This window comes from Molossus molossus, unplaced genomic scaffold, assembly GCF_014108415.1.
Source record: "Molossus molossus isolate mMolMol1 unplaced genomic scaffold, mMolMol1.p scaffold_m16_p_1, whole genome shotgun sequence".
NCBI classification, from domain to species: Eukaryota; Metazoa; Chordata; class Mammalia; order Chiroptera; family Molossidae; genus Molossus; species Molossus molossus.
In genome coordinates, this window is record NW_023425344.1 from 27769094 (window position 1) to 27841182 (window position 72089).

General features: G+C 41.4%; 1 protein-coding gene across 5 annotated transcripts; it reads left to right on the forward strand.

The window, feature by feature from the left end:
* Nucleotides 1–18972: 18972 nt before the first annotated feature.
* KLF3 (Kruppel like factor 3) lies at nucleotides 18973–56696 on the forward strand. Of its 5 annotated transcripts, XM_036282087.1 has the most exons (8): nucleotides 18973–19116; nucleotides 20335–20466; nucleotides 21102–21157; nucleotides 34713–34808; nucleotides 43261–43747; nucleotides 44415–44565; nucleotides 50162–50322; nucleotides 52854–56696. In XM_036282087.1, the coding sequence occupies exons 3-8, from the start codon at nucleotides 21125–21127 to the stop codon at nucleotides 53033–53035; spliced, it is 1110 nt and encodes a 369-aa protein (XP_036137980.1). In that variant the 5' UTR covers nucleotides 18973–19116; nucleotides 20335–20466; nucleotides 21102–21124; the 3' UTR covers nucleotides 53036–56696. The 5 variants fall into 5 exon arrangements, with proteins under 5 accessions (XP_036137980.1, XP_036137996.1, XP_036138014.1 ...); XM_036282103.1 differs by lacking the exon at nucleotides 21102–21157; XM_036282121.1 differs by lacking the exons at nucleotides 20335–20466; nucleotides 21102–21157 and having other exon boundaries at nucleotides 19079–19116.
* Nucleotides 56697–72089: the final 15393 nt, after the last annotated feature.

Below are 72089 nucleotides of genomic sequence, written 5' to 3' on the forward strand. Positions count from 1 at the left end.
CTGCCTCATGGACTGGTTACAGCATTAAGTGCAGTGACTCAATTGAGCATGTCTGGGACCACACCGCAACCAGGACCACCCACGTTCTAGGCTTTACTCACTGCTCTACCATTAATACTCACTTTTTATGGGCTGAATTATGCACTCCCCACCCCCAAATTCATATGTTGAGGTCCTAACCTCCAGTACCTGAGAATACAGCCCATATTTGGAGATAGGGGTTTTACCAAAGTGATTTAAAATGAGGACTAGGGCGGGCCGTATGCCAGTATGACGGGTGTCCTTATAAGAAGAGGAAATTGGGACACACACAAGTGCAGAGGAGACAGTGCGAAGACACAGGGAGAGACGGCCATCTACAAGCCAAGGACAGAAGTCTGGAGCGGAGCCTTCCCTCATAGCCCTAACGAGGAACCAATTCTGCTGACCAGATTTCCAGCCTCCAGATCTGTGAAAAAGTACACTTCTGCTGTTTGACACTCACTCTGTGGCCGTCCTAGCAAACTAACAGATCACTAGAATGAAAGCTCTGTGAGGACAGAGATGCTTCTTTCTGTTCAGTGATGAACTCTAAGGTCTTAGAACAGAGCCTGACACATAGTACATACCTAATAAATAATTGTTCAACTCTTCAGAAATTCCCAGTCTTATACTCGGCACAAATATTTACCAAAATTTTTTTTTAAATTTTTTTCTTTATTGAGTTTAGAGAAAGAGGAAATGAGAGGGAGAGAGAGATAGAAACATCGATGAGAGAGAACATCGACTGGCCGCCTCCTGCATGCCCCGACTGGGGATCGGGCCCACAACCTGGGCATGTGTCCTGACTGGGAATCGAACCGGCGACCTCTTGATGCGTGGGACGACACTCAACCACTGAGCCACACCAGCTGGACAGTTTACCAAATATTTGAAGACTGTATAAATGATTCTATTTCCCAAATACCAAATCGGGACATAATCTGGGAAAAAAAAAAAAGTTATGTAAATGTATTTATATAGCAATGTAAGAATTTAAATATTAAATCACACTTAACGAATCTCCTTAACTGTACAGGGTAAAATGTCATGAAACGTCAGCGGGTCTGGGAAAACTTGACTTAGGTAGAGTAAGCAAGGTGCCAGTTGTTTGGCGGCGCTGCTTCCCGGCCTCAAGCACCATGCCCCGGGGCTCGTTTGCCTCCCCACCCTCGTGTGCCCAGTTCCTCCACAGGACCCTTTGCGAACCTCAGTGGTCTCTGCCTCAGTTCCAGACACACCATCCGAGGCTCAGGTCCAAGCTCCTCCCACATGAAGCCTTTCCTGACCTTCTCACACCCAAGTGATACCCTCTTAATATGCAGTACTTTCAATATATGTATCATTTACTTCCTTATACCATTATCATGTTTGTGTGAAGATATATGTCTGGTTTCCATTTTAGATGGAAAGTTCTCTAAGGACAGGGACTATTTTTTCTCTTTTGTTTCATCCTCACTTGAGGATATGTTCACTGATTTTAGAGAGAGAGAGAGAGAGAGAAATAGCAATGAGTAGCCTCCGGTACGTGCCCCAACCAGGGAGCGAACCCGACACCTAAGTATGTACCCTGACTAGGAATCGAACCAGCAACCTTTTTGGTATACAGTTCGATGCTCCAACCAACTGAGCTACCCATGCAGGGCTAAGGATGGGGACTTTTAAAATTAAGTCTGACTTCTGTCTAAGTAGGGGGATCCAGCAAATATTATAGATTTTTAATTAAATCATTGGAAAGCAGCACAGTCAGCACTCACATCCAATCCCAGCCCTGACAGTACAGAGGGCCGGAGAAGGGACTGGCCAACCCGAGTCTCTTTAACAACTTAGGCACAAGTCTCAGGAAGAGTGGGAGACAGGACTGTAGTTAGCATAGCAGCTTGCATCCGAAAGGTACAGCACCACCATTAACATCAGTCTAATAAACATACATCGTGCCCTATTTTTTAATAATGCCTATTTGATTAATGCTGGGAATTTCCTTTCAAAGAATTCTTACTGTTCTTTCCTCTGCCTGTTTTCTTTTGTTTTGTTTTTTAATTGAATAGTCACTTACCTCAGATAACCAAATTAGCAGCAAGATTTGGAAATATGTTTGATCTCTCTGCCTCCTTGGGCTTTGGCAAACAACTAGAGTGTGTTTATACAATAACGGGTTTTTTAAAATGCTGTATAGAATTATTTACTTTATTGTCAATGATTTTTCTGATTCCCTTGATATAAAATATGAACCAGTGTAAGGAAAAGTCTTTTCTCTTGATTTAATGCAAAGCCTTCGAGAAAGATGAGTGTGATATCCCTCAAGTTGCTTTCTGACCACCCATCTTGTCTTCGTATGACCTTTTATTTCAGTTATTTATTTTTGTTTATCTTTTTTTTATCCTCACCTGAGGACATTTCTTCACAGAGCAAGAGGGAGAGAGAGAGGAAGAGAAAGAGAGAGAAACATCGATGTGAGAGAGACACACAGACTGGTTGCCACCCACACGACCCCAACCAGGGCCAGGGACAAACTGCAACCGAGGTACATGCCTTAGCAGGAACGAAACCCAGGTCTCTCTGGACCGTGGGCCAATGCTCTTAATTGCTGAACCAAACTGGCCAGGGCCATGTGACCTTTTAAAAGTCCTCTTGTGCCCTGGCCGGTTTGGCTCAGCAGTTAGAGCACTGGCCTGAGGACCAAAAAGTCGCAGGTTTGATTCCGGTCAGGGTTACACACCTTGATTGTGGTTTGGTCCTCAGCCCTGGTCGGGGTCGTGTGGGAGACAACCAATCGATGTATCTCTCTCACATCGATGTCTCTCTGTCTCTCTCTCTCTCTCTCAACGGAAAAATATCCTCAGGTGAGGATTAAAATAAATAAAAAGTCCTATTGTTCTGCTTCTTTCCATTTAATTGGATCCAAACAATAACGATAAAGATAATTGGAGAGGGAGGGTCTAACCTTACACTTACGCGTGGATGTCACCACCTCTGACTGTCTCAGTAAGCATTCATTTAAGCTCCAGTCACACTTTCCATTTTTATGTATGTAAGAGGACATTTTGAATGGAAACCTGAATTATAATATTTATATATAATATTTAATTATAATATTTCCTTGGGAAATTAGACTCTAATAACACTATTTTGAGTAAAGCTTTTATTTTCAGGTATATAACTCAGAGATACTAAAGCAAATGATATGCAATAAAGTATAAAATATAAAAATACAAATCAATATTATATAAATCAGAGTACAGGTATCCTTGCATATATAAAATCAAATGAAAAAAAGTTATTTATATGGTCAAGGAAATTAGTTGTTGGAATAATGTAGAACTGTCCGTCATGTATAAAGAGTTGCATGAGGAACTATCCAAAGATAAAGCCCTTACCCTGGAGAGCTTACAAACAACTACAGGAGTTCAAGCAAACTAGAAATATAAACCGTAGTGGGGGCTGAGAGGGGAGGTAATTCTAGCGCATAAAAACAAATTTTAAAATTTTGATGGAAGATTTCCTTTTTAGATTCAAAAAGAAAATTTGAATTATTCACTTAAAAAAAATGATACAGGAAAGCTTTCCTTTAAAGCAAACTAACCAAACGTTGCCTTCCTCCCCTCATTTCTAAAGACTGTGGAATAGAAAGATCATTATCTAGAACTGAGGTAACATAATCAACAGTATTATTAGGGAGGGCATCTGACATAGCAATCACTGCGTCTGAAGTTAGACAATGCATCTTTGTCAAGTCATCTGTACCGACTGGTCTAGATTAAATTAACTGGGATTTTTAAAAACAGAATCTAAATGTACATTTGCTTCAAGTACAGCGGAAAGTAAAGGGAACTGTATTAAGAAACGTGACACATTCTGTCATCAAATGGTTCCGCTCCTCTGACAGCACTACCACCGAATCACAACCACCAAGCAGCAAGGACTGGACGTTGGAAAGGTACATCCAAATGCAACAGAACTGGGAACACTTTGAGATATTTCCTATTTGGTGGGGGAAAGCAAACTGAGATTCTACCAAGAGGATCTCTGGGGGCATGGTACTAAGGGATTGAGGGGGAAAAAACAAGAACTCATAGACACAGACATCAGTGTGGTGATTACCAGAGGGAAAGGGAGGGGGGTAGAAGAGGGTAAAGGGGGAATAAATGGAGACATCTTTGGGTGGTGAACACAATACAATATACTGATGATGTATTGTAGATTTGTACACTTGAAACCTATGCAATTTTACTAACCAATGTCACCCCAACAAATCCAATTAAAATAATTTAAAGACTTTCCTGTCTGTTCCTGAATCTTGGGAACTTGAAGATGCCCAAATCTTCTCAGCACCAAATCAAGGTGAACTGTATTTGAAAATTTTGCAAAATAAACCTATGGAAACGAAGAGAAACTTTCACTTTTCAGACATCCGCGAAGTAGTCAGTGAAACGAGTTCGAGGTTCTGCTTCCTTTGAATCTTCGTTTTTCTTACTTTCAGCACAGAAAAGGAAACTGGTTAGATAAATGGCTGTGTAGCAAAAGTTGTGTTCAATGAGTTTTAAAAGTGGTTCCCTCCTTCTTTTAAAAAACGAACTTTCTCTTCTGTGAAGATACTGGGACTATTAGGCAGAATTACATATTCAGTGGTACTGATTCCTTTTATTATGGTGTTCTAAAGATTTTAAAAAATATTTCTCATAAACCTCCAAAACTTAAAAGGTTAAATCTCTTAAACTTAAGAGATTCCATAATGTTCAACAACTAACATCCATTTGCAACAATAATGAACAAAATTGAAATGTACGTCTAAATTGTTCATATGAAATTATTGACGGGATAAAATATTCTTTAAAATTTCATAAACTGCCCAGCTGGTGTGGCTCAGTGGTTGAGCATCGACCCATGTACTAAGAGATCAATTCCCGGTCAGGACACATGCCCAGGCTGTGGGCCTGATCCCCAGTGCAGGGCATGCAGGAGGCGGCCAATCAATGTTCTCTCTCATCAATGTTTCCATCTCTCTCTCCCTCTCATTTCCTCTGTCTCTTTAATATATCAATAAAGAAATTTTTTTATTTTATCCTCATCCGAGGACATTTTTGCATTTATCTTCAAATAGAGAGGGAGGGAAAGAGGGAGGAAGAGAGAGAGAGAAACATCGATGTGAAAGAGACACATCGAGTGTTTGCTACCCATAAGACCCCAACCGGGACCGGGGACAAACTGCAACCAAGATACATGCCCTTAGCGGGAACCAAACCAGGTCTCTCTGGTCTGCAGGCTGACGCTCTAACCACTGAGCAAACCAGCCAGGGCAAGAAAATAAATTTTTTTTTTATTTCATTAACTAAAGATTATACTGAGGTGAGCATAAACAGGGTGTACATTGTAGATTTTGTTCCTATCATAACAGTGTAATGTTAAATAGGCAAAAATCCACAAAATAGTCCTGTACGTAGTCCAAAGTTCCCCATATTTTCTTTTACCAGCTCCTGGGAATACAGTGTCTTCAAGAAAAGGGAAGGGGAGGGCCCTGACCTGGTAGCTCAGTTAGTTAGAATGTCTGCCCAATAGGCCAAGGTGTCGGGTTCAATCCTGATTAGGGCACATACAAGAATTAACCAATGAATGCATAACCAGGTGGAACAACAAATCAATTTCCCTCTCTCTCTCTCCCTTTTTCCTTCCCTCCCCCCTTCTTTCCCTTCCTCTCTCTCTCTAAAAATCAATACATAGGGGGGAAAGGGAGAAAAAAGAATGGGAGGTGGGGGAGGAATATTGGAATATCCATGGAGACGTAGTTTGGAGGTATTTACAACAGAAGAAATCACAAATCTACGCATAAAAAATTTACTATGTGGCATGCCTCCTTTGGTGTGAGAAAACTTACAAAAAATAGAAATTTAAAATGAACTAACTGAGGGAAGAAAAACATGGCTAAAAGAACGGGTGACTGAGTGGGGGTGGGGATAGGGCGGGGGACAGAGGCAGGGAGACAAACAGGATGCTGGGAGGTGAGAAATAAGGGTGGGGAGTAGTGGGCAATCTCAAGAGGAACTAACAAGGTCTGTTGCTTATAGTTACCCAGAAAACCTTAAGAACAATAACAGACAAACAAATGTAGCTGAGAAAGAAACGTGAGAGAGCCTGGTACCCCACCAGCTGAGATGCTGGGTCCCCCTGTGTCGGTGGTGCTTTGAGGAGGCTGGAGGTAATCTCCATTCTGTTCACATCCAGTATAAGTGCTGATGCTTCTGCTTCCCGTTGAATCAACAGATCCTGGCAAAGACCACGGGGAGAGGGTGAGTGGACCTTGTGCTCCAGGAAGTATGTTTCTATCTCTTGAGAAATAGGAACTTCAGCTCTGGTCAGTCCAGTTTGTTGGTTTTTCTTTTAACCTTTTCCTCCTTGGAGAGGATTTTAAAGTAGATTCATATTATTTTGAGGAAGAATTCCAGTTCCAAGAACCTACACAAGTCCAGCAACTCAAGCAGCAGTTTAAAAGCCCAAGAGTCAATAAAGGAGGATGTTCACCCTCTCCCACCTCCCTCTCCTCCGAGAGCCCCTCCCTTTCCACTCCACCCCCCTTCAAAACGCACCAGCAGAAGACTAAGCCTCTAAGTACAAGGTACTTTCAAAAGGGGCCACCTTCCAAAATTGTGCTTGAGGTCCCACATTTAATTATGCAAAATGTGTACATTTCTTTCTTAGCTGTTTTTAACAGCACACTCCCCTCTTATTACAAAAGTAATATATGCTCATTAAAGAAAAAAAAAAGCATATTGAAAGGCAAAGAAAAAATGTCACCCTCACTCCCCTCACTTTGATACAACCATTATTGTGATTTTTATATTGTCTGCTAAATCTTTTTTTTTTTTATCCTCACCCGAGGACATTTTTGCATTTATCTTCAGATAGAGCAGGAGGGAAAGAGGGAGGAAGAGAGAGAGAGAAACATCAATGTGAGAGAGACACACTGAATGCTTGCCACCCACACAACCCCAACCGGGGCCGGGAACAAACTGCAACCGAGGTACGTGCCCTTAGCAGGAACCGAACCCGGGACTCTGGTCTGCGGGCCAAACGCTATAACTGCTGAGCCAAACCGGCCAGGGCAGCAAATCTTTTTAAATTACAAGAGCACTGAAGAACTGTACTGTTCATGTGATCCAACCATATGCTTATTTTTTTTCTACGACATATTAGCAAAACTTCTAAAGCATTTATGAGTGTGGACTGGCTTGACAGGGTGAGAAACTAAGGAATGAAAGGCTGAAGTCCTTTACCAGGCAAGTACCAGGGAATCCATGCAACTGCACTTGGACATGGAGGGAAGCTCTTTAAGCCTCAGGACTTTGGGTGCAGGCATAGGACACACTTGGAAGGAGCAGAAAAAGAAAGGGAGCAAGGCCACACTTCCCTAGAGCATGAGTCATCTCTTTGCTGGCTCAGTTACTGAGAAGGGTACATGAAACGTGTGTGTGTGTGTGTGTGTGTGTGTGTGTACGGAATGAGAGAGATGGTGTATGTGTGTATGTATACATCTACACATGTATTTACATGTACCATAGTTACCGCCTCCTATACTGCAAAGTTGAAATCTTATATTAGAGTTATATTTAATGTCATTTCATATGCTGTCATGCAACTTATTTGTTCAGAAACCTTCCATGGTTTCTCAACGTCTGCTGAAAAAATTTGCACCTCATCAGCAATTCCACAGCACGGCCTCAGCTGACCTTTCCTGCCTCACCTTACACCATTCCCAAGAGGTGTATGCCCCCACAGGACCCTTTGCTCCATGCCCTTTCCAGACCCCAAGATGTGGTACAGAGACCAATCTCCCTCTAACAGTAAAGTTCTAGCATTGATATGACCTCCCCCATGAAGATTTTAGGGTATTTACTGACCTGATTTCTTTTGCACGATAGTAAGCTCCTTGAAGACAAGGACTAAACTGCACAAGAATACCCACAGTTTTCAAATGAATCAATCTACCTTTTTAGTCCCTTTAATTTCCATATCATGGTCCTTTTCCAAATGTTACTCATTATATTCTGCATTGTGTAATAATTGATAGAGCAATTATAATATAGTATACATTCTCTCCAATTCTTTGAATGGAAGAATCATATCTTACCTATTTCTTGCACTCCTATACCCACCCCAGACCTGTGGTTAATGTTGAATCGGTACTTACTGAACTAACTTAAATCCAAGATTTAAGTGCCAATAATTTTTCCATAACATAGAGGAGAGGGTTGGAAACGTAGAGTCAGCCTCATTCTAAAACAAACTGAAAAGTGGGAAGTAGTTTATCTTATTTTGTGGGTTTCCTATTCTTTACTCTGCCTCCCAGCACAGGAGAAATCTAGGTAGTCCTCAACTTAGAAATAAGTTTCATTCTACATCTTTATATGTAAAGGTCATTGTTTTTTAAATTACAATTCATTTCCCTTTGAAATAGTATTATAATGTTTAAGATTCCTGAAAAGTCCCCAAAAGTTTATTTGAACTCCTAATGAAGCAGAAATAGTATATTTGTGATAAAAAGGTAGGAAATAAAGCTACTGACATATTTTCCTAGTAAAATAAGCAATAAGCAACCGAATACGAGTGATTGCTCTCACTCACCAGTTTCTTGGAGACTTTCTCTCATGAAATGAAGATGTGGCCTGAGGGCCTACGTCTTAACTCCTGATCCCAGTCTGGCCACAATTCTGAGTAATTTCAGGATCCACATGGACCCATGTTCAATACTCTAGTCCTATTCCTTCATCTCCTCGTCTTTGAGGATCTTCTCCAACCCCCTCTAGTTTCCCATTCCCACAGGCACACCAGAACCATGCTATCCCCAAGACTGCATCACCTTTAAATGTTAAACTGACATATGCCCACTCTGACTACTCGCCTCCTAACCGTCAGGTCAGTTACTACATTATTCCCAACATGCCAGCTTTTCAGCCTATTGGGAATGTCCAGTGCCCTGTCCCTGGCCAGATCTCTAGAGTCTCCTGTTTTAGCTCTCCAACTCGTACCCCAAGATCCAACATTTCAACTAGTTTTGTACCACTATTCTTCAATTGCATTGTTCTGTCAGACATAACCCAGGACAATTACAATTATTCACCTGCACAAAATGCTGAGAGCCCCTGGGCGGTGAGGGGAGGTGGGGAATCATACATCCAGTTTGACCTTTGTTATAACTCCTGGCCACCTAACTCAACCTTAATATTACCTGGCAACCCTAAATTAGATGGATGGATGGACGATGGATGGATGATTTATGGAAACATGCAGAAATGCTGAAGAGAATCTCTGACCCCTTTGTAATTCTCTCAAGCTGAATGGCACTTAGTCTGGCATTTCTAATTTTACTTCAAAATATATGGCTTTGCAATTCTGAGACAACAAAGTTGGAGGCATCACAAGTCCTGATTTCAAACTGTATTACAAAACTATAACAAAACAGTATGGCATTAATGTAAAACAAACATAAGATAGTGGAACAGACTTGAAAGCCCAGAAATAAACCCACACATATATGGTCAACTAATATTTGATAAAATAGCCAAGAATAGTCAGTGGGGAAAGGATAGTCTCGTTCATAAAAAATAGTATTAGGAAAATGGATATTCACATACAAAAGAATGAAATTGGACCCCTATCTTACACCACTCAGAAAAATTAACTTGAAACCAATTAACGATTTAAATGGAAGACCTGAAACTGTTAAACTACCGGAAGAAAACCTAAGAAAAAAACTCCCTGATACTGGTCTTGGTAACAGTTTTTTTGATATAACACCAAAAGTATAACAAAAACAAAAATCAACAAGTGGGACTGTATCAAACTAGAACGCTTCTGCAGGAATACAAACAGTCAGCAAAACGAAAAGGCAAGCTATGAAATGGGAGAAAATATTTGCAAGCCATCTATCTGATATAGGTTTAATATTCAAAATATACAATGAACTCATATAACCCAATAGCAAAAAAAAAAAAGAAAAATCCAAGTTAAGAAAGGCCCTGGCCAGTTTGGCTCAGTGGTTGGAGCATCGGCCTGTCGACCAAAGAGTCACGGGTTCGATTCCCATCAAGGTCTCGTACCTCAGTTGCAGTTTGGTCCCCGGCTCTGGTCAGAGTTGTACAGGAGGCAACCAATCGATCTCTCTCTCTCTCTCCTCTCTCTCTCTCTCTCTCTCTCTCTCTCTCCCTCTCCCTCTCCCTCCCTCCTTCCCTCCCTTCCCCACTCTATCTAAAGATAAATGGAAAAATATCCTCAGGTGAGGATTTGAAAAAAAGGATGGGTAAAGGATTTGAATAAAGGATGTCTTCCAAAGAAGACATCCAAACAGCCATGGGTACTTAAAAAGATGCTCAACATTACTAATCATCAGGAAAATACAAATCCAAACTACATAAGATATCACTTCATGCCTGTTCAAATGGCTATTCTTTAAAAAGGTAAGAGAAGGACCTCGTAATAACCGACTTCAGGCGAAGGGTAACCCCGCTGGAGAAACATATAAGTTCTGGAGATAGCAACTCAGTATCATGGCCGGCAGCCCTAGTGAAGATGCAGAAGGAAGCAGAAAGTAGACGAATGGATCAAAAAGCAGTGGTACATATACACAATGGAATACTATGCAGCGGTAAGAAAGAAAGACCTCTTATCTTTTGAGACTATATGGAGGGACCTTGAAAGTATCATCCTAAGTGAAACAAGCCAAACAGAGAAAGACAAGTTTCATATGATCTCATTTATTTGTGGAATATAATGAACATAACAGTTTGAGGAATGGGGTAGTCCCAGAGATGCGGAAGCGGGGTACAGACTGACAATCCCCTAAAGAGGGGGGAGGTGGGGGAGGGATGAACCACAGAACTTATATGCATGTGTGCATGAACAGTGGACATGGACAACAATCTGGGGAAGGGGCAGGGAGGGAGGGGGAGGGGGGAATCAGTGGGGGAAAAAGGAGAAACATCTGTAACAAAAATTAATCAATTAAAAAAATAAATAAATAAAAAATAAATAAATAAAAAGGTAAGAGAAGAGTGTTGGCGATGATGTAGAGAAAAGGAAACCCTTGTACACTGTTGATGAAAATTTAATATAGTCACTATGGAAAACAGTATAAAATGTCCTCAAAATATTAAAGATAGAATGATCATACGATCCAGCAACCCCACTTCTGGGTATATATCCGAAGGAAATGGAATCACTGTCTCAGAGAGAGCTCTGCACTCCCATGTTCGCTGCAACGTTTTGTACAACAGCCAAGATATGGAAACAGCCTAAATGTCCGTCAATGAATGAATGGGTAAAGAAAACGTGATATATATATTAATATTATTCATCCATCGCAAAAGAAAATCTGCCTTTTGCAACAATATGAATGGACTTTAAGGGCATTGTGCTAAGTCAGACAAGTGAGACAGAAAGACAAATACTGTATGATTGCACTTATATGTGGAATCTAAAAAAAGCCAAACTCATAGAAATAGAGATTGGTATGGTGGTTGCCAAGGGTTGGCGGGGGTGAGGGAAATGGGGAGATATTGGTCAAAGAACACAAACTTCCAGCTATAAGATGAATAAGGTCTGAATATCTAATATAATACTGTATTATATACTTGAAAGTTGTTAAGAGAGTAGATCATAAACATTGTAACCACAAAAAATGATAATGATATAAGGGGATGGAGATGGTAACTAACCTTATTGCAATAGATATGTGTACGTAATCATCATGTTGCACACCCTAAACCTGCATATGTCATAGGTCAAAATATCTCAATAAAACTGAAAAAAAAAAAAAAAAAACCCCACATGGTTTTGTTTTTATTAAAGGTACATGCACATGTGTTGCTCATAATTTCACAAGCACATGACACTGTTCTGCCTTCATAAGTCTGTCCATTATCAAAGAGGAGGAGAAACTTTCCTGGAGGAGGAACAGAAAGGCTGAGAGAGTGGAGAAGGCAGGCATCTCGAGACTATGTATTAGAAAGAGGTGGCATGAGGCACAAAAGAGAAAATGGAGGCTTATGATGGTGATGTCGGCCAGGCCCTGAATCAGTCTCAACATTGTGTCATTGTTTAGTTGTTATCCATTAATCAACAAATACTTTCAGAACACCTTATACTTGCCAGGCACTGTTCTAGGAGCTTAGGGCATAGGAATGAAGAAGACAATGTTCCCACTCTTACAGAGCCCAAGTTCTGAGTGGGGAAAAAAGTAACAATAAAAAAAAAAAAAAAAAAAAAGAGCAGCCCTGGCCAGTTTTGCTCAGCAGTTAGAGCGTCGGCCTGCGGTCCAGAGAGACCCGGGTTCGGTTTCTGCTAAGGGCATGTACCTCGGTTGCAGTTTGTCCCCTGCCCTGGTTGGGTCGTGCAGGTGGCAACCACTCGATGTGTCCCTTTCAAGTCGATGTTTCTCTCTCTCTCTCTCTCTCTGTCTCTCTCTCTCTCTCTCCCTCTCTCTCTCTCTCCTTCCCTCCCTCTCGCTCTAGCTGATCAAAAAATGGAAAAATGTCCTCGGGTGAGGATTAAAAAAATAGGGGCAAAGATGACTAGATAGTGAATGGGGAAGGGAGGAATATTTAATTAATATCTAATTAATCAAGTATGCGGTCCAAGGCATGGGAGAGAACTCCAGCGTGGTTAAAAGGATTTCTAGCGGTTTCAGGGAGAGGCTCAAGGCAGAAGTCAGACACCAGGGTGATGCCTCTGGGCTCCAAAGGTTCCTAGTCATGTTTAAAGGTGAACCTTTCAAAGATATACTCACCCAGCCCAGCCTGGGGGCCAGCCAGACTTCGGAGGTTATTCAGATGGTCACCCATCTTCTTGATAGTTTCACCTCCTCATCAGGAAGTGGTTCTCCAGGAAGTCACAGAGATAAGGGTCTGTGCAGGTAGAACCCAGGGGACACAGATCCCAAAAGGCCTGGTTCAGGTTTCCCAGGACCATGGGGCATCCATGGCACCCTGAGTTTTATTCACCCCACTCATCTTGGGAAGGATTCTGTGTGTCCCGGAAGAGGGTGCAGCAGCCACATTAGTCTTGCACCTTCAAGAGAGGCTTGCCTTGGCCAGTATGACTCAGTTGGTTGGCAAATGGTCTTATACACTGAAGGGTTGTGGGTTTGATCCCTGGTCAGGGCACATGCCTAGGTTGCAGGTTTGATCTTCAGTCGGTGCATACGGGAGGCAACCGATTGATGTTTCTCTCTCACATCGATGTTTTTCTTTCTTTCTCTTTCTCTTCTCTTTCTCCCCGCCCCTCTCTCCCTTCCCTTCTCTCTAAAAGTCAATAAGCATGTCCTCAGATGAAGATTTTTTTTGAAAGAATGGTGCTCTCCTTTCCAGGAGCACACCAATGCCTTTCTTCCCTTTCTTCTCCCCTCTCAAGCACACGTCTCCTAAACTCTAAGGAACCCCACACGACTCGCAACTCGGAGACCAATGGACAGCGGCAGCTCATCCTGGGCTAACCCCCTGAACCTGTCTTCAAGGTCCCCTTTTCGCTAACTTTCCAGTGAGCTAACAGCAGCCCCCCCTTGGCTCACTTTTTTTCTATCATGTTTCTAAGGAGCCAAAGCTGCCCTCCAGAGCTCTTTCCTATTGCTTCTCTCCTAAGCCTTTCCTTGTGTCACTCTCTCTCCAGCTTTAATAAGCATCCTCTTAAAAAATAATGATAACAAACAATTTAATTTTAAAAAAGAGAGGCTCGATGTCCTCAAAGTGCTCCTAGGCCTACTCCCTGAAGAAGTGGCCCACGCCCTCCATGGCCACACCGTGGCAGAGTAAGTAGAAGCTCAGACAGAGGTAGATGTAGCAGCCCCTCCAATGCTGGTTGACCAGGCAGTTGATGGCAGCCTCCACCTTAATGGAATAATTCTTTTTTGTTTCTTTTAAATATGTTTTTATTATTATTATTATTATTATTATTATTATTATTATTTTAGAGATAGAGGAAGGAAAAGGGTGGGGGCAGAGAGAGAAACATCGATGTGAAAGAGAAGCATCTATCAGCTGCCTCCTGCACATCCCTCACTGGGGACTGAGCCCGCCACCCAGGCACGTGCCCTGACCGGAAATCGAACCTGCCAAGGATGGCTGAGATGGTTCTGAAGGTGGTGACCAGAAAAGAGGTTGGAAAGTGGTCAGAGGCTGGATCCGTTCTGTCTAAATGCTGTTGAAGTGAGGCAGATCTGGGGGACCGCTGAGGGCACGGCTAGGGGATGGATATATTAGATTGTGTGCTCAAGAAAGTCATCCCTGAATAGGTAATAGTTGAGCTGAAAACCAATGATGAAAAAAGAACTATCCACACCCGGCCGGTGTAGCTCAGTGGATCGAGCAGTGTTCCATGAACTGAGAGGTCCCAGTTCGATTCCCAGTCAGGGCACGTGCCTGGGTTGCAAGCTCGATCCCCAGTGGGGTTGTGCAGGAGGCAGCCGATCGATGTTTCCTCTCACATCGATGATTCTATCGCTCCCTTCCCTTCCTTTAAAAAAATCAATAAAATCATACTTAAAAAGGAAAAAAGAGCTGTCCATATGGAAGGCTAAAACCTTGCTCTCCTCTCTTGCGTGCAAGATGGCTGCCGCAGCTTCAAGCACCACATCCTCGCATTACTTCCAAAGCAGATCTGGGGGTTTATCCTTGTAAGAATTTCTGTTTATCAGGAAGAAAAGTATTTCCCATAAGTCCCAGCACACCTCCCTTCATGTCCCACTGGCCGGAGCTAGGTCACATATCTCCTCTCCAACCCATCATGGCAAAAGAGACTGGGTTTGCAGTGATTGGTTGGGAGCAACGATGCTGGGGCCAGGGAGGGGTATCTTTGCTGAGCATGTGCTGCCCCAAACCTAAACCAGACTGGCCTCCTGTCCTTGAAGAACAGGAGTAAAGCAGTTACAAAGGCCAAGTTCAAGATATTTCATTAACCCAGGATTTATTGAACACCTATGCATGTGCCAGGTTCTGTGCCAGTGTCAGGGATAAGAAGACCTGGGTACCACTTTCCATAGATAGCATTCCACTGCTTAGAAACATTCAGTGATGGGAACTCCCTCTTTCATCCTCTTCACCATTTAAAAGGTACATGCCCTGGTCAGTTTGTCTCAGCAGTTAGAGTGTCAGCGCTCAGACGGAAGGGTCACAGGTTTGATTCCAGTCAAGGGCATGTACCTAGGTTGCAGTTTCTATCCCTGGCCCCGGTCCGGGTCATGCGGGAGGCAACCAATTGATGTGTCTCTCACATGGATGTCTCTCTCTCTCTCCCTCCCTCCTTGCCACTCTCTCTAAAAGTCAATGGAAAAAATATCCTCGGGTGAGGATTAACAAAAGATAAAATAAAAAAAGTAAAAGGTACAGTTCATGGCCACTTGCCACCCTGAAGCCTCTTCTCAACTTTTAGTTGTGAATGACTTCTCTATTCATAGCTCACATCTATTTATTTTTAAAATATTCATTGAGCCCTGGCCAGTTTGGCTCAGCGGTTGAGCGTCAGCCTGCGGACCAGAATGTCCCAGGTTCGGTTCCCTGTAGGGGCATGTACCACAAATAAATAAATAAATAATAAAGTCATGTAAAGATGCTGACTCAGACATCCTAAAAATTAAAAAAAAAAAAAATTTTTAAATAAAATATTCGTTGAACATCTGGGCCACGGAAATACAATTTTGCTAAAAAAAAAAAAGGGGGGGGTGCCCTGGCCGGTGTACCTCAGCAGTTAGTGTGGGCCCAAGGACCAAAGGGTCATGGCTTCGATTCCCAGTCATGTACCTGGGGTTTCAGGGTAGATTCAGGTCCCAGTCAGGGCATGTGCAGGAGGCAATCAATGTGTCTGTTTTAGATCGATGTTTCTCTTTCTCTCCCCCACCCCTCTTCCACTCTCTCTGAAAAAAAAATCAATGGAAAAATATTCTCAGGTGAGGATTAAAAAGAAAAAAGCCAAGGTCCATGCCCTCAGTTTCTATTCCAGTGTCATAGAGAGTTATAGCCAATTGCAAAAAAGAATATGAAATGTTACAAGTGGTGAGGCACGGGAGCTATCAGAGTACAAAGAAGGAGAGCCTGCATTCTTCCAAAGGTAGGGTGAAGGATGGTAGTGAGAGAAGATATAGTTCGTTGAAAATGTCACTAAGACAATATTTAAAGGATGAATATTTAAAGAGAAATGAAAATGGAGGTCAGGAGTTGGGGAAGAAGGAGGGTAGCCCTCCTAGAAAAATGAGCATGTGCAACGGACAAGAGGTGGGGAGAATGAGTTGGAAAAAGGAAAGGAAAGCTCAGTGTTGCTGAAGAGAGTGGAGGGGGAGAATAGAGAGGGATGAAACTATAATGGCAGGTGGAGGCCAGGTCAGCCCAGTGGTAAACTGTTGGGCTTTGTCTGGAGGGAAGCCATTGAAGGGATTGACATGTTTAGGTTTGCATTTTAGAAAAGTCATTCTTATTCCTTTGCTCCCTTTCTCACACTTCAGCTACACTACAAACAGGATGGCCAACAAGATACTGTGGCAATAGGCTGGACCAGAATAGAAGCCAAGATGTGGGTAGTGATTGAGGAGGTCCAGGATTCAGTGAATGACAGGTCTGTGACTGGCTAAGGAGGGGAGGAGTCAAGGATGACTTCAGGCAGTTCCAGTTTGGGCACCTGGAGGATGGTGGTGTCCTTCCCTGGATGGATTCTTTTTTGTACAAGTTGTGTTTGAGCTGCCTCCCACAGGGCACTGAACACAATGTGTTCATTAATTAACCCTTTTGATGACTTTTCTCCTCCCTCCCCCACCCTTCATGTCAAAGCCAGTCCCACTTTTCTCAGACCAATTTCATGCTGCTTCTTTGGGTCCACACCCACATGAACAATGTTTTTGTGCTTCAGGCTTTCCTCACTCTGTCCCTTGAGCAAAGTCTATATTTTTTGAGCCCCTACCATGAGCCAGGCACCAAAATGCAAAACAATTCCATCAGTCATCACTAATAAAGTTTTTCAGCTAATACAAATCTAAGGCATACAATCAGACATTTAATGATGTCGGCAATAAATTGCAATTAGTAATTGACACAAATTCAACTTTTCTTTCTTGCATTTGTCTTTCATTCATTAAAAAAATTCTAATCTCTTTACATTTTAAAGATTCATCTTGTGAGACAACATGATGGCACATGAGTCAGTGTCAGTTCTGGGTGTTCTCCATGTGGTCTTTTATGTGCTTTTTTTACAATATGCAATTTTACTACTTGGGGTTATCGGTACTAATTTTATATTATTGTATAGCTAAATGATGAGGCTCGGACTATACTCTGTCTCCACGTTTTATGTCGTACCATGCCTGGATGAAGCATCAAAGTGAGAATGATGAACTTAAAGGGCCTTTAAAACATCTTGAAGCAATAACTAGCCATAGACTGAAGCAGGGGCGTTTTTAAACATTACACAGGACTAAAACAATTGGACCAATTTGTCCTTTGTTCTTTTTTATTGCATTCTTTATTACATTAATACTGTTTAAAAAGAAACTCCAAAAGCACTGAACTCGGATGCCACGCTATACCAAGTCCTGCGAGGGACCTGGGTGGGACAGAACGCGCGTTTCCGCCGTCGGCGCGGAGCGTTGCGAAGACCACCGAGCACACTTGCGCTCGGTCCCTGGGAAGCGCCGTGAAATAAAAGGTTGCCTGGCAGAGCCCTCATCTGGCCCCGAGTTCTCCCTCCGGGCGGCCGGGCGGATCCGGACCGAAGTTTGCCAAGTTTTCTGGCAGGCCCGGCTGAGCAAATGCCACTGCTACCGGTCCCCTTTTGGCTCCAGTGCCACGCCAGACCCGTGGGAAGTTTGCTTCGGGGGGTCTCTGGGCCTTCAAAAAAAAAGTCCTGGAGGCGGGGTGCGCCAACCGGGCCGTCCCCCCCCCACCCCGAGGCGGGCGACGAGGGGGACCCAGCGTCCCGGGCACAAAGAAAGAGTGTGCTAACAATGTGGAATGACCTTGGAACCTCGGGACCACTTTAGGGTTTCAGTCACCCCAACTGCCCTCCCTTTCCCCGCCATCCCTTCGCTCCCGAATCCGCCCAGGTCCACCCTCTCCACCACCGCTGCCTTTTTCTGCTTTTTCTTTAAGAGACTTGTATGCACTCGGCTCAGGAGGGGCCGCGCTGGCCGTGGGGCCCAGCCCTTCCCGCCGCGCCCGGGGCCGCCCTTCCCGCCGGTGGCGGCTGATTGATGGTCCCGGCCGGCCCGGGTCCCCCGCCTCAGCTCGCCCGCGAGCCCGGCTGTGTGTTTTGGAAGCAGCGCAGCGGGCTGCAGCCCTGTGACGCCCAGAGCGGGCAGCGCCGCCCTTCCTTCCCCCCGGGCTCGGGCGGCGGCGCGGCGGGTCCAGGGCGGGCGGGGCGCAGGCTCCCGGGAGGAGGGCGCAGGGAGGGGGCGCGGGGCCGGGCGCGTCCGACTAGGCGGGGGCTCCCGGGCGGGGGCCGCGCCGCGCACGCCCAGCCCCACGGCCGCGCCGCGCCTCGCGGGACAGGTTCGGCCGGCGGGGCGGCGCCCGGCTCCGGGGAATAATGAGTGTCTGTCAGGCCGTCCCCGGGTGACTGGGCGGGGCGGGGCGGAGGCGGCGCGGGAGGCGGGGGTGGCGGGGGAAGGGCGCAGGGCGGGGTGCGTGTTTGCGCGAGTGACTCGGTCGACCCCTCCGGTGGCTGCCTCCACCCAAGTGGGTGGGGACCCGCCCAGCCCGGGCGGCCGCGGCGGCTCCCTCTCTCCTCCCTGACCCTCCCACCCCGGGTCCCAGCCTCTACTTACCCCGCCAGCCCCGGGAGGCTCGCAGAGCGAGCGGCGCCGGCGTCATGTGACTGCCCGGAGTCGGTGCCAGGAGCCAGAGGGGAGCCAGGAGCGGAGCCGCGCGGAGCCGGGGCCCGAGCCGGAGCGCTGCGTGAGCGCCCGCCGAGCAGAGCAGCGCCCGCCGCACGCGCTCCAGTCCCCGTCCCCTGCGACCGCTGCCGCCACCGCCGCCCGGACTAGAGCGCTGACATTACTGCATTCGTGGGGTTCAAGGCAGCCCACAGCCAGGCCTTTATTTCTTGTCTGCAGCGCTCAGCACCGCACCTCGAAAAGTAAGTCCTCTCTCCCTCACCTTTCCTTCTCGTCCGCCTCCTGCTGCTCCCCTTTTTTGCTTGTCCGGTCACATTTTTTTCATGGGGGTGCTCCGTGAATGGGTTGGGGGTGCCGGCGCCTGTGGGCTTGGTAAAGTGCAATAGCTCCTGGCAGCCAGGGGTGGGGGCGGAGTGGGAGACGAGAGGGAGGAAGCCCCCGGGTTCAGCGGTAGAAAGTGTGGGATTGGGGAGAGCCACCGTGAGGACCGGGGGTGCGGGTGAGCGAGGCCGGCAGCGCCCGCCGCGGCCCCGGCGAGGGCGCGGGGGGGCTCACCTGTGTGGTCCCCCGGCCGCAGCCCGCCCGCTTGTTCGCGATTCCCTCCAAAGCCCCCAAAATCTCAGTGCTCTCCGCGTGTGGCAACGTTGTTTGGAGAAAGGTAGCGGCGAGGCCGCGCTCCTGCTCCTCCCCCTCAGCCCCCCCCCCCGCGCCCTCCCCCTCCCCGCCCTCCACGTCGCCCCCCTTCTTGGACCGGGCGCGCGACGGACCGCCGGAGCAAACTTGGAACAGCCTGCCGGTACCTCTGGGAAGAAACTTGGGGCAATTGGGACTGGAGGCAGCATCCCATTCTCGGCCCTGGAGCCCAGGAGCTGCCCCGGCGTCTGGATCCCCGGGGATAGCGGAGTTTGGAGCGTCCTCCTCGGGGGCAGGAGAGAACCTGCCGCAGTGCTTGGAGCAAAGATTGCAGCGTGGCTGGAGGCGGCGACCGCCTTAGGCAGCTGCCTGCAAGTTAGGGACCAGAGCCTGGCGGGGACCGAGGGATTGGTCCCAAGTCTTTCCTGGAGATGGCAGCTAATACCTGGAATTGCCGTAGCCATTTCTTTGGCAGATAACAGATTCTTTTTTGCTTTAAATTTTACAGCAACATAGGAAAATATGTGAATGGGACTTATTTTTAATGAGGCAGGTTAAACGGAAATTGGAAATTGCTCACCTTTTTGTATTTCACTAATATAAATATTTTGCACTGGATTTTTTACTAACTCAGAAAATATTTTTCCACCAAGACACTTTAGAGATATATTGATTATATTCTCACAAGAATCTGATATATGGGGAAAAGAGTCTGTAATTATTTATTTAGGTTTAATACTTATAAGCAAAATCAAGTGAGGCATAGGGCAGTTCATTATAGTTTTTTCCACAGAAAAAAAACTATAATGTTCTTTTTTTTTTTTTAGTGCTTTATGTATGAATCTGAAGAGCATTTTATTTATAAGAGAAATCCATCTGGATGATAATCAACCCAACCCGAGTGAAGACTTCCTTTCAGGGAGACAACAATCTGATAACATTAACATCTTCAAAATTTTGCGAGTATTGTTTAAAGATTAAAGGGTGGAAGAATAAGTTTCTTCTGCCTTAAAACATGGAGTACGATAGTTGACCTTAGGCTGTTAACAGAAACCTGAAATGAGATGTTTGATTAATTTAAGCTCCCTAGAGAAACATCTCAATTTCTACAGTCAGTGGGGTTTGCTGCAGAACCATTAGAAGGGAAAAAACTAATGCACTATTAGTAAGTTCAATGAAGATACACTGTAAGGAACATTTGGCTTGCCTGAAGGAGAATGCAAGTATAAAAACTAATTTGACAATAACAAAGAAAAGTAGCTCCTTAGACCACAAAACCTTGTCAGGTATAAAACATAGCAACATAGCTTTAGAGAAAGGTGTTTTTTTTTCCCCACTGCAAAGTTTCTAAATTAAAATTCAATCTTCTGGTTGCTATAAAGACAGTAATGCCTTTTTCTTTATTTTTTAAACCTGGTGTTATGTCTACACACAGGTTCTTAAAATCTCTGAAAATGGACACCCGAGTTAAACAGTGCTAACAAAATAATGAGAAATAATGGGAAAAGGAATATAAATGGATTTTACTATTTTAAAAATACCTAAAGGAAATATTTTAGTCTATCTTTATAAAAACTGATACTCTGTTCTACAGATTGTATAACAATTTTGGATTAAATGAAATGTCTGGAACAGAATCATTCTCAAAAGGTGAATGTCTGTAGATGTGTGTACAGATGTGCAGCTGTGTGCAAAATGCAGTTGAAAAGGACAGTGAAAATTTGAGGTGACTCTAGCTGTCCCACCCACACTTTGTGTCTTAGAATTTAATTCTGTGGCTAAAAGACACTTAAAAATGGTCCAATTTTCAGTTATGTGGGATAGCCCAATTGTAATCTGAATTCTTAACAGCAGTGTTTTATCTTCATTTTCCTACTGATGCTTTGAAGCTAAAAATAATTGTTACCCTAACCGAGAATTTGATCATGGCTATAGACCAGCCACTGGGATAGGGGGATGTAGAGACAAAAGAAATCGGTAGGGAGGCTGGTGTTAATTAGGAAGATCTCTGCTGCTTGAATATGATAAAAATCCTATGTTCATTTATGTTTACTGTATGTGGAAGCTCCTATTTGTAAATAGGGCAGGTCCCCTGTATAAAGCTGGTGTTATTATTCACCCCCATAGAACAAACACCTCCACCCCCCTGTTGTTGTCTTTAAAAACTCCAGCTGCTCATGAATATAGGGTCAGGGAGGGCCGGCTAAATGTTTCTCTGTGCTTTCTCTCCAGCACAGCCAGCAGAGCTGTTTCCTGTTCTTTGTTTCAAGGCTGGGGTTTGCGTCATACATTCCAAGTGGCATATGTGTGCTCTTTCCTGTTTCAGGCTGTTTTCTGGTAGATCAGTAGCCCAGACTAGGCCTTGGTCCCTGCCCCTAAACTCCCTATCCCCACCCAGGGAGTTATCATGTCTCTACACACTTGCTATTGCTTAAGATGCCCATGTTATGTCATAATGAGAAGTCAGTTAACCTTTTTACATACACCCTTTGCCTCCAGTGTGTTTATATGGGTGAATAAAGACTTATACCTTTTTAAAATTTATCATTGCCAATTGTGATTTGAGAAATGTGTGTGAATATTAGCTAAAAGTCTAAAGGAGGTTGTTTTTTGGTTGGTTGGTTGGTTGGTTTTTATTCTTGTTTTGAGGTGCATAAGGTGTTTGTTTTGAGATAGGCATTTTGCCCTGAAGCTGTCAATTTTGGATCAGGATTATCACCTTGCAGTTTAGAAAGACCTACCCTTATCTGAAAGATGTGGCCCATCCTTGTTCACATTTAACAAGGGACGCTCAAGGCATCAGAAGCTTCACTGGATGGAGACTTAAACAGTCTTGGCAGCCTGGGCTGACTTGAAAGTCTTGCTTATGTTAAGGAAGAAATCTTTAGAAAAAGTATTAAAGCAAAACAAGATATATTGGGGGGAAAATCCCAGGTTCATGTCTTTTTAAAGACAAATGCTTGAGTACTAGGATACTTTTTTTTAAGGACAAAGATTTGACTGTCTTCTGCATCTGATTTTCAAACTATTCTAAGAATAAAAGGGTCAAAGAAAAGGAGATCTGGAAATAAGAAATTAATTTAATGATAATTTGGGAAATTTTAATCTTATATTTTGAAAACAGGAGAAAACTCTATTTTTATTGTTTTACAATAACATTTTTTTATAACCCCATTTTAAATGTACTTATTTATTTAGGTATATTCTGTCAGTTGTGCGTTAACAGATTTCTGGGTTAACTATTTAAAACTTGCCTTAACAAATTATTTTTCTCTTGGTTGTCCAGAAACTACATTTTAAAGAAATGGTTGGAAAAGAAAACTTGGCAAATTTCTTTTTGAAAGTTCTTATTTTGGGATTTTCTTTAAAATCTAAAGGAATTATTTAGTGTTCTATAATAGAATTAATTGAAAGAGTTGCTGAGGCAGCAAGTCAGGCCCTATCCTTCCAAAAATTGATGATAATAGTACTTCGTTTTTAATGTCTTGTTTCACCACATTTTTTCTTTATGGATAAATATATAATATGATGTTAAGAAAACTACTAGGATCAAATAGTAGGCTACTGATGACCTTCTTTGAAAAAAGATGGGAAGTTTCTCCCACCTTTTCCAAAAAAATGTTTTGGAAAGTTTCAATAAGATTTTTTTTTTCTTCTTTGGAAGAAGCAAACTTGAAATCTTAGCTGACTTGGAGGACAAGAGGCCTTTAAACTAAAATTCATAAATAACCCAAATTAAAGCAGGTTTTTTTGTATTGTTTTAGTTCCAATGTTGTTAACAATCCAAATAGATTTGGTAGACTGAGTTTTTTCTTTCTTTATTGATTTTAGAGAGGGGGGGAAGGGAGAGGGAGAGATAGAAACATTGATGAGAGAGAGCATCGATTGGCCACTTCCTGCATGTCCCCCCACTAAGGATTTGGCCCCCAACCTGGGCATATGCCCTGACTGGAATAGAACCTGCGACTTCTTGGTGTGTGGGTAGACGCTCAACCACTGAGCTACACCAGTGGGGTGGTAGAATGAGTTTTTTATTTGGCTTACCCCAAATCATTATTCCCTTCTCATTTGTGGGGAGAGGGAGGTGGTTAATAAAAATGATTAGGATCTAATATAGTCTATCAGAAAAAAATTCTGCAAGTTTCTAAATGCTAAGCTAAACAATAGAGGGAAATGATAGTTTGAAAGTTACTGTAATTACAAAAGAAAATGGGAACAATAGTTTTATCAATTATATTTTATCTCCATCTTCCTTTAGATACTTGCCATCTTAATAGTTCCAAATCAACATTTTTGCTGAAAAATGAACAGCTTTCTTAGGTGGTATTTCTTACTCTGTTTTCACACTCACTTGTGTTGAAGGAAAAACATAAATATAACAACCTCATCCTCTTAATACTAGGAATTACATTATTCTGGAAACTGGGTTTCTTTCGGAAGTGCTTCATTTATCATTGATTCTAGCTTAAAAAAAAAAAATCCCTAGACTCATAAAACAATTGTTACCTGTTTTGCTAATATAGAATACTCTAGTCAAAATTCATCTTGGAAGGGAAGGATTATGATGGTTTTAGCATTCTCATTTTCCAGCTGGATCTGTCCCTTTCTTAGACCCGGTTTGTCATCTGAAGCAGAGCTCAAGACAGGAAACCAGACAGCAGGCTACCCGGATAGGGGATAGGGGAGAACATTGTCCAAAGGAGGTAGTTCTGCTTCCCTGCCACACCCCACCCTAGAAACCCCGCCTCCTTCCCTGAAATTTAACAATAATAAAAGAGACATAATGCTAGAGAGACAGTTTCTGAACCACAACTAGGACTGTTTTCTCCCAAATTAAAAAATACCCTCTTAACTGGCTCTATGCTTTTTCTAGAATGTCATTATAGTTCAATGGAACATTTAAAAAAATGTATCAGTATATTCTGTATCCCTTTGTCAGAATATTTAATAGTAAAGTTCTTTCTCCAGTAAAACAGGTTCCTGGAGCTTTTTGAAACTCACTCCATTGTGTTGGTAGGCCGAATACATTATCATTTCCTCTGTCTAATTATTAGGGGAACTGGAGACAGAATGTAGCAAGTCAAGTGGCCCTTCAGCCCATGCATTCCTTATAACCCTGGGTCTGGCCGTTCCCCTGATTTCCATGAAGGGGGTATTTCTTGAGGCTGCCCTCTTCCAGAAGGACCCTGACCAGCAGAGATTAGTTTGGGACATGCCCAAAATGGCTACCAATCTCTGGCAGCTTGAGGATCTCCAGGGATGGCCTGGAGCTAGTCTCAGCCCAGATCAGTGGAGTGTGGCCAAATCTAGACAAATGATATCAAGTGGACATGGAGGTCAATGTGTCTACCCTGGAGAGCGACCTGGGAATCAGGTGTGGGTTTTTTCTCCTTTGGCCTATATGTTCTACTTTCTACTAACTGCTGTTCTTTGAGTCTAATCACTGAAATCTACTCCTTTATCTGCTCCTGCACTTTACACCCTGGTACCTTCCAAAGTGTTGCACCCCAAAACTACTTTCATTAGTTCAAGTTCCTGTTCTGCTTAGTTCTCCAAACAAGGGAGTTTTTCTCTCCTGGGCCTCCAGAAGTTTTCACGTTTACTTTGTGTTTTAGGTTTTAAAACATAATTTTTCAGGCCAGTTTCACTGGCCCCCTGGGGCAAATTCTGTGTGTGCCGCACCTGGAAGAAGGTCATTCTGAGGCCTTTGGCCTTCATTTTTTCCTAGCATGTGAGAAGTATAGATTGACATCCATTCATTTATTCATCTCACAAGTATTCATTGGGCACTTACTCATTAGAGCTAATCTCAAATTATGTGCAGTTGTTCTTCTTAGTTGTGCCACAGGATGGAGTTGGTCCAGAGCCCTCCAACCCGAAAGGTGTTTTGAAATCTTAATTGCCCACTGGAACTTCCCCATGACCCTGCCTAGCCTGGGCCATTGTGGCACTGCACACATCCCACACCCTCCGTACCAGGGAGTGACCCTAGTGTGAGATGATTTTACTTAAAAGCTGGTCCCACAGCACAGACTGAAGCAGAACAGAAAGAGCCCTGATCTGCAGGCAGACACACTTTTGTTCTTGGCTGCAGCTCCAACCAGCTCTGCGAATTTGGGCGAGTCATTTCACCTCTGTTCCTCCATTTCCTCATTTCTAAAATGGGGATGAGGACCTGACCCTTCCACCTTTGTACAGTTATTATGAGGATTTCCGTATTTACTTGAGTAAAGCTGCCAATTTTTCTGAGCAGTTTTATGGACCAGTTGCAGGTGCATTGGCTAGGAAGAATAATAGCCTAATTTGGGGCCTTCAGAATGTGTCTTTTGATCTTGTGTCCAACCATGCACTCTACAAGAGAGGGCAGGCATCAGGGACCAGTTGGGAGGGGCTGAAATCGCAGCTACTGTAAATACACTCTCCCCGAATGCCGTATGTCCCATGGACAGATCTGTTCACAGAAATCACTATCCAGCTATTGCTGTTTGTCATGTGATGTTGTCCTGTGCCCTGGGGAGGTAGTAGAGTGGGGTGCCAAGCGCACCAGTCTTAAAGTCAGACTACTTTGGGTTCAAATCCAAGCTTTACAACTTAGCAGCTGTGTGATCTTGGACAGGTTACTTGGCCTCTCTGTTCTAGTGTTCTCATCAGTAAAATGGTAGTACTACCTTCATGGGCTTTAAAGGACACAGTCTATGTGAAGAGCAATACCTGGAGATTGGCAATCATAAAAGTGGTTAAGGATCAACAGGAAACCCCTGGCTTTCCTTGGTCAAGTAAAGTATCCTTTAAAAACAAAACCTAGTGTTTTTTTGTTACACACTCACCCTTCCTCCCTCCTTCCTCATGCAGTTGCCTCTTATTTTCTCTCTTTTTTCTATTTTAGGCTCTAAAACAGAGTAGAGACCTTGACACTAGACTTGTTTAGAAGCTCTCTCTGGGGGGTTGGGGGGGGGAGTAATAAAAAAATAATTTGAGGATAAAACCGATAAGGTTTCTGGAAGACCCCTAACAGGCAAGGTTAAGGTTAGGAGCAAAGTTATTTTTTAGAGTTTAGTTTGCTTTAGGGTAGGTACCTTCATCCCCATTAAGGGAGATTTCAAGTGCATTCAAAGGGAAGGAGAAGTGACTGTGGAACTCCTACCATGGACTATGTTCTCTTATATTGGCTCCTTATGCCTGACCAAAAAAATGTCATTTAGTAAGCAAGCCCTATCTCCTTTGGGGAGTAGGGAGAGAACCCTCTAAGGAAGTATAATGTGCTCCTGTCCTTTTGGTGGTGCTCAGATACTGGTCTGAGACATAACTTTGGCAAGTTAAAAGGCCCAGGCTATCTAGGTAAGAAGGCGGCCTCAGATCTACCGGGGTGCAATCAGCCGGCTGCACAGGGCCTTGAGCTGGTCTTTGAAGAATTAGGAGGATTTAGATAAGCCGGAAGGGGACGGGGCATTCCAGCCGGTTGCCCAGCATCAGGGCCAAAAATGAACAAAGGCATTAGGGGTGGGGGGCAGGGCATCCAGCATGAAGGGCGCTTGTTGGAGCAGGGGGCAGCTGGTTAGTAAAGGGGTGCTGTGCCTGGGTGCTTGAACCCACTCCCCAAGCCCTGGGGATCCTGTTTGAGGAAGAAGGGTTTGTGAGTTTAGGAAAGGTCAGATGAGAAGAGGGCTTTGAGAAATGTAGGTGAAATGGGGATTGGGGTGGATTGGAGGGGCCAAGGGAGAGTGGGGTGGTGGGGAGGCCAGTGGAAGAAAAACTCCAGTAACAGAGTCCTGAGGCACTGAGGGTCTGGCCTTCTATGGCAATAGCAGAAATGGAAAGAAAAGTTGAAGAAGGCTTAAAAGGTTTCTATGCTGAATGACCTGAAAATAAAGCAAATGGGAGGTGGGGGGCAGCCTGGCAGCCTTTTTGAGGCAGGAACGTGGAGGAGGATTTGGATTTGGGACTTGTTCAGTTAATTCTCTTACATAGCAGTGGTTCAGATGCGTTTCTGTTTCTTTTGTTTATTTTTGAAGGGAGAGAGCAGTACTAGCTCATGGTTCATATCCAAAGGTTCTGGGGTGCTATGAGATAAACTTTTAATGGAGAACACTCAGGAGCTCAGGGAATTACCACCATTCTGACGTTTCTTTCTGGTTATTTTTAAGGTTCTAGCCATCACTGCTAAGACCCAAGTTTCCAGGAACTAGCTGCTGGCTGGAGCCAATTGGTCCCTCCCAACCTCCCACTCCCTCCAGGGTGGGGCCCCATGGGTGGAGGCCCCTTGGGGTGGAGTGGGGTGGGTCTCCAGTGATAGGGCACCAGCAGAGAGAGGCAGCCTGGCCTCACACAGCCCTTCTGGATTTGATTATATAACACTCCACAGAAGAGAGCTGCAAGGGCTTGGGCAGGCCTTATAAGACATGTACACAGCAGGATTGTGCATCATGAGAATTTTTCTATTGATCTTGGGTTGCTTGCCCTTAAAGCTAAAATGCAAATTTGCCAGCCTAAAGAAGGAAAATAAGTGTGTAACCTTAGTAGGGAAAATGATTAGGGTTTGCTAAAATTTCTTTAAGAAAGGTGTGGAATGCTACTAACCAGGTGGCTGTGAACTTGAGAGTTTACCCACAGGGTATGGGTTGGGTTTCCCCACCCCCACCCCCACCCCTGCTTTACTGAGCCTCCTTCTGCCCAAGTGTAGGGATTTTGCTTGGTTGTTACCTTTGCACCTGTCCTTATTTACATGCAAAATCAATTGCTTCACTCTTGGTCTTTCCGAAGTACAGGGTGTGGGCAGAATCTTATCTGAAGCTGTGTCCTGTTTGGACAAGTTGGACTTGCCTTGGCAACTCTCCATAGGGTGGAGCAGATGGGTGGAGGCAGGAAAGTAAAATTGGGTGGCTTGTTAGCTGAGAGAGGAGAGAGGGCGGATTGTTTGCTCACTGGATCATTATATTTAATCTGAAACTAAATAATTAACTTCTTTCCCATTTACAAAACATTTTGATGCAAAATAACTAATTTATGAGGGGCAAGAATTCTGTGGGGGTTTTTTTTGTTTGTTTTTTGTTTGTTTGTTTTTTCTTTCTTTCTTTCCTTCAAACCAACTAGAGAAGACTGAGGTAGGTGAAAAACATCAAGTGATATGAAAACGGGACACGTTTCCAGGTAGGTGCCAGCATTTGGCTGTTCTGAAAAGAGCCTCCAACTTCAAAATGCCTACTTACATCTGTTCTTGGCCCCTTGTGTTTCTGGCCAGAGCAACTGCCATTAAATATTCAACTCCTTGGGAGCTTAAAGAGTTTGGGTACAGAAGTAAAGAAAAAAAGTTTCTTTGGAAAGGAAGTTTAGCTCCAGGGATGTTGCCTGCCTGCCCTGGTCCTCTTCCTGGCCAAGAATTACACACACACACACACACACACACACACACACAGATGGGTTTGTTGGGGTCCCCCCCAAGTTACTTTGAGTAAAGAGTGGGGGGTATAACATGCTTCCTCCTTTAACACCCAAACCTTTGGGAGAGCTAAAAGTTGGGGGGAAGGGTGAGGGAAATTACAGATGGTGTGTTGATTTGATCCTACTGTTTTTCTCCTTACACCTGGTTGAGGTCAGCTAGGAAACAGATTTGCTTTGAAGGAAGGCAGGTAATTTGGAGCCTTAGGGTCCAGTCAGGCTGGGTTAGGGAAGAATAATGCTGGGACCCTTTGGAGGATATAAGGAAAGGAAGAAAAATATGGAAGAAAAGGCATTAAAAAAGGAGATACGAAGGGAGAATGTCGGGGCAAATCCTGCTATGTCACCAAGAAACTTTGCTTCAGACACACATTCTGTTCACATTCATTTTTTTTTCTCTCTCTCTTTTTCTCTTCCTCCTTCCTCCCTGCCTCTCATGCTTCTAAGGAAGGGGCAATAATTTATGAAGTTTTTGCAATAAACATGCTCTAGCTTCAAAACAAGCAACTTTCTAAGGAGATTTGGTAAATCACAACCTCCTTACATTGAGGGCTGTGTGTTTCTAAGCTCTGGCACATTTGTATCCTCATAAAGCATAGAGGACTGAATAGGACAGTGAATGCAACTATATTACTTCTGAAACTTCATGTAAATGACTCACTGAAACTTTTTAATACACAATCATGCAGTTTTCTGTTTTGGCAAAAATCTGACCCTTATTTCAACATCTGAAAATCAGAAGTATAAGTGGAGAGAGTGTGAAAGGAAATGTGTTTCTTCCTTTTGGAGGAAAATTCAGCTGTCCTGGCCCTTTCCAGCAAAATAACATGGTTGGGAAAGCTGACATTTGCTCCAGTTATGGAAAATTATTTTGGCAATGGTGATGTTTCTGTATTTTTGCTTTCAAGCACCTTGATAACTTAGAAGTTTTTAAAACCAGTTTCTCCTCTCCCCACCTCCCCTTTTTTTCTTTTAAAGAAGCTTTGTTATTTTGGGATTGCTTAATTTAGAATATATTTCTGCTAGGCTACCCATAACTAAGATGTAAATGTGTTTATGGTTGTAAAATAGATGTTAAGAAAAAAACAGAACCACATTTGGGGCCTTCTCGTGTCTATGATACCCACATAAAATGGTTAACAGAATTCCTGAGCCTGCTTAAAACCCACTAGGTTTAAAGACCCTGACTTGGGCAAACTCAATTTCTTGCCAGTGTCCTAGTCTATAATACCTGTTTTAGTGCGCCACCTACTGGTTGTACTGAAGATTGCTATCAGCGTTGTGTAACAGATTTTCTAGTCATTTGTAGTTTTTAGCATTCTTTAAAAGTGATGGTAAATTCCCCAGAGCACTGAGTTGCTCCTGGGGAACTAAAGCTATTAAGAGACACTAATTCTTCCAGTGCTTCAGTTATTTCTCAGTTATATGGCAGGCATTTTGGAAATATTGCAGTCACTCTTTTGTGACCCAAAGACATCCAATACATGACAAAGCAGTCCATTCAGAGATAAGCACGGTAGGTACAGAGTAGACAAGCTTTTTGCAAATAAATAAAATCCTGATTTGTGTTTAAAGTTTGATACTCTTCCTAAATTTGGTTCCTTTCTAGCTTAGCTTCCCTGTCATGTGTTTATTGAACATTTGAATTGTACAGTTCATTTAAAAATTGGCACATGGGTCCAGCTGGTGTGGCTCAGTGGTTGAGCATCAACCCATGAATCAAGAGGTCGCCAGTTCAATTCCCAGTCAGGACACATGCCGGGTCATGAGCCTCATCCCCAGTGGGGAGCATGCAGGAGGGGGCCAATCGATGTTCTCATCAATGTTTCTATCTCTCTCTCTCTCATTTTCCGTCTCTCCAAAATCAATAAAGAAAAATTTTTTTTTAATCGGCACATGGATGTGTATAAAGCCGTCCCATTCCCAACCCCACTCCCAAGAAGCCCTTGTTAACAGATTAGGGTACATCATTTTCTTTGCATGTCCTTTATATTGTTCTATATCCAGTGACTCACTAAAAGTATAACCAGTCATTTAGAAGCTACTGAGTTGGGAACAAGGTGATGTTAGACATGTGAATTTTGTTCTGTCCACAGTGACATTTGAATTTTGCACAGACTTTTATTGTCCAGTGATGCACTATTTAGTTAGGAGTTTAAAAGTAAGGTATTCTAATTCTATCATTCCTTCTTCATTTATTACCTGAAATACTTCTATAACAAGAAATATTCCTTCATCACTACTGACTTGTTCTAAGGTGCATTTACAGTTCTTTTTTAATAAAAATCAGGTTTATTTGAACAGATGGTTTATATTAGACTTTTTCTTTTATGACTGTAAGTCTTGCAGAGCACTAATTTCCTTAAATTTAGATAAAACAAAAATTAAAGAATGAAAGTAGCTTAAATAATGTCTTAAAATGATACAAGAAATAGCAGGTTAATGTGTAATTCATTTCTAAATGGATTCAGTGGTCATTAGGAAAATTGATTGAAGGCCTTATGAGCTAAATTGTGAAGTTAGCATTTGAACCAAAATGAACTCCAAAGCCCATCATCTTAATTCCACTGTGCTGCTCTTACTGGTAGTAAAGGGTGCAAGGTGAGGTGTGGAGATGCTAGGAAGCTCTTTAGGTGGAGTTGTAAAGTGACCAGGCCCTATATGAGATCTCATAGAGGACATAGCGGCTATTAACTTTTAAACCTACTTTAATTTGGTGTTGTTGTTTTTTTAAGGGTGGAAGGGTTGACCTTTAAGGCTAGGTAAGTTAGCAAAGAGGCAAATACCTGATATTGCCCCAGAAGTTGGAACCAACAAATTTAGTGCTGTGTATACAGGATGTATATTCAAACACTGAGTGCATATCTGTTAATAGAAACTATTTAGAGGGCAAAAGAGCTTTTTTTTTTTTTAATTCTGATTTTCTCTTCCTAAAACATTGTGGGTATAGATTTTAGGAAGTAGAAGAGATGTCATCTCATTTTGCATATGAAAGGAGTTGCCACATGGGAGGGCTAGGATTGCAATTCATGAGTCTTCAGATGTGGGCTCTTTCCTTATACACTTGAGAATATGAGGGCTTTTATTTAGAAGGATTTGCATCAAGATACTATCAGTGGAGTGGGTGGATCTATAAGAGTTAATTCAATTTAAAAAGCTTGGGGGTCCAGCTGGTGTGGCTCAGTGGTTGAGCATCGACCCATGCATCAAGAAGTCGCCAGTACGATTCCAGGCCAGGACACATGCCCAGACTGTGGGCCCGACCCCGAGTGCGGGGCATGCGGGAGGTGGCCAATCGATGTTCTCGCTCATTGATGTTTCTATCTCTCTCCCCCTTTCACTTCCTCGCTCTCTAAAATCAATAAAGAAAAAAAATTTTTTTTAAAGGCTTGGGGGAGGGGTGGCCAGTCGTGGGTCACTGCTGCTGAATTATCTGACCTCATTGATATGAACACATCTCACATCTTTAAGATCTGGTATGGGGCACTGGACAGCAATTTTTAGAACCATATCCATCTGCACAGCAGCTAGGCTGGGAACTGGTTAATAATAGATCTCAAGGCACAGAAAGGGTTTTCATCCTTCATTATGAAATCATCCATTTATCACTAGTTGGTTAGAGTTTGTTCTTGCTGGAAGACATAAGAGGGTGGTAGCAGCATTGATTTGAGCACCTGGTATCAGATTGTGTTCCCAGATTAGAATACATCCTATGATGTAGGAAAATAGAATTTTGAAGTGAGGGCCTTATGTTGAGTTAATGATATTCACATTGTCATGAGACCCAGAACAGGCTTTCTTCAACGAATCAATGAAACACAAGAATTACATAGTATTACTTTTATAATTGTATGTGAAGATATCTTAGTATAACCCATAGAGCATGGACACAACCAACTATAGGATTAATAGAATGGAGGTGGGGTGGGGATGGGAATTTTAATACTGAAATACAGGAAGTAATCTAGAATCAGGGACTAGTACAGCTGTTTCAGGTAGATCTCAATCTAGAACTTATTTACTTTTCCACCAAAACCAAAGTGATCTATAAAGACTTCACCTCTGCCCTGGCTAGTGTGGTTCAGTTGGTTGGGCGTCATCTCATGTACCAAAAGGGTGCCCATTCCATTCCCTAGTCAGGGCACTCCAGGTTGCAGGCTCAATCGTGTAGGTGGTGTGCAGAAGACAGCCGATCAGTGGTTCTCTCTCTTATCAATGTTTCTATCTCTTTCTCCCTCTCCTTCCCCCTCACTCTAAAAATCAATTAAAAAATATATTTTTTTATATTTTAAAAAATAAAAAGTGCTTAGAAAACAATAAGAGAGCTCAAAACCTGAATAGGCATTTTTTTTTTTTTTTATCCTCACCCGAGGACATTTTTCCATTTTTTGTTCAGGTAGAGTGGGAGGGAGAGAGAGGAACAGAGAGAGAGAGAGAGAAACATCGATGTGAAAGGAACACATCGAGTGGCTGCCACCCGAACAACCGACCAGGGCCGGGGACAAACTGCAACCGAGGTATGCGCCCTTAGCGGGAACCGAACCCGGGTCTCTCAGGACCACAGGCCGACGCTCTAACCGCTGAGCCAAACCGGCCAGGGCTGAATAGGCATTTCTTAAAAGAAGAAATGTAAATGATAGAGATGAGAATTTTAATTCAGTTAGAATAAAAATAATTTGCCATTTTGATACTAATAAATTGGCAGCGTTTTTTGTTGTTTTTTCATCCTCACCCAAGGACACTTTTCCACCCTTTTTTGTTCAGACAGAGTGGGAGGGAGAGAGAGGAAGAGAGAGAAACATCGACGTGAAAGGGACACATCGAGTGGCTGCCACCCGCACGACCAACCAGGGCCGGGGACAAACTGCAACCGAGGTATGCACCCTCAGCAGGTATCGAACCCAGATCTCCCTGGACCGCAGGCCGACGCTCCAGCTGCTGAGCAAGCCCGCCAGGGCTTTTGTTGTTTTTTAAGTGCTAATAAACGTTGCTGGTAGAAATGTTGGGAAAAGGGTTTTACTGATGGAAATAAAAGAACATCTTTGCTGGAGAATACATCAGATGCTTTGGAAAATGTACATGCTTGTCACCCAAGACTAAAGCTTATTTTAAAAATTAAGGATGTGCAAGAGGACGTAAGTATAAAGATGCTCATGCCTTTAATGGTGAAAATTTAGAAGCAACTTAAGTGCCCAATAAAAATGGATAATTATGTAAACTGGTGTGGCACATTGAATTTGAATGTACAGAACCATACTTACCAAAAATAAACATTTTCACAATAAATTGTCAAGTGAAATTATGGATACTAAATTTTAAAAGAGTTTGAAAGGATAAAAACAAAGATTAACAGTGGTTGGGTTCTAGGTTTTCATTTTGCTTGTCGTCTTTTTTTTTCCTGAATTTTCTGTAGGGAAAAGGAAAAGTGTTTAACATTCATATATAATATGAACTTCTGTTGAGTTGCACTACAGTCTTAGGAAACCTTTGCTGCTCGGAAGGGGCTGTCCATATTGTTCCAGAAATGTCCAGGTTTATGTATTTGAGTTAGGAATGCCAGTTGGCTTTCATCTGGTTATGACCATGGAGTCTGGTTTTAATTATACAAAGTGGCATCTTTCTTAGGTAAGGGAAATAAATTCCAGCCATTCCAGGGGTGTGGGAGAGGAAGGAGCAGCAAAGGGGGGGTAAAGAATATTATATTTTCTTTTTACTAGTTTATATTTAAAGTAACTTTGGGATTTAATGGACGCCTTGTTTTGTTTTCTAGGCCAAACACCAGAACACCCTAGAAAGCTTAACTAAAAGAATGCTCATGTTTGACCCAGTTCCTGTCAAGCAGGAGGCCATGGACCCTGTCTCAGTGGTAAGTTTTCCAAAATCGAACATTTTTTTTATTTATTCCAAGTGGTAATACCATTATCATATGTTGTGTTATTCCTTTAAGTTACTCATGACTAAACAGGCATTTGACAGGTAAATTTTTTTTTTTTTTTTTTTTTTTAATCCTCACCCGAGGACATTTTTCCATTTTTTGTACAGATAGAGTGGGAGGGAGAGAGAGGAAGAGAGAGAGAGAGAAACATCGATGTGAAAGGGACACATCGAGTGGCTGCCACCCGCACGACCAACCAGGGCCAGGGACAAACTGCAACCGAGGTACATGCCCTTAGCGGGAACCGAACCCAGGTCTCTCCGGACCACAGGCCAACGCTCTAACCGCTGAGCCAAACTGGCCAGGGCGACAGGTAAATTTTTCAAGGGCTCCAGTAGTCGGTGAGGTTAATACCCTACTAGCAACTGCGCATCCTTTAATAAACGGGATCCATGTTTCTTTCAGGCCTGTGTCCCACACTCCTCAAGATATGATCGGCACAGAACTTGGGCCACAGACAAATCTTGTCACCACATAAGCAGATTAAAAAACAACTCAGTTTCTAGTTTTTTAGTTGGAGTTCTCAGGATTATTGGTCTTGGCAAAAAGACATTTGGCTAGACTAATTTTTTAAACATTGATGTTCATCCAGGGACATTTTTAAATTAATTAATTAAAAAATTTTTGAATGTGTGACTTTTTGTTTTTAATAGAGAAAAATGGACAGAATCACAATGATGAAGCCCAGAGGGATGGGGCCCGGGCCTCACAGGGCATCCTACCACTTAGGCTCCTCTGCTGGCCTGGAGCTGTGCTCCCTGGCTGTTGCAGCCAGGGTTTGCTAGGCCCCCACTGACAGCAAGGCCATGGCTCTCACAGTCTCAGCCTCTTCCTGCTCACCTGCCTGGGCTTCCCGCAGGGAATAACCTAGACCAGATGCAAACCTCTGCACACAACTCCAGTGTTTGCTGTGAATCTCAGTGACTTTCTGTAGTGTGGCCACTGTGTCAGTGTTGGGCTTTTGTTGTATTGTCCAAGGGCTGTAGCTCCACACTGAGCAGAGCTGAGGTGTAGCCTAAGAGGCATCACAGATGGTGGTCAAGTCATGGCCTCCCTCCAGGGCCAGCATCAACCTGTCCCCTGCTCACAGACATTATTTTTTAAAACTTGTGCACAGTATTTATCACAGTTAGGAAGCGATTTCCAAATGTACTTACAAGAAATCTGTATCAAGAACATGATGACTTAGATGTATTTTTTTTACTCAAGATCACCACCCTGATTATATATAGAAGAGTTTCTCAAAGATGTTTGCAGTTGTCTTTTTCAATACTGGAAGAAAAAAATATTCCATTGGGTCTCCGAGTTCTCATAGTATATATATAATAAGTACATGTGTACACACACACACCCCCAACTCCTCGGTCCTTTACATGTAAAAATAAATATATTAAGAATAAAATGATTTGCTTAAAAAAACAATGACAAGAGCTGTATGGAGCTATGACTGTATGAGAGATAACGGAGGAGAAGCTAGTGAAAGAAAGAACTTGGCGGAGAGGAGGAATTTCATTTCACTTGGAAGAGGCTGGGTGGGTGTGAATTCAACACCCAGTGCTAAGCTGGCCCCTCTAGATGCTTTTCAGCCACCATGAGACTATAACTAGTCCAGGTGTTTATATTGGTACAAAGCAAGTGCTGTGGAGATGGGACATGAGTGACAACAGAAAGGTGTGTCCCACTGCAAAGCAGGGAGTGGTTTAGACTTGAGGGGATCTGGTTTAGTGGATATGAAATAACAAGGCAACACTCTCACTCTGTCTTGCTCTTTTCTTCCACGGGCTTGGAAAATCTTCACAAGGGGAAAAACTTGGCCTGAGTTGTATGTGAGAAGGTTGGTAATGACACGCTTGCAAAGTTAGATCATCCTTATGCATTGGCTGTGGAGGTTCCTGCCAAAAATGTTTATATAAGACATGGGGGTCACGCGAAGGCCCTTGGAACTGAGTTTCCATGGATATGACTAAGCCAGTGAAGTGTTTATCACTGTGTGCAACAAAAAGCTAAGTCAGAGTGGCTTTAATGAAGTTACATTTACATTCCAGCATAATAACTGGATAACTGAGTGTCTGAATATGATAACTGAGCAATAAGAATTGTATTAATCAAAACAGTGAATTGACTTCTGATGTTATTCAGTGCTGTCATCAAATTAATCAACCCTTCCCCCTCCTATTGCATGATCACATTGGAGGAAAATTAAGGTATAAAATTTCTCCATTAATTATATCCTTGAAATATGAATACGTTTTTAGTACTGGAGAGTATGATTAGTTTTATAAGTGATGTAGAACCATCAGTGATGCATTTTACTATTCAGTAGACTTCCAGTGCTTTTAATCAAGCATGGATACGGGAGTGCTTAAGAGCCTAATTTAAAGCTAAAAATGAAGATGCACGTTGCTAAGTTAGTTATGATATAATTAAATGCAAGAAAATACACTTAACTGAGAACAGGGAAATAAAATGCATTTGAAATAACAGTTATGCTTGTAATGCTGTAACTTATAAGTATTTTTGCAATGAATGGTCTTTTTCTCCTTCATGCTCAAGTTTGCAATTTCATCTAACATTTAGAGAAATTAGATTGTTTCACTAAAAGTTAGTGTCAGTCCTTACAATGAAGTCTCTTTTTAATTCAGTGAAATCTCAGTTAACTGAAACATTTGGAGAGTAGGGTCTTGTGAGGTATTTTAAACATTAAGGCAGCATAGAATATTTGTAAGAGGATTTTGTTTTAATTCCACATATGAATAAAAATATACAGTGACTGCCCTGCCAGTGTGGCTCAGTTGATTGAGCATCGTCCCATGGACTGAGAGGTCCTGGTTCAAGTCCCAGACAGGGCACATGCCCAGGTTTTTGGCTTGATCCCCAGTGGGCGATGTGCAGGGGGCAGCCGATGGATGTCTCTCTCTCACATCGATGTTTCTGTCTCTCCCTCCCTTCCTCTCTCTAAAAAATCAATAAAATATATATTTTTAAAAATACATACAGTGACTTATCTTCCCTCCCCACTCCCTTTTTCTTAAAATGAGAGCACAGCAGAAGCAATCTGCCTATTTGGTATTTTTGCTATAATTTAGAGAAAGTGAGGAAATGGCATTTCCCACTTATCCAAATGGAAGGCTTTATATTGTTAAGATTTGCAAGAATAAGGAGCAGAGCAGATCCTGCCTGCTCAGGTCTGTGCCTGGATCTCTGCTACTTATTCTCAGTGCAGTGTTGGCAAAACCACCAGCAGCTCCCTGAGCCTTCCTTTTTTTAATTTGTAAAATTGGAGATTATAATTTGTAAACCATAGACATCATGTGAATATAAATGTACATGTAAAGGAATTATTTTTACCCATACATGTCCAAAGGCTATTGAAAATTAAAGAATTTAACTCAGGAAGTAAGGCAGAAAAGTTTTTAGTAAGTATTCTTTCTTATTCTATTCCTATATGCAGATTACTTTTGAGGATAGTGCATTCCTTTTCTTCTTTTTTTAAATGAAAATGTTGTCTAACAGACTCCTGACAGATTGAGAAGCACTTAACAGTTCCTCTGCCCTGTTCTAGCAGAAACTTTTCATGACTCCTCTGAGCCTGGTAGAAAGAGAGCCTTCTACTTTTGTTTGCACAGAGAGACATGACATTTGCTGTTTCCAGAGTGTTTGTTTATAAATGCACCACGCCTTCCTGCACTGGGAACCCCACCCTTGGTATGAAGATTCCTTTGACTTGCCATCTCCCTGTCACGGATGTTCACTTTTTTTTCATATTAATGAATAGTGAAATAGAGACTTTATCCACTTAAACTGTCTTGTAATGGAAAACGCACCAAAAGTTTTCCCAGTAAAATAAGAAACTATTGAAATTCTCACTTGAGTATAAAGTGATAGCTTTGGAAAATTATCCAAACCAAATCTTTTTGACAAGAAAACCAGTACCACCCCAATTGGGGGGGGGGGGGGGGCTTGCACGAGCCTTTTCTTCAGGCTGCTCTGCTCCAGCACACAGCCTCCTCAGGTAAGCACTATGGAAGGGGGGGGGGGGGAGCACTGAATGTCCATCAGTGGCCAGGGGCGCTTTTTTGGCTTCATCAATACTTGCCTCTGATTTGGAGAATTGGATTGGGGGCAAATGTGCCCTCGCTTATTTGCATTGCTTAGTTAGAAGATAGGAATGGTCTGGAACAGAAAGGAAGCAACTATTTACCAGGGTGTACCCACCCCAGGCACACACCCAGAGCAAATCCTGTATCAGTCCTTACACTGTGGGGACACATTGTTGCAGGCTTATTGCAGCAGCTGTGTGCTACACCCAAATAATTAAACTCGTGTTATAGAAGGTTCTGATCAACATTACTAGGAAATTTACAAGTGAGACAATTTGAGGAACTACATTTCTTCACTCTTTTGTGAGGCAGTCAGGTTGGAAATAGTTAATTGTGTACTCAGCTATGTGTCCAGAGGTGTCTGCTTACTTTTAGCCCTGTAGCCTTACAAACACCACACATCAACATAGGGCACAAGGGTCATTTACCGGAGAGCACACTCTTAGCAAAACTGCATAATGTTAAACTGTATGGCTGTCTTCCTTTACAACTTGAGAAACCTGAGAATATTATTAAATTTGCAAATCTCTCAGGTTCTAAGTTCCTACTTTCCTTAAAATCACCCACAGATATAAAAATCCAGCAATGACAGCAGTAAAACTGTGTCCTCGTTTTGCTTCCTATTGAGTTGCCAATAACTTGGCATTAAAATCTAGGTCATAGGGAGCTCTTTGAAGAATAGGGCTGAAAATAAGGGAGAAGCTACATTTTGGTGAGTAAAGGCAACTCATGCTGCCTCCCATTTCCTGCAGTTTTTGACTCTAGTATCAGAACTTTGCACTTGAGAGAATTATGTAAAGCAGGTTAAACTTTAGAACCAGGGGAAATGTTTTCCCTGTATTTAATTACTTCCTTAAACCCTCATTGTACATGATTTATAATTTTTGGGGGTTAGTGAACCTTGGGCCTTTTAATATTTAAATTTAAATATTTAATATTAATTTTGCTATAGAGCCCTCACACCTGGTGCACCTGTGTGTGCCTGATTCTAAAGAAAGTTAGAAATAGTCTTTTCTTCATTTGGTTCTTGTACATAACTCAAATCTGTTGTTAAAAACAACATTTTATATATTTTGTATTTCCTGATTTTATGTCCTTCGTGTCCTCGTTTTTAAGCAGTATTATTAATGAAAATGCTTCCCTCCCCCTTTAAATTGTATTTAAGTGATTACCAGATTTTCATTGAGAGCCACGCCATTCAAAAGGCAGTTTGTGTGCCTTGGGCCACCCCCTAGCCATTGAGAATCTACAGTTTAACAAGATCCCCAGGTGAATTCGTGTGCACAGTCAAGTCTGAGAAGCCCTGATTAGGAGGATCAAAGCCCGTTCTAGTGCACACCTCTTGTATGAGAAAAGAAAAGGGAGTCCTAGGACTGCAGTGGGTGTTAAATCAAGCTCATTACCTAGGCTAACCCATTGATTCCAATTTTAATTTTAAGCTTAAAGCCTTCTAGGAGGAGCTTTGCCATATCCTGATGTCACCTGTACTTCTAAATTTAGCTAATAATTTTTCTTGCCCTCTTTTATAGAATTGCTTTTGTTAACATAATAAATTTCTTTTAACAGGGGACATTATATCACTACTGTAAAAAAAAAAAGTTATTTCTTCACATTTAAAGAAACACCTATTTTAAATCACTGTGTGTTCACTGTGTACCATCTGTAAGTATCTTTAGTACCCTCAGAGAGATGTGCACCAGACTACAGGCATCACTGTTCTAGGAAACCATGTGGATTGTGATGGTATGGATAAAGAAATAAAGGACAGAAGAATAAAATAGTTGATCTTAATGATGAGAAACTGACATCAAAGCCAGATGAACATACATACTCCCTTGGCCCCCTGTTCCCTGATACTGTGATGCTCAGTAGAGGTCAGATACCTGAATTTTAAAAAGAGCACAAGTGATTCTGATGCATAGCCAGGTGGAGACTTGTCCAGCAAGGCCCAGAGAGAAAAGGGTGTGATCTCAGTCATAAGCCCAGTCAAAACTGCTACTACCCCAAATGATTTGTAATTCACAATAGTGGCCACTGGAGGGTCTTGGAAGGCTCAGAAATTAACAGTGCATTTAAGTCATTTAATTATAAGGTCCCATTGGTGGGTTTTCTTAGTTGCATCATGAACTAGTATTGCCTTAGAATCATAAACACACAGATAGGATTTAAGAGCTGGAAGATCCAATACACCAAGTTTTGGGGTTTAATCCCTAGTCAGGGCACATACAAGAATCAACCAATGAATGTATAAATAAGTGATTTTATGTCCTTGGGCCACCCCCTAGTCATTGAGAATCTACAGTTTAACAAGATCCCCAGGTGAATTTGTGTGCAGACAAATATCAATGTCTGTCTCTCTCTCTCCCCCTCTCCCCCGCTGTCCCTCTCCCCTCCCTCCCACCCACCCTCTTCCCCTTTTTCCTCCCTTCCTCTCTCCTCCCTCCTTCCTTCTCTCTCCCTCCCTTCCTCCCTCTCTCAATAAATAAATAAGTAAATTAAAAAATTTTTTGAATAAGTTTTTATTTTTTGGAGAGAGAGATAGAAACAATGATGTGAGAGAGAAACATGGATTGGCTGCCTCCTGCATGCCCCTTACTGGGGATCAAGCCCACAACCCAAGAATGTGCCCTGACTGGGAATTAAACTGGGACTTCTCAGTCCATGGGCTGATGCTCAATGCACCTGAGTCGCACCGGCTGTGCTAAATAAAAATTTTAAAAAAGAGCTGGAAGAGAGGTACAGTATATTGCTTATCACTTTCACTCAAATGTAATTTTCTGGAGGAGGACTTAACATGTTATTACTAAAAATTTCCCTAAAATGCCTGCATGTAAAGAAAATGGCTGATGTTCAATTTTTTAAAAAGCTTTCTACAACAAAGATTCTTTTTAAAATTATTGTTAAGGAATAGGGTAATTTTAGTGAATTCCACAGCCAAGAACATTAACCAGAATATGCCACTATTATGACTGATTTATAGCTAAAGCTGGTAGATGAGAATTAGGTTATCCTGATATTAGAAGAGAGAAAGGTATTTGAAGATAGGTCAGTTATAGAACAGATCTTAGATTTGGGAGGAAACAAACCATTTTGTCTCCCTTCCAATATCTTCTTAGCTTTGGGGGTGGTGGTAGCAAGATGTAGAGGAGAGAACACGGCCTCAACTTTTGTGCATGTCATTTGGAGTATTAGGTGGCCTGATTTGAGTCATATCATATTAGCTGTTTCTTACATTTCTGTGTCATCCACAAATGTGGAAATCAAGTCATCTTCTACAGCTTCATTCATTCAAACTGTGAATAAGACCACTGAACAACTGGGGCCAAGGACATAATTACCCTAGTGTGGGTGGCCTTCAGTGTATAGACATATAGGGTGACTGGCCATCCTGGTTTGATTGAGACTAAAGTGTTTCCTAGGTTGTAGGACTTTATTACTAAAGCCAAGGCAGCCCTGGCCTATTTGGCTCAGCGGTTAGAGCATCGGCCTGCAGTCCGGAGAGACCCGGGTTCGGTTCCCACTAAGGGCACGTACTTCGGTTGCAGTTTGTCCCCGGCCCTGGTTGGTCGTGCGGTGGCAGCCACTCGATGTGTCCCTTTCACATCGATGTTTCTCTCTCTCTCTCTATCTCTTTCTCTCTCTCCCTCCCACTCTATCTGGACAAAAAAATGGAAAAATGTCCTTGGGTGAGGATAAAAAAAATAATAAAGCCAAGGCAGTCCTGGGCAATCAGGACTGTTGGACATCCTAGGCATGGATTCACCAGTGGTTCAAGCCCTCCCAGAGGTACTACCATGCAGCTCTAGTTCTTCATAGTATATAAAATATATCATGAGGAATGTTCAGTGCCCTGCCACTGAGGTAAAAGCCAGAGAGAGCATTTGCTGCCAATTAAGAAACCCCATCAGAAAAGCAATGAGGTTACTTGGCTTGGCTTGTTCTTTCTGAACGCAATGCTGACTCCTAATGATAAAAGCCCATAAGGCTTCTGTTTTATAACCTGTTTTAGAATTGTGCCAGGTATCAACCTTAACCTTAACTTTTCACATGGGTATCACCTTAGAATTAATTTTGAGATTTTTTTTACATTAAACTTAGTCCTTACGTTTATTTAGACAAGCTCTCTTATAGCTTTTTTTTAGGGTCAAGTGTGTATCTGAATCCAAACCACTTATTAAAGTCCATGTAATTGAAAGTGCCTTGTATATTTTCATCTTAAGTTGTGTTTGAAGTAAATGTACTTATTTGGCTGTTTCCATGTTTCTGTTTTTCCTCTCCAAAAGTCATACCCATCTAATTACATGGAGTCCATAAAGCCCAACAAGTATGGAGTCATCTACTCCACACCATTATCTGATAAGTTCTTCCAGACCCCAGAAGTCCTGTCTCATGGGATGCAGATGGAGCCGGTGGACCTCACCGTGAACAAGAGGAGTTCACCGCCCTCGGCTGGGAACTCTCCTTCCTCACTCAAGTTCCAGTCCTCACACCGGAGAGCCTCGCCGGGGTTGAGCATGCCATCTTCCTGCCCGCCGATGAAAAAGTACTCACCCCCTCCTCCGGGCGTGCAGCCCTTCAGTGTACCGCTGTCCATGCCACCGGTGATGGCTGCTGCCCTGTCCCGGCATGGAATTCGGAGCCCAGGGATACTGCCGGTCATACAGCCAGTTGTGGTGCAGCCCGTCCCCTTCATGTACACCAGTCACCTCCAGCAGCCACTCATGGTGTCCTTGTCCGAAGAGATGGAAAATTCAAATAGTAGCATGCAAGGTAAATCCCACCACTGGTCCACACTGCTGCTCCCACTCAGTATCTCCAGTGTCTTCCCCAGGCAGCCTGGTGAGAGAGAAGGAAGCAGAGCCAGAGCTTTTCAAAGAAAATATTCCACTTAGAGTCTGCCTAAGGCATTTCCTTTTATGTTTTTTCCTTAAAGTGTTGATACTGGGAGAGCTCCCAAGAATCAGGCTCTGCTTAAAGCTATGAAATGATTACTTTCACTATATATATCTGCCAACTTTGCGATAGTAAGAATCTTGACTTTATATTTTGCTTCATGGAATGCCAATATGGTTCTAGGTGCAAAGAGGCATTTAATAAATCCCTTAGATCATGGTGATTACTGAGGGCTATTAAAAGCACCTTGTTTATTGACTAGTCACGGGCAGAAGAGTGGGGTTAAAAGGAGATAATAAAAAATCACAAGGAAGAATCATTTAGGGCTGATGTCTAAAAAGTCCAGTTTCCTACGTACACTGCTTACTGGCAAAATAATGGTCCAGAGAAACAAAAATCCCCCACAGATTCACTGCTGTTATAATTTTGCCAAAGCAGATAAACAGTCACACATCAGTGTTATAGATAAGACTGTGCAATAAGCTTTTAAAAGCTGAAATTGGTAAACTGTACATAGAGTGACTTTTCTATTTTTATTTTTTAGTACCTGTAATTGAATCATATGAGAAGCCTATATTACAGAAAAAAATTAAAATAGAACCTGGGATCGAACCACAGAGGACAGATTATTATCCTGAAGAAATGTCACCCCCTTTAATGAACTCAGTATCCCCCCCGCAAGCATTGTTGCAAGAGTAAGTATATTTAGGTCTACCCGGCATTTGCGTAGCAGCATGCATCTTGGGACCTGGAATGGAAGTACGAGCTTCCAATGCGTGATGTGTGGATTGCCAGGAACACATTGTAGCATGTGGCAGCCACGGGGGCAAGATGAATCTCTCCAAAAACAATGCGCTGTTACATGGACAGCATTATGACAGTGACCTCAAGTTACCAGTGAGTTGGTCACCCATAATTTTGCCACCTTACCATGTATATTGTTTTTACCTTACTTTGTGTTTCACTCTTCTAGACTATGCACACCTAGTTTTCCCATAATCTAATCCCACTGTGGACTGAATTAGGTGTTCTAAATATTCCACAAGGTTGGATCATGAAGACTTCATGGACCCATGTCGTACTTCTAGGTGTCACTTCTAATAGAGTGTACTGTCTCTGTGATGAGGAATGTCTTTAATCAAAATCTTCAGGCCAACCACAAGCCCAAGAAAGAGATTCCAAAACAAGTCCTGTAAATAAGTGGTGGCAACAGAAATTGACCATGTGGCTCAGAGAAGCTCAGCAATGAAAGAACTCTTTATTCTCTGATCTTTTAAATCATACCTGCCCCTAGAATGTTCAGTCTGCTTTTGAACTGCCATGGAGTAGAAAGTTGACGATGTATTATTGGTCAGCATCCAAACACCTGAATGGTGGTTTGTTGTAGGTGTAATTTGCTGTAATATGACAGTGCCACACACAGGTTAAATAACATCATTAGTGGGATTTGCCACTGTAGATAACTTTGAAGCTTACCAGTGATTACATTGGATGCTGTGTTTGAAGTAGTTAAAGTAGCCTTTGGGTCTTACATCTTGGATCCCAGCTCTGCTCTCTACCATATGTATGACCTTGGGATAATCATTTAATCTTGCTGCCTCTGTTTTCTCTTTATTTTTATTATTGGTTATAATTACTTTCCTTATTGTAATTGTCTTATGTTATGATGCTTTTAACACTGGATTTAGTGGCCTGCTTCCTAATACTGAGGCAACAATTATCGTTTCCTCAGGGCCCCTTCCATCATCTTCCTCCCATGTCACCTTTTCTTCAACCTAAACAAATGCTCTGCCCATCTTTCTACTTTGTCTTCTCCACCCCTCTCCTTAAACAGTTACTTATGCCACAGAATGTGAATTCTCTGGTTTTAGAACAGTTATTTTCTGGAACTCCAAATATTCTAGTTGTATCCATATTCAACCCAAGTAGGTGCCTCCTAGTAGCTCACCAAATCATAGTCATTGCCCACTGCACCAAATCATAGTTTTGTCGTCGTTATGTACTCGCTGATAGATTAATGAATTTTCTTACCCAGCCTCATCAGCAGTAGAGTGTCTGATAGGCTTGTACATTGTTGCTCTTCACAATTGCATAGCATCCCCTTCACCCCCAAAAGAAACTTTTCCAAGTGTTTTTAAATGAGTTACTTTATTCTCCCATAACAAGCAAGTGGGAGTCAGAACAAAAAGAGAGCTGAGAAGCCAAGACATTAGATAACTCTCTTGTAATCACACTGTTAACAGCAGAGGGGTCCTCAGCTTGATCTCCTGCTTCCAGATGAGGGTTCTTTCTGCCATTTTTAACCCATATCTAGCCAATTGCATCTGCTCATGCAAATGAGTAAAAGAAACAGAAAGACTAACCAAAGTGGATACATCATTTAGGCTACATTACCTCTTTTTTAATTTTTATTTTTTATGACGTGTGTTGCTGGCAAGGTAGCTGGCAATATGACTTGGACTTGAAATTGTTCCTGCACAGTTGATAGAAAAGATGCTATAAAGCCAACTGCCCACATAGGAAGGGATCTATTGACTGAAAGGGACTATTCCAAAATCTAAGTTATTATGAACTACAGTGTAAAACATTATGGAAGAAGAATATTTGAAAGCAATATACTGTGCTCTGAATTTTGCTAAAGAGAAAATACTTTTTTCTTTCTTATTTTGAGTAATGTTCTTTTAATGATCTCAAGCTGGATGGCTTTTAATGATTAATGAGCAGTATGCTTAGTCTAACACCGACCTAAGAATGCATTTTGCCTCTCAAAAAATTCAGCAGATTAGCCACAACTGGGACATGTACTCTTCAAGTAATTTTCTCACAGATGCAATTAGGTAATGTCTTGGAGTGTACCCAGTAGCAGGCCACATAGGAAACCAGCTAGCCAGGAAGGAATCATTTGAAACCAAGCGCCTAGTATCATTGTGATGAGGCATCCCCAATATTTGCCTTAAGAAACCCTTCCTCGCCCTAGCTGGTTTGGCTCAGCGGTTAGAGCGTCAGCCTGCGGACCAAAGAGTCATGGGTTCGATTCCGGTCAAGGTCATGTACCTTGGTTGCGGTTCATCCCAGGCCCTGGTTGGGGTCGTGTGGGAGGCAGCCAGTCTATGTGTCTCTCTCATATCGATGTTTCTCTATCCCTCCCTCCCTCTCACTCTATCTGAAGATAAATGGAAACGTATCCTCAGATGAGGATTTAAAAAAAAGGAAACCCTTCCTTTGGAAGCAGACTTCGAAATACACCCTTGAAATCCATTTGCTTGGTCATGGAGCTACTGCTCTAGAATTATTTGTTAAGGCACTCAAATGTATATCAAATTGCTTTTGCTATATATTTGCATGTGTGAAAATGTATTTATAACAAACAGCTTAAGGATCAGATCGCCCCATTTAGTTGTGTATATGCATGAATGATAACAAATTTAAGAGAGGTCAGCTTAACCCAAACTAATGACCAGGTCTCTGATATTTAATAGCTGTTCTAACTTCTTGGTTGTAATGATCCCAAACAACCTCTTTAAAAATTAGCGGTGAGGAGACCAAAAAGGATAAGATCCCAAGTTCCTGATTTCTAACCTCAGCCTATACTAAATATCTGGCTCTTTAGAGACGGGGCTGCTAACCACCCTCAGAATGATGCTGCCTTTTGAGGTAGATGTTAGCTGGTATAGAGATTTCCTGATACGGTGTGGGGACATTCCAAAAAACACCTTATGAAATTAAACAATGTAGGGGGCAAAGTGCAAACTGCAGAACCTCAAATTATGAACAGCTATCATTGAATAGATTTACATCTGGAACAGATACTGTTGTTTTATATACATACACATACATACACACACATATATATACACACACACATATATAAACATTTACTTATATATATTATTGATTTGGGAGAGGAGGGAGAAAGAGACATCAATTGGTTGCCTTCCCCAGGGACTGAACTCAAAACCCAGATATGTGCCCTGACCAGGAATTGAACCAGCAACCTTTCAGTGCACAGAATGACAATTCAACCAACTGAGCCACTCTGGCTCTTAAATGCTTTGTGTACATTACTCACAACCACCTTCATCATCCCCATTTCACAGAGACTATCAGGGTCACAGGGACTATCAGCCACAGAGATTTAAAGCTAATTAAAGCTAGAGCCCTTGCCGGTTTGGCTCAGCGGTTAGAGTGTCGGCCTGCGAACCAGAGTCCAGGGTCTGGTTCCCACTAAGGGCACGTACCTCAATTGCAGTTTGTCCCCAGCCCTGGTTGGGGTAGCAACCAGTCGATGTGTCTCTCTCACGTCGATGTTTCTCTCTCTCTCTCCTCCCCTCCTTGCTCTATCTGAAGATAAGTGCAAAAATGTCCTCTAGTGAGGATAACAAAAAAAAAGCCAGAGCTCACAGCTTTTTAGCATATCTTTATATACAAAATAAGCAACTGGAAAAAGCAATAGTTGACTAGTACACAGAAACTATTAGACTGATTTCCAACCCATAAGATCTAATAATTGGGAGAGGCTTCTAAAGTCATCTGGAAAACTCTTTCAGTATCCCAGAGCATATGAGATACATTTAATTGTTTTTTTTCCCCTCAGCATTTTATTTCCTGAATTTCTCTTAATGAAGATGAAACATTTCCAATCAGTGGCCTTAAAGTTGAAAGTTAAAAATAAACATAACTTTTTTCTTTTTATTGAAGAATTTCAAATTGATAATTTAGCTCAATAAAAATTATTACTGTCTATAAACTTCTCACTTCTCTATTTTTTCTACTGTTTGTACATTTATAAAATTTAAGTCCTTGTCTTTTTTCCCTCTCACTAGTTTATGTTCACTTTCCCATGTATCTGGACTTGGCCATTTTATTTTTCTGCACTGCCCCTCTAAGCATCAGAGTAGGAAGGTAAAGTGACACGCAACTGAGTTTTCTTTGCTAATAATAAAAGTTAGAAATAAGTAAGGTCACTTAAACATACATTTTATTCTCTTTTATGCCTGAAAAAGTTACTGATAAAGGACATGTTAAATTTTTATCAAGATAAAAAATCAAGTTTCATTTCAGGGACTCCCTTTTGATTTTTATAACTAAATTTTATTATCCTTTTTTATCTCATTCAATTATTTTTTTCCTTCTCACCAATCTTTTTTCTCCCTTTACACATTTGTATAAAACATTCATATGTTATATGGACCATCTTAAGAACTTGAGGTTCAAATTTAAAAGAAAAGTCTTTCTTTACATTTGGAGACCAACTACATAGGCTTGTCATGTATCAAGTAATTCGTCATTAGGAAAGCAAATGAGTGGACAAAAATTAATGAATGGATTAGAAATTTTAATTACTTAACATTAATCAGCAGAGGAAGTCTGGGAAAACTATAGACCTTTCCCAGCTCTTTTCCATCTGCCTTTTCTCTCGAACTACCTTTCTGAAAAAGAGAAAATCCATAATAATGATGTTTAACATGATTTGATTTGTGTAGCTGTGGGAATGTAAGTCTGGGTGAGAGCAATCAGGGAGGCAGGAGAATGTCAGGGGTCCCCGAGGAAGCTGACTGGGCCCCAGTGTCATGGGCAAGGGGCTTCCTCACCTGACTGTTACCACTGCCCTGACATTCTCTCTCTAACAGGAATAATAGTAACAAGAAGATCTGAATTTGTGAAAACCGCAGTGCTATGATTTTTTGTTTTTTTTTTGGAAGAGCTGGCATTTGAAAATCAAATGTGAACTGTCAATTTTTAAAAAACTCCCAACTAAATGCCAGTTATATAAAATATAGATATATCCTACAGTGTGGTTGCCTGAGACTGAGGAATGTGACCTTTCCCTGAGGAATAATAAATGAAAATAAGGATGGCCTGTGAAAAAGAGTGTCCAGCATTACCTAGTGCCACAAAGTTCTATAAATAGGCAAATTTTTATTGAGGCAAAGAGACTGCTAGCACTTTGCACCTCTCTGCAGCATAGCACCTAACCCTTCTTACTGTCATTACTTATCTACATGTCTGTCTCCCCCTAGAGTGTGAGCTCCTCGAGGGCAGGAACCCTGTTTTTATTCATCTTTGTGTCCCGGTGCCAAGCACAGTGCCTGGCTTATGGTAGGTGCTCACTCAATGTTTGTTGAATGAATATAGCAGTGCTTCTTGGGTTGATCAGCTAATTTCTTTTTGTTTATTTTGTTGGGTTTTTTGTTTGTTTGTTTTTGCCCAGTGTTGTTAATGCTTTTGGTAGACTAAAGAAAAGGAAGAGCGTTTCACTCAATGTTTTGCATTTAACGTTGGCTTTCACAGGAATCACCCTTCAGTCATAGTACAGCCTGGGAAGAGACCGTTACCTGTGGAATCTCCAGACACCCAAAGGAAGCGAAGGATACACAGATGTGATTATGATGGATGCAACAAAGTGTACACTAAAAGCTCTCACTTGAAAGCACACAGAAGAACACATACAGGTATCAGAAATATACTGACTCACTTTTTTCTTAAGAAGAATTAGAATAAAATGTTAAGTCAAGTGTTCTAACTTTCAGAGGTTGTTATAATGAAATTTTTTCAGGCATCTGAAAATTACCATAGTCATTTACAGAATGCCCCCATCATGAAAAATTAAGTTTTTGTTATGATTTACTTTTGTAATAAGTAGAATAGATTCAAGGTTATCTCTGTAGCAAGTTCAATCACTTGTAGTTCTGTACTCTGCATTGAAGGAGAGAGAGAAAGGGATGGAACCTCCACTGAAACAGAAGGGAAAGAGCTCTTAACCACGAGCCTATATTATTAGGATGTGGTCTTCATATGGGCTCTCATTTAGTAAATGTAAATAATCAAATTTACAATAGCAAAAATTAGTTTTTTATGCAGCAGTTTATAGAAGTGGAATTTGGGTAAATCTTCTCTTCTAAAACTAAGGGAACTTCTAAGGAATTGCCTGCTGTATTTGTTCTAGAATATCTTCCATCTCCCCTGTCTTGAATATAGAGTGTGCAGCCAGATCTTGTGAAGTGTTGTGTAGGTGAAGAAAACATAAAATTGTTCCATGGGCTCTTAAACATTTTGTAGCAAAACATCTTAAAGAATTTGTATAAAAATGCTGTAAACAGTGTGATTAATTGCAGTGAGTATTGGTGATTATTAAACACTGTAGGCCTCATCTAACCTAACCACAAACTCTTCGGTATGAAAGTCTAGTATACTAGGAATTTGCCTCTGTGTACATTGTTCCTAATTCAGAATGTAGAATTTTTTTTTTATTATTCTTATGAGTCATTCTTATTAGGAATATTTAAAAAGAGAAGAATCTGGGATTTGGGAGAGAAAAGGGCAGGAACGTGTCTGGCAGAGTAGAAGTGGAGTTTTTCAGTGAATTCTGGGGAGAGGAAGCCAGGGAAAATCAACCTTCTGCAGCTGTTCTTTGGCCACATAGCTTTGCATTTAGAGGAACACCCACCTAATCACCCAAATCTGTGTCAAATAGATTCATAAAAGCATCCCCAGGACATTAATGGGACCCAGTGGGGTGGATGCTACCAAATTGCAGCCTGAGATTGAAAAGACCAAATTGAATATTTGCATAACAATTCAGATGTAGGAAAAGTACCTCTTCGCGTTTATATTTTGTGCTGAAACGCAGATAATATAAATTCTGACTCTCATTGAAATGCCAAGGAATGGCAGTCCTGTAAGGTTTCTAGAGAACAAGGGCTGGCAATTAATTTGTGGTACCCATTGCTTATTTTTACTAATGTAAGCATGTAAGATAGCCATGTACAGCCTTTCTATTTGTTAGGGCCTTCATAATTGTTCTCCCTAGGAATTTCCCACGAGGGTCTTCTGTTCCTCACCTGCAAAGTACCATTATCCTACAGGAGGGGGTTGGAGAACCCTGGCTTCTGACAGGTTGGGGAGGCATTACTATAGTTTTAGTTCCTCAAAATTGAAGCACTATATTTAGGCATAATTGTTATCAATTAAACAATATCTGTTGAAATCCCCAACAGATATTTCATTTGATGGAAACTTCACTTCAGATTTTTTTGAAAAATACTGAAAAGAATATGAAAATCCATCCTGGCTGGTATGACTCAGTGGTTACAGAGTTGGCCCTCACACTGAAGGGTTATGGGTTTGATTCCCAGTCAAGAGCACGTACCTGGGTTGCAGGTTTAAGCCCAGGCCCCAGCTGGGGTGTGTGGAAGATAGCCAATCATTGTGTTTTTCTCCCATCAATGTTTCTCTTTCTCTCTCCCTTCCCTCCCTCCCACTCCCTCTTCCACTCTCTCTTTAAAAAAAAAAATCAGTGGGAAATATTCTCAGGTGAGAATTAAAAAAAAAAATATATATATATATATATATGTGAAAATCCCACAAATTCTCAATTTGGATTTATTGAATGGATAGGACTGCATATAACTGGGCTCCTAAGTAGATTTAAGCCTTGATGATATACAAATACAGATCGCCAGGTGCTTAAATTATTAATCCCTACAACTGAGGACAAAACCAAAACTATTTAGCCCCTCAGAATGGATTTCAGTGCCTTTATGCTTTAAGAATTCTTAAAAGCCCTGATCAGAGTGGCTCAGTAGGTTGAGCATCATCCTGTGCACCAAGAGGTCCTGACTTATGGTCAGGGCACATGCCTGGGCTGCAGGCTCAATCCCCAGTAGGAGGGGGTGTGCAGGAGGCAGCCCATCAATTTTTACCCCTCACATCGATGTTTCTCTCCTTCTCCCTTCCGAACTCTTAAAATTACCTACCCCCTTTGTGGGGCAGCAAGCCAGTTAAATATTAAAGAGAATTATTTTCTTGCTTGTCCTGTAGTGTTTTATAGGATACTATTATTGAGGGACAAACAGATGATCATACCTTGGAAATAATATATGTCAAGAGCTTTAGTTCAAAGTTTTTAATTTTACTCTCTTTACTAATTAAATTGCCTTTTGCCATAAAAAAAATAAGCTCTTTTCACTGTTTCTTTTTGCAGGAGAAAAACCCTACAAATGTACATGGGAAGGATGCACATGGAAATTTGCTCGGTCTGATGAACTAACAAGACATTTCCGAAAACATACTGGAATAAAACCTTTCCAGTGTCCAGACTGTGACCGCAGCTTCTCCCGTTCTGACCATCTTGCCCTACATAGGAAACGCCACATGCTAGTTTGAATATCTCCATCTCCGCCTCGGCACACGGCTCCCCACTCGCCCAGCTTTCTCTCTGTCCTCCCTCCCATTGTCTAACTCATTTTTTACATGTACATTTTAATTTTGATTCAGCTGGACTGAATCTCTGAATTTATATCATTCAAACTTCCATATGGTCAGTAGTAAATATTCTCTAATCCTCTCTCTCCTTACCACGGGTCAGACCTAAAGAATGTGAACACTTTTTCCGGGGATGCTAAGCAAACCCTTCTTACAGATGAGTTTAATGTAATGAGAACAAGGGATCATGTAAACTAACAGAACCAATTGTCAGTTTGTCCATGTATTCCTCAAAAGAATGTCAAAGTAAATGTATTAGAAATACAGTATCCAGCCTGCTAGTCCTTGCCAGAGACATTCATACCTCTGAGCCCTGTGATCGCATTTTGTGCTGCACAGAGAAAAGACGGGTGGACCCCTTCACAGGTTAGCTAAAAGGGCAGCAAGATTCAGGCTAGTACAGTCAGCTCTTACATTGTCCTTTACCAATCTTGCTTGTCCACATGGATTTATCACTTCATCTAAATTAAGTCCGTTACCCTCCTTTGTGCCCACAGCTAATAAGGAGGTCTTTGTCCCCACTGGAAGATGAGCTAGAGCTGTTGACATAGGTGAATGATGTCTGTCAGTTTAAGAGATGGATGCTGTATTTGCATTGTATGGAAATGGAGCAAAGGGGCATTGATTAAGAGGGCAAAGGAGGAAGCCAACTGGGGGTTTCCAGTGAGATTTCATCATCTGATTGGCTGAGCAGTACGTTCCTAGAGCTCTGGCCTCTATGCATATTCAGCTGTGCAGAACCATCCAGCAAAGCCAAATACTGATGGGGTTACCCATGCACTGATCTCCATTCTTCAGTGTCCTTAATAATGATCATCAAGCATTGATAGTAGGGACACCACAACAATATTTGCCCAGTAATGGTAAAGAATCTTTTGGATAAGGGTCTGAAGGGCCTCTACCCAACCTCCTGAGAGCTTTTTTGCAAACAGAGAAATATTGAGTAGTAATTATATTCCCATGTCAAATTACTCATATAGCTTTCATACAGAAACTGTATGAGCTACAAGGTGCCAAATTGGCTGTCATTAGCATTCATGACACATATCATAAATAAGCATCTGCTAATGCTTTAGTAGACTCATTAAGACCTGAGTGACACTATTTGTAAATAGTTGTGAAGCACACAGACCTTTATTTGGGGGACAGATTTCTGAGAAATATAGAAAATCACTGTTCAGGGATTCATATATGTAGCTCAAAAATTCCCAAATGTTTACTGTTGGAGCTGGCAATCTCCTTTCACTATCAAGTATCCTGTCAGAAGAACAAACTGAAAATGACTCGTGTTTATGTTGAAGATAAATAGCACCATTATTTGGGGGAAGTTTTTCAAAAGTAGGCTTTTGAGCACCATAGTCTAAATGCCAATAAAAATAATTCATGTATAGAAATGCCACTGGTCCTAAATTTGAAGGAAGTGGCAACAGTGGTCAAAAGTGGGCACATATAACCATCTGCCCCTTCCTAAAGGACGGAGAAGAGAGAAGAATGGAATCCTGAAGATTCATCCCAGCCACAGCTCAGGATCCAACACAACCTTAACTGGGAGGAATGCACTGTTCTTAAAGCATCAGTGAACAAGTGATTCTGGAGGCCTGTGAATTGTGTGGGGAGCTTAGTTTGGCGCTATGTTAATAAAAATTAGTTGTAAGGACTGCACACCTAAGAGATCCCACTCAACAGCTCTCTGAACCAACTGAAAGGAAATGTAGAGAAATACAAAATAACTTGTTATCTGGCACTTGGTTTTTACTTTGTTTTTTTAAGCACTGCAAAATTTATTTAGAATATTAAAACATCCTAATTGGGCTTTTTCTTTTTTGTTGTTGTTTGTTTGCTTGCAACTAAGATATAAATTGAGGGATAAAAATGGCTCTTGGAAAAGTAGGTATTGCCTGTATTGTAAATACTTAGTCACATTCATGCAAAAGTGTTTATTTCTTGAAATGCATCTTCCACAACACACCGAAGAATTAAGTTTGAATGCAAGGAACTTCTTTGTTTTGGTGGAGAAAACCAGTTCAGGCATGTTCTAACTCACAAAAGGTAGAAAGGGTAGAGTTGATCTTTATATAATTAGCTTTGAAGTCTGAGTCCAATTAATAGAAAGCTTCATGGGTTCTAATGAAATTTAGTTTGCTATGGCATATCAAAATTCTGTTCAAAAGTGCAAGCAAGACCCTGCAGAGACTCTATTACATTATACTTAGCTTGCTTAGATTATGTTAACAGTTCATTAACAAATTCCATTTTAACTTGGAAAGAAAACCCAGAGAAAGCCATTCTCTGATCCCATGCTGGTCTATATACTTTAGTTACCAATTGGCTCTTTGCAAAATTTCCTCTTTTATATATATTTGTATCTTACTATGATAGTTAAGAAATTTAGTCTTAGTCATTTTTAGCTGTTATTGTGGGAGACCTCAAACAAAATAAGATGCCCTTAAGCATGTGGTTTTAATGATGTGCCATGTTACTACCAATGGTGATTTTAATTGCAATATTCAAGTTGATGAGAATGATTTGTAGACATGGAGCTAGTGTTGTATAAATTGTTACAGAATTTCTTCAATTATTATCCAAGTGTCAGAAAAATTAAATCTGAATCCATCATATTTTAGAGTTTTAAAATGTGAATCTATATCATAAATGGGCATTAACATTCTGAATCACCTTGTTTGGAGAATGTTAGCAGCATAGCTATGTTCAACTAAGGAAATGCTAAATATGCAGAAGTTTCAAGAACCTTGGAACAGATTTACAGGGGAACTATATATGTGTATGTATATTTTATTAAACACCCATCTGCACTATCAGTGTTGCACTAAATGTGGAATTTGAAAGACTATATTGCTGATACTGTATATCTGCACATCATTCCTGGTTAGATTGTTGTAAAGACAATCTCAAAGATCTAAAGTTTTAAAATAAATCAATTGGTTTGAAAATATAGTCATATGGTCATCACGAAGGAATTGCTGTCATACATGAAGTTGCTCAGCGTGGTAGTCTCTTCTTGGTCAAGGTTAACAATTTCTAAATGACTGCAAATTCACTTAAGAAATAATACATTTACAAAGCCATTTTCCATGCATTAAATGAGGGCTACAATATTATGTTTTACAAATACTAGCACTTTTTTTTTTTTTTGCTGTTATATACTTAGTGTTAGAGGGTCAAAATAATCTTTCTGCTTAGCATCTCTTAAACCATACCTGCAAGTATAGCAGGATTATTACATTTACAGTACTTTAATACTTGTATAAACTATGCAGAAATTTTTAATAAAGTGTAATATATTTTATAAGCTAATAAGACTGAATGGGTAAAGGTTTTTAGCATGCATTAGTATACTTGCAAATACTGAAACATTTTGGTAATCTTTCTTACTAAAGATGTGAATGTTAATGTACCTTCTCTGTTTCTACTCTGTAGTCCAATGGGAATTCAGTAATGACATTTTGTCATGTCAAACTGTGAACATAAATTTGTACTGTACAGTCCTCATATACTATATACAGTATGCAATATATGTATTATATACTTGTTAATAAAACCATCAGAATATTAAGCGTGATCATGTGATAACTATATATGCAGCAATCACAAGGAACAAAACTTAGCAATGTAACACGTAAGAGACCCTACTTAGAAATTTCCAAGAAAAAATCACTCTTTGATAGGCAATCATTGTTTGTAGAGGAAAGAAAAACATCTAACCGGAAGGTACACTAAACAATTAACTCAGCCCTAAAGCTCTGTCTCTGGTTTTCTGATAATGGCCAACAGGAAATCTAAGCACAAATCATAAACCTGCAGACAATCCAGCATAAAAATCTGCAAACTCACCTAATGTATCTTGGAATGGTTAGTTGTTTATGTCCCTTACCTGCTTTCAAAAAAATTTCATGTTTCAAAAAAAGACATGTTAGCCCAGCTTGTGTGGCTCAGTAGTTGAGCGTCAACCCATGCGCCAAGAGGTCATCAGTTGAGATTTTACTTCCTGACACTTGTCATCACTTTGCCTCAAATAAACTCACAAAAATTATCTACAGGTTTGAATGTTTCTTACGTTGACAATCACAAAGATAAGAAGTAGAAGGGCCAGGTTCAAATTCAGGCTAACCCCAGAGCCTGCTCTCTTAACTATTAAACAGATCTCTGGCCTAAATGACTTCCAGATTATTTTGGTGCCTCCCCTCAAAATTCGTTCCACACATGCTTGCTTTTGCTCATATGGGGCCATTTTCTGATAGGCCCTCCCCACTATCCCAGGTCCCATTCATCCATTCCTTAACTAAAAAAATACTACTAATTCTTCAATAATTGCATGGCCAGAACTCTCCAAAAGGTGAAGAATTTGCTGATTTCCATAAATTGAAGCTTGACAGATTTGTTTTTAATGTCAGGTATATTGGGGTATAATTTACTTACAGTAAAATAACTTTTTTTTTTATCCTCACCCAGATACTTTTTTTTTTTTTTTGCACTCATCTTCAGATAGAGTGAGAGGGAGAGAGGGAGGAAGAGAGAGAGAGAAACATTGATGTGAGAGAGATACATCGACTGGCTGCCACCCACATGACCCCAACTGGGGCCAGGGACAAACTATAACTGAGGTACATGCCCTTAGCAGGAACCAAACCCGGGTCTCTCTGGACCGCAGGCTGATGCTCCAACCGCTGAGCCAAACGAGCCAGGGCTAAAATAACTTTTTTAGTGCACTTTCCAGTGATTTTTAACAAGCATATATGCTCATGTCGTCACCATAACCAAGACCTAGGACAATTTCATTCTCCCTAAAGTTCCCTCATCTCTTTTTTACTTCCCTGTACTTTTGCCTCTTTCAGATAATGGATGTAGCCCTTTGAGTATGGCTTCAACTACTTGATATTATATATTTATACATGTTGTTACATATATCAGTAGTCTGTTCTTAATTATTTAATATGGATGTACACAACATGCTTATACATTCTCCAACTGAAGGATATTTGGACTGTTTCCAGTTTGAGACCACTATGAATAAAGCTGCTACAAATATTCACATCAGGTTTTGTTGTTAACTTAAATTTTCATTTCTCTTGGACAACTGCTTAAGAATGCAATAGCTGGATTGTGTGGTAAGTAAATGTTGGTGCTATAACAAACTGCCAAGCTGTTTTTCAGAGTCACTATACCATTCTGCATTCCCACCAGCTGCAATGTGTGAGCATTCCAAGGTACTTCACAACCTCACCAGCATTTGGTATTATCCAATGTTTTGTTTTAGCCATCCTAATAAGTGGAGCAGTATCTCATTGTGGTTTTAATTTGTATTTCCCTCATGACTTATGATGAGCACCTTTTCACGTGCTTATTTGCTATCCATATATGTTCTTAGATGGAGTGTCTGGTCAAGTCTTTTGCCCATTTTTTATTCATTTGTTTGTTTTCATATTATTGAGTTTTGAGAAAGCTCTATATATTCTAGATATAGGTCCTATTTTGCTAATATTTTCTCTCCAATTATGGCTTGTCTTTTCATTTTTTAACAGTATTTTTTAATAGATATTTCTAATTTGATGAAGTTCAACTTATCAATTTTTTAATGGATCATGCTTTTTGTGTTCTATCTAAAAAATTCTTTACCTAATCCAAGATCACCAAGATTTTCTCCTATTTCTTCTTCTAGAAGTTTTATAGTTGCAGGTTTCACATTTAGACTTGCTGTCTGTCCCTGTTCCATGTTAAATAAATGTAAGCAAAGACATTTCTTCTCTTTCTTACCACCAAGCACTGTGGTGAGAGAATGTGGGGTGGAACCCTGTAGTCTGGCCCAGCATTAACCACAAAGAGGCAGCATCCTCTTCTCCTTCCAACTAGGGAGTTGGGAGAAGGTTATGAAGAATAAGGAGCAGAAGAAAGAGACCTTTTATATCTAAGTATGAAGTCCCAGGCTCATCTCTGAGTGGCCCAAGCATTAAAACTGACTAGAATCAACACAGCCAATGCTTTGAGAAGTGAACTGCAGTGTGGAATACCATCCAGGTTTCAGACTGGCCTCTCGGTCATGCACAGTGGGGCAGTCCAAAACAGCACTAGCAAAGATTTAAAATGTAAATTAACATTCAAACCACAGCCCACAAAAGTGGGCCAGGATGTGTGTTCTAAATCTAAATGGGTTGACTGCCTGCTAAAATAGAAGACTTAAAGAGGAACCAAAGTCTCATAATATACCACACAGAATTTCTAAAATATAATCCAAAATTACTTGGCATAGTAATAAAAGTTATGAAAAAAACAAATGGAAATTTAGAACTAAAAAATACAATATCCAAAACAAAAATACTCACTGAATGGGTCAATAACAAAGTAGAGATTGCAGAGGAAAGAGTCAGTAAACTTGAAGATCAACCAATACAAAGTGTCCAATCTGAGCAAGAGAGTAAAACTAGATAGAAAAAGATGAACACAGCGTCAGGGGCTTGTGGGAAAAAAACAAAAGATCTGACTCTATGTTGCCAAAGTCCTAAAAAAGAAAAGAAAGTGTAGATCTTAAGAAATATCTGAGAGATACCACACCCAATCCCTCTTTACCACTCCCTCCACCCTTATCACCATTGATAGAAAAAAAGAAATATTTGAAGAAATGTCTAAAAACTCTCCTAATTTGTTGAAAGACAAAATACATTTAAAACCTACAGATTCAGGTAGGTGACTGAATCCCAAAAATGATCAACTGAAAGAAATCCCCACATAGACACATCATAATCAAACTATTGAAAATGAAAGACAAAGAAAAAAATGTAGGGTTAGACATAAGATACATGATGTATGATACTGAATTTTTACATTGGCAACTCTATGGACATCTACTAGAACTATAAATGGTTTTATTTTTATAAAAACATGTAATGATATTTTATATTTGATATATCAAATAATATTAATTTTAGATATTTCATATTTTATACAAACATTTAATATCTCCAAAAATTAAACTTCTCAGCTTCTCTCTCTGTCCAATCCTGTTTCTCTCACTCATGCAAGACTCATTCTATATTACAAGTGTTGATCCCCATTAAACCATCTGCATGCAAATCTCTGTCTTGAAGTGTATTTCCAGGGAGCCTGACCTAGACCTGTGCCAGTTGGCATAGTAGCAAAAAGAAGCATTAGCCCTCTGTCTCCTCTTTCAGATGGTGGTGTGGCAAAACAAGCAAATGGTGAACTTACTGGTAGATATTGTTAAATGTACTCTCATTTTACAGCTTAATCTAAGTAGCTTTGATTAATTGTAGATATTTAAATATATGATGTGGTCTTCATTTGCACTCTTATCCCTGGTGCCATGAATGTTTGGAGTGGGCCTGCTGCCTGCTCTTCCCTCTTTATTTCCATTATATTCTCTAGTTTCTGTGATACAGGAACATTACTGGTTTTGTAAGATAATCTTGTATCTGGCAAACAGGTTGAACTATTTATAATTATTTCTATTACTTTGCCTGATGATGCTATTGAGTTGTGTTTTTTAAAAATGAGGATGATTATAATTCCTGCAATAATAACTATTTGATTTTCCCCTTAATGCTCATGTCTCTTATGCTTTTTTCTTGTCTTATGGTATGGCTAAATTCTGCAGTATCATGTTAAGCATTAGTGATATCCTTGCCTTATCTTCATAGAAATGTATCCAAAATTTCTTTAATAAGTATGATTTCTATTTTAGGATTTTTTGGTACACTTTTTTTGGATAAAAGAGGTTCCTTTCTTTTTCTAGTTTCTGAGTGATATTATTATAAATAGGTGTTAAACCTCAACAAACATGCTTTATTTATTCAGATACACTTAATGATTTTTCTTCTTTAGGCCTCTAATATGATAAATTACACTGATAGATTTTTTTTTTATCCTCACCCAAGGACATTCCTACATTTATCTTCAGATAGAGCTGGAGGGAGAGAGAGAGGAAGAGAGAGAAAAACATCAAAGTGAGAGAGACACATTGAGTGGTTACCACCCATACAACCCCAACTGGGGCCAGGGAAAAACTGCAACCGTGGTACGTGCCTCCAGTGAGAACCAAACCTGGGATTCTCTGGTAAGCAGGCGGAGGCTCTAACTGCTGAGATAAACCAGCCAGGGCTGACAGATTTTTAAAATGTGGAACCATCTCATATAAAGTCTGCTTGTGCAGGGATATAGAACTATATATATATTAATGAAATGTAAAATTTTTTAGCTGATGTTGTATTTAGAGTTTTGAATCTATGACAATAAGTGAAATGAGCTTCCAGTTGCCTGAACAAGGTTTCACTAGCTTCCCACACTGTAAAATAAATGAAGACCAACCAAATGTGAACAGGCAAAGGCTATTTATTCAGAGCTTCCTATAGCAAGAGTGTCAGCCACCATCACTTGCATTTGGGCAGTGACTCAAAGGCAGGCAGAAGAGAGGGAAAGCTTTATAATGGCAAAAAAAAAGGGGGATGGGGGTTCAAGTATTCCTGATTGGAGGCTGTTGGCATGGGGAAACTGTAGGCAGGCTAACTAGACACACAATCCTGTGTGATTGTTTAGGGGTGTATATTTGACTTGGTCCTAAATTTAGACCCACATTGGTCCTAGGTTGGACTGCAAGACTGGTTAAACCAGTTTTAAGGTAGAAGTGGGAACAAAATTATGGAAGTTGTCAGTTTTTAGTCCTAGCTATTTGGGTCCAGTGTTTTAAATTAATTTTATAAAGATACTATATTTGTACATGTTACATAGTTACCAAAAAAAGAGAAAAAAAATGCATGAAAGATGCAATTTTTAAATTTTTGAAAAAGCTTCAGAGGGCTGGATGAAGCAATGGGGTTAGAAGGGACCTGAATCTGGAGAAAGGAGATATGTGGAGAGGTCGACTCCTCATTGGTAGACACTTTCGGGGAAGTGGGGGCACTCTTCATCCTGCAAACTGCAGAGGAACAGCCACTTCCTGAAAGGGCCTTATCTAAAGCAATTTTCCTCCTCCTTTATTTTCTGTCACAACTGTCTCCTGGCATACTCAATTTGTAATTAAATGTTGGTTTGATTATGTTTTTTATCTGTCTCTACCTTTAGACTATAAACTTCTTGAAGACAGGAAGAGTTTAACTTTTTCATTGTTGTATTCTTGACTTCCATCACCATGCCTGGTACATGGTAGTATTGAGTTGAATTAGTTGAATTGAATTGAATTGAAACAGTGACATCTTTCTGGCTCTCTCAATACCTCCTGGATCCCTGAGCCACCTTCCCCTCACCTTCCCCCTCCAGGCTGTTTCCTTAAGACTTTGTCAATAGGTGAAACCCATGAAGACCAACCAAATGTGAACAGGCAAAGGCTATTTATTCAGAGCCTCCTATAGCAAGAGTGCCAAGCTCCTTTCTAACTAGAACTGCATTCTCTGAATATTGCTCTAATACCTTGAGGACTTGGAAGTGGGTGGGGTTGGGAGCCTTATCTTCAACCCTCTAAACTCCCAGGCCACATCTAAGCCAACACCCCTAGGGCCTTAGGCTCTTCTCTCCCTAACCACAGAAAGTCCTGAGGCTCAAACAAAAAAGTCTAACAACTTCTACCCCAAGACTCTATCAGGTATCCAGTTTCTGTTTAACTCAACCCATTTCACAATCTCTCCAAAGCCCTGTAGGCTGCTCGTTTGCCTGCTGTCAAATACCTAAATCAAAATTCTAAAACCAGACTTGTCCCATTGCCAGGCCTCTGGGCCCTACCTCCCCCATTCTCACTGGGCCCTGGGCTTCTACCCCATCTAGGGATTCCCCAAAGTCCCCACCCTGAAACAGCCTATGCCTCATGAGTGAGGGAAAAAAACTACATGATACCTAAGTTCTCAATTTTGAAGTACTTTAAAATATGTTTGAAAACCTGTTTGAAAAAATGACACAAAACTTCCTTAACCTGGTGAAAGAAACAGACATACAAGTCCAGGAAGCACAAAGAGTCCTAAACAAGGTGAACCCAAAGAGATGTACACCAAGACACAGTCATAATTAAAATGTAAAAGGTTAAAGACAAAGAGACTCTTAAAAGTAGCAAGAAAAAAGCAGTTACTTACCTATAAGGGAGCTCCCATAGACTGTTAGCTGATTTCTCAACAGAAACTATGCAGGCCAGAGGAGAGTGGCAAGAAATATTCAAAGTGATAAGAAGCAAGGACCTACAACCAGGATTATTCTACCTAGCAAAGCTATGATTTAGAACTGAAGGACAGATAAAGAGCTTTGCAGATAAGAAAAAGCTAAAGTAGTTCATCACCACCAAACCAGTATTATATTAAATGTTAAAGGGTCTTCTTTAAGAAGAAGAAGAAGAAAAAAGATTAAAAATATGAAAAATAAAATGGCAATAAATACATATCTATCAACAATTGAATCTAAAAAAAACCTAACAAGCAGAACAGAAACAGACTCATAGATACAGAGAACATTTTGATGGTTGCCAAATGAGAGGAGGGTTGGGGGTATGGGTGATAAAAGTGAAGGGATTAAGAAATACAAATTGGTAGTTATAGAATAGTCATGGGGGTGTAAAGTATAGCATAGGAAATACAGTCAATAATATTCTAATAACTATGTATGGTGTCATATGGGTACTAGGTTTATTGGGATGATCACTTAATAAGTTATATAATATCTAGTTATTGGGGCATACACCTAAAAGTAATATAATACTGTATGTGAACTGTAATTGAAAAATAAAAAATAATTAAATGGCCAAAAAATATATAAAAATGTTTACAAACGTGGCCTTGATGTTCTCAAAACTTTTTTCTTGTGCATTTTAAGTCTCCCTTTCTTTTCCTTTCCAAGCATAAAGAACCATTACTGAAGCCAAGGAAACTGAGTTCTAGTCCTAGTCCTGCTGCTGTGTGATCTTGGACCATCTGTTTTCTGATGGGACTCTGACTCATTGGCTTTGGTTTGGGGTTCTTTGATGTTCCTAGTAGGGAATTTTCTTTTCCTCAAGCACCCTGAGGCTGTTAGGCTCACAGAAACCAACAGATGAGGCCTACACTTACATGAGACTAGAGTATAAACTTGATGTCACATAATTAAATTGCAATGAGAGAAGTGCCTGAACTGGGTCCTACCCACCCAGGATCAAGTGACCAAGGAACCCAAACCACTCATAAGAAGGCTGTTTTGGTGCCTGTAGAACTACTGCTGTGTGGTAAGAGCAGGGGCCTGGGCTCCAGATCACCCTTCTTTGTTACCTAACTAGCTGTATGAGATATCTAATAAATTAGATATCTTGAATAAAGATATATCTAATTGAATAAATTATTTAACCTCTTAAGGCCTCAAATTTTGAAGTTGTTGTGGAGATAGTACATCTAGGCCACCAGGTTTATTGTGAGGACTAAATGTACCATTAGATGTCAAGTGCTTGGAACAACTTTGGGCACAAAGGAAGCTTCTCTGTGAGTATGAAGGTGACAAAATTCCCAGGTATGGAGAGTCCAAAAAAAACTCTCTCTGGCCCAGGCAGCTCACACTTCTGACTGGAACTAGGCCCTCCTAGGGGCTGTATAAAAACTAAGGGAGTAGGCTCAAATGCCCCTTTCCAGGACTCTATGCTGAACACATACTTTTATTGTCACATCAAGGCTTTGAACACTCAGTTGATTAGGTGACACCTTTCTTTGTTTACATTTAGTCCCATATTATACTCTGAGGCTCCTGGGGGCAGAAGCTATGGTTTGTTTTATCTTAAATTCCCACTGTCTAGCATAATGCCTATAGGGTATTCCATAAATATATTTGTTTGTTTGTTTGCTTGTTCGTTCGTTCGGTTGGTTGATTGGTTGGTTGGTTGGTTGGTTGGTTGGTTGGTTGGTTGGTTGGTTTTAAATGCATGGGTTTCATTTTGGTGTTCCAAGTTTCCCTGGGCAGCAATCTACAGCACATTCGGGGAGTGGGTTACACCTGCAGATAGTCCATCTCATCAATTACTTTCTTCCTAGTTTCTCAATGACTGACATTTTTCTGACCTCTCTCTAGAATCTGGAAGCAATTTTCCAAAGCCTACTACTTAGAGGAGGCCCTTGCCCAAAGGGGTGTTTACGGCAAGGTGAGGAGAGGAGTGGGGTCTTTCCTTTCCTCAAACTCTTATCAAATCAGTCTAGTTTTTCCAGGATAAATGGATTACAGATAAATGTCTCTTCCTTTTTTTTTTCTTTTTATTTAATAGTCTACTGTAAAACTAAACCCAGAAATGGGAATTTCAAGCAAAACAGGGTAGATGTCTTTAGTTAAGGCCCTAAAAAGAGATACGGAAGTTCAAGAAAGTGTCTCAATAGAGTCACAAGCAGAGAGAATCATTAGACTTTTAAAGGTGCTCAATCCCAGCACAGAAGCTTTTCTTTGTTGGCAGACTGGACTGTGAGCCTGTGAGCTCCTTGTGAGCCAGAGCAACATCATTCTACTCCATAGATCCTGGACCCAGCCCAGTGCTCAGTTGGAAGTTCTAAAGTGCTTATGAATTGAGTTAAACTGAAACTTCCAATGAATTACATAAAGTCACAACAGCTTGGCTCATAAAAAAGTGCTCAATCAATGTTTCCTCAAGTGAAGGTGGTAAATGAAAGGCATTAAGGCACAATGATTTGGGGCCCAGAATTTGGGACTGAGTCAGATAATTCTAGGATCAAACCCCAGCTTTGCTTGCTTCTTTCAATGTGCTAAAGCCTCTTCCTTGTAGAGGACCTACTTCACAGGATTGTTATGAGAAAGGCATGAAATCTGACATGTGAAGTCTGCATTAGAAACTGCTGATATATACTTAGCATTACCTTGGGCCAGAAAGTATTCTTGGGCTTTCTCAATTAGTCTTCCTACAAACTGAAGAGGAAGGTGTGTTTTCTTTTTTTATTTTATTTTTTTGTTTGTTTTACAACTTACACATACCTCATTTTACTTGATTGAAAGCCCTGGTACATAAAATGTTTTGTGTAGTTGATCTTGGCTTTGTTTACACTGACTTCAATGAGCCATATATTGGTTTTCTGTACTCAAGACTCCGCCTAATTATTGCTATTACCAGTTGGTTTCTTTTCTTTCAGGATCAAGGTGGGTAATTTCATACAAAATCTTATTTTTAATTCTTTATTTAGTAATTCTTTCTTGGATTCTTAGCTTTGCGTACTCATACCTACATAGAACCAGCATCCTAGAGTCACCAAGATAAATCCCCCTACTCCGACATCACATCATCTATTTTTACCTTCTCCTTCAGGGGCTCCTGCACCTTGGCCATAGGGTCAAGTGGTGGCCTCCAGCCCTACCCTCAAGGAGGTGCTTTTAACCACCCCACTTACAGATGAAGATGTTGAAGAATAGAGAGGTAAGTAAAGTCCCCAAGTTCATACAGCTTATGAGTGGTGGTGCTGGGACTCACATACATCCCATGGTCTTGATGATTAAGGGAGAGATGTAGCATGCCACATGTGGCTAGTAAGTACTCAGTTAAGGTATGCTATTATTGTTATTGTCGTGTTTGAGGAGCAGAGAACTTGAGTTCCCACAGCTGCTATACAACAGAGCAGGAACCACAGGTGGCCTCTGCACCTAGGCTACAGTGGTGTCTTTCTCAGCTGCCTTCTCCAAGGCCTGTCCTGGGCAGCCACACCCAGTGTTCTCACCACACCCAGGTGCTCTTGCCACCTCAGAAGTTCTGGCCACACCCTGCCTGCTCCCGGAAGGTAAACAGGGTCACCAGAGAAGGGCCACATTGTTGTACCTCCGGTCTTGGCCCTGGAGGCCAAGTGCTTTGGCTTATAAATGCCACAAATGAATAAACAGCAAAAGTCAGAACTGAGGCCTCTTGAACTCCAACTGACCTCAACTCCAAGCCAGTTCATCACGAGGGTAAATGCCCAGGGATCTGATTCCAGGAGAAAAAACTTTCACATGGCATCTACTTAACTACTTGAAGGAGGGAGTTTTTGTTTGTAGGGGGTTAGTTGAGAGGAGCATCCTATTCTCCTGGGGAAGATAGAAGTTGGTCAGTGTCACCCAGAGCAGAATAACCTTCCCTGGTACCAGTAAAGACTGCAATAGTGAAAAAGCAAAGGACACCCTCTCCACAGAATGCTGGCCTGCATGAACAAGTTTAATCACAACAGCCAAGATTCACTGAGTGCTCCCTGAGTGCCAAGCACTGTGCTTAAAGCTTCACACGAGTTAGGTCCCTGGCTCTGCTCCATGACCTTATGAGGTGGGTTTTACTATCTTCATTTTACACATGAGAACCTGCACTGGGTGCTGCTCAGCCCACATGAGGTAGAACTAGAATCTGAACCCAGGCAATCTTCTTTAGTCCTTCCCTCAATTTTCCCTCTCATTTAATTGTGTATCAGATTTCTTACTCTAAAGAATATACAGAAAAGGGATCACTGGGAGAGACTGATGAGGGTGCCCTGAGCATGCAAGGGCTCCTCAGGGCAGCTGGGGAATGGACAGTATGTAGGAAAAACTCGCACTGCCAGGGCAATCAACTCTGTTACTGCTCCTAGTGTGAAAGAACCCCTTAAAAGTTAGGCCCCTCACCCTGGCCAGTTTTGCTCAGTGGTTAGAGCGTCGGCTGGTGGACCAATGACTCGCGGGTTCAATTCTGGTCGAGGGCACGCACCTTGGTTTTGGTTGGTCCCCAGCCCTGGTCACCAGGGCCATGTGGGAGGCAACCAGATAATGTGGCTCTATCACATTGATGTTTCTCTCTGTCTCTCTCTCTCCCTCCCTCCCACTCTATCTGATGATAATAGAAAAGTATTCTCAGGTGAAAAATTAAAAAACATAAATAAAAGTTAGACCCCTTACCCAATCTTTATTGCAGAGTATTACAATTGTGGAGGGAGGACCTGGAGACCCTTCCTTCACAGAGCTGTTCTCCCCCCAATACTGCAAAAGGTACAAACTCTTCCAAACTTGGTCTCTTATATTTCCATGGTGCAGGATGAAGTTTGGCCTTCTGGGTTGCTCCTCTGAGCTAATTTCCTGCAAAGAATGAGACAAAGGTCTCTAGAGAGAAAACACCTCAGCACAAGTTCCAAAAGGGCAATGCAGTGAGTACAGCATGGGCCCCATAACCTTGTAAACCAGGTGGGAGAACTGATTTCTTCAAGGCTGCCCCAAGAGCTGGGGCTACTCTGAATAGCATGCTTTCTGCGTGTAGTAAGAAAAATCCTTGCTTCTGATGTCTTTGTGGTTTATCTGGAGTCAGGAAGTGCTGCTCTAAGCCTGGGGCCTATGCAAGTTTATTGGGCTCGTGGTTATCAATACCCATTGCAGGTCCTCCAAGAAATGTACTGGACCATTCCTTTGACTGTTTCCATGTATTAGGTAAGTACTTTGGTTAGTACACTATAAATACTTGAAGACTGATAGATAAAAGTTTTAAGGTCAGGGCTTTTCCTAATGAAGGTCAGGAGTTCTGGATCTAAGTAGCCAAGACATCTGCAGTTAAGGAGGAACCCAGAAAATGTGAACTATGGGCGCCCCCTGCTGAGAATGGGACAGAGAAACTTGGGGCCACAAGTTCAGAGCCAGGGGTCTTTTGAGGGTTCTTGGAATATCTCCTGTTCCACTCAGTTGGCTCTTCCACGACTGTGTTACAGAAGAGTAGTTCAAAGCAACATGGCTTAAAGAGGGTGAACTCTAAGAGCCAGATAGCCTGGGTTCAAATCCTGTCTCAACCACTGCTGTGTGACTTTGACTAGGTCATTACCCCTCTCTGTGCCTCACCTTCCTCATCCATAATATCAGTATGATAATATTAGAATCTATCTCATTGAGCAGTTATGACACATAAATAAAACAATATGTCAAGCACTGAGACATAAATGAATATATGTAAATGGTTATTACAATTGTTAATTATATATACACAATTATATATGTGGTGATTACTGCTATCATTAATGCCAGTATCATTATTCTCATTGTTATTATTAATGAAATCTAAGAAAAAGCTTCCTTCTTCTCTCTCAACTTGAAGGTCACTCATGGCCATCAAAAACTCTAAAAATTTTGGACTTATTAACAGGCAAATACCACCAGGAGGTGGTAGGGTGGATATCATGATGTATATATCCCCTACCCCACTCCTCAGTAAATATTTAATTACTGTCAGTCATTCACATTTTGTGGCATGTATCACAAGGTCACATTATTCTAGGCACCAAAACAAAGAAAGAAATCGTTAACAATATTTCAATGATAAAGCTTTCTCAAAGAAAAAAGGTAGAATGATTTTGTATGAGCCATGCACCTCCAAAGTTTGTTGGGTCTGTTGGCTTTCTATGATAGCAAAGTAAACAGCTGTAGGCTGCCTTTTATTTCTGCCTTTGGGGAAATTTAACAAAGTTTGGTGTCTGAAGAAGCAACAGGTAACCACCAACTGAACAATCAGTTTTCTTGGAAATGTGAAAATTATACACATGTATATCTATATATGCTTTGTGTGTATATGTATGTATGCAAACATATATACCTAATATTACATTTTAAGGCATTTGCACATATATGTACTGAACATTTTTAAGACCATAAATACATACAAAATGCCTTAGAGATATTTATGACCCTTTGAGTGCAATGTTGCTGGTTGTTCAGGGGAAGCTAGGCATGAAAGAAGTTTTGATAGCTTTGGGGCTATACAGAAGTTTGGAAGTTAAACAGGGCAGAGCTTAGACAGGGAGGAGGTACTAGTGATGATGTATCTAAATGATGCAGTCAACAAGTGGATGACCCCAATAGTTTCATTTCAGGCATAGCCCGTAGTTGTGGTAGAAAAAACTTTGTCAACCTTTTGCCTGGAAAAACTTGTGCTTGGCATCACTTCTTGGGGAATACCTCTCCTGAGCCTCCACATCACTCTGTACTGGCCCCTGCACCTTTCACTCTCTTCTATGACTGCTCCTTAGAATGGGAGTTTCGGGGAAGGGTATGCCTTTCCTTTTTACTTCTGTAACTCCAGCACAGAGTTGGCATGCAGTACTTATTTTTTTATGGATGAACTGATAAGCCAATGGACACATGAATGAGTGAGTGAGTGAGTGAGTGAGTGAGTGAATAAGAGAAGCAGAGGGCTGTGAGCCTGGAACTGAGAATTATTCCTACCTGAGGAGTTCCAGAGAGGCAGAGCAAGCACCTAGGATCTAATACCTGCTGGCATTTGCTTCCTGGTAAAAGGAAGAATCAATGGTAACAGCAGTTTGCCAGAGCCCAAGGACATAATTTAGTGTTTTGAGACTGAAGAATCTCTTAGCTGACGAGATATTTTCCAAAACAGCCAGATCCAGATGGGAAGTCATTCTGGAAGATGCTACTTTGTGCCAGTTTGGAAAGAAAAAAGAAAAAGAAAGACAAAACAATATCAACACCTAGAATCTGCAGTTAGAGCATTTTTAGATACCCTGTATAGTTCAAATCTCACATGAGCCTTGTAGAGTAAGCATGGTTATTCTCCAGATAGGAAAATAGCACCTCAAAAAGGTTGGGTGACCTGCCTGAAGTTTGCTGGCAAGTAACAGAGCCAGGATTCAACCTCAGCTCTATTGGTTCTAGTATTTGCCCACAGTTATTTGGGAAAATAGAAATGAGAGAGATGAAGAAAGTGAGGAAGGTCTATCTGTTGGTTAGGGTAGCACTCGCTGCTGTAATAAACTCTAAAACTTATCATCACTCTAACAAAGTTCATTTCTCCCTCATATAAGTCTAAAATGGATTTCCTGATGAACAGATGGCTCTCCTCCAAGCAGGGACTCAGAAGCCTATGCTCCTTCCATCTTGTGGTTCCACCACCTTCAGTGTGTGACCTCCAGCTGCCATGCCCATCTGCATCAAGCTGGCATTAAGGGAAAGAACACGGGGGATGGGAGGTCTTACGGATCAAACTTGGAAGTGATGCACATCCCTTCCAATCACATTCCTTTGGCTAGTGCTCAGTTACTTCATCAATACTGCGAGGGAGCCTGCAAAATGTAGTTTAGCTCTATGCCCAGGAAAAAGAAAATGGCCCTGGTCACTGCGGCTTAGTTGTTTGGGCGTTGTCCCATGCACTAAGAGGTCACTGGTTCGATTCTGGTCAGGGCACATGCCTGCGATATGGGCTCAATCCCCAGTAGGGGGCGTGCAGAAGGCAGCCTATCAATGTTACCCTCTCAAATCGATATTTCTCTCTCCCACTCCCTTCATTTCCCTCTAAAATCAGTAATTAAAAAAAAAAAAAAAAAGGAAATGAGTTTGGTAGAGCTGGGGAGTCCTTGCCACAACCCATTTTCAACAACTAAGAACATGAGATTCCAGGATAAATCAAAAGCTCAGGTCAGACCTCCACTGGGGACATTAGCCCCCAGGCAAGCTTGCAGGAAGCCTCCAGGCAAACTTTAAGCTGCACTTCAAGCTGCAAATGTGCCCCAAGACTTTCTGTGATAAGACTTGGTTGTACTGTCCTCTTCTTTGGGCAACTATTCCTCTCCATTTTCAACTTTGCCAGTCCCAGTACCTCTAGACCCATTGGCCAGAGATGGGCACATGCCCCAAGTGGGCCCAATCATATTTCCTGCTCTCTTTAGAATCAGGGGTTGGGTATGGGAAGGTCATGCAATGCAAGGAGATCCTATTAGCACCCTTCTCTAACCAACTAAGAAGGCTCTTCTCCAGTTACAAGGCTGTAAGGATGAAAGTGTGGAGTGGTCTAGCATCACGCGTGCAGCCTCATGGAGACAGCTACAAGAATGAAGGCACAAAGCAGAGACAATCAGAGGAAGAGAAAGAGATTTGACAGTTTGTCTGTTTGTTTATTTTTGGTACGTGCCCCTAGCGGGAACCGAACCCGGGACTCTGGTCCGTAGGCCGATGCTGCAACTGCTGAGCCAAACCTGCCAGAGCTAGATTTGACAGTTTAGAAGTCCCTGGATCC

What these genes read in the sequence shown, in the direction of transcription:
- KLF3 (XM_036282087.1), top strand. Translation starts at nt 21,125, where the DNA reads ATGAAATGTCTGGAACAGAATCATTCTCAAAAG. An exon ending in CCGCAAGCATTGTTGCAAGA is followed by an intron (nt 44,566 to 50,161) that starts GTAAGTATATTT and finishes TGGCTTTCACAG; the next exon opens with GAATCACCCTTCAGTCATAG. An exon ending in ACACAGAAGAACACATACAG is followed by an intron (nt 50,323 to 52,853) that starts GTATCAGAAATA and finishes TTCTTTTTGCAG; the next exon opens with GAGAAAAACCCTACAAATGT.